Source organism: Prosopis cineraria, unplaced genomic scaffold (genome assembly GCF_029017545.1).
Source record: "Prosopis cineraria cultivar Desert tree isolate PC_DT_omini unplaced genomic scaffold, ASM2901754v1 PC4, whole genome shotgun sequence".
Classification (NCBI taxonomy): Eukaryota; Viridiplantae; Streptophyta; class Magnoliopsida; order Fabales; family Fabaceae; genus Prosopis; species Prosopis cineraria.
Window position 1 is genome coordinate 6,708,256 of NW_026555335.1, and position 62,979 is coordinate 6,771,234.

General features: G+C 33.1%; 7 protein-coding genes across 15 annotated transcripts; 6 read left to right on the forward strand and 1 right to left on the reverse strand.

The window, feature by feature from the left end:
• The first annotated feature begins 2,738 nt into the window (after positions 1-2,738).
• Positions 2,739-10,267, forward strand: LOC129309419 (uncharacterized). Its single transcript, XM_054950996.1, has 17 exons — positions 2,739-3,292; positions 3,845-3,942; positions 4,626-4,745; positions 5,179-5,268; positions 5,379-5,494; positions 5,946-6,042; positions 6,487-6,558; positions 6,627-6,674; positions 6,774-6,851; positions 6,928-7,047; positions 7,229-7,334; positions 7,580-7,743; positions 8,033-8,167; positions 9,013-9,143; positions 9,396-9,458; positions 9,588-9,666; positions 9,768-10,267. Exons 1-17 carry the CDS (start codon positions 3,007-3,009, stop codon positions 9,825-9,827), a joined length of 1,863 nt encoding a protein of 620 aa, XP_054806971.1. The 5' UTR covers positions 2,739-3,006; the 3' UTR covers positions 9,828-10,267.
• Positions 10,268-11,031: 764 nt separating this feature from the next.
• LOC129309081 (uncharacterized) lies at positions 11,032-15,944 on the forward strand. 7 transcript variants are annotated; one of them, XM_054950436.1, is made up of 5 exons: positions 11,032-11,400; positions 11,695-11,777; positions 11,850-12,199; positions 12,443-14,343; positions 15,408-15,944. In XM_054950436.1, exons 2-4 carry the CDS (start codon positions 11,703-11,705, stop codon positions 14,334-14,336), a joined length of 2,319 nt encoding a protein of 772 aa, XP_054806411.1. In that variant the 5' UTR covers positions 11,032-11,400; positions 11,695-11,702; the 3' UTR covers positions 14,337-14,343; positions 15,408-15,944. The 7 variants fall into 7 exon arrangements, with proteins under 7 accessions (XP_054806411.1, XP_054806409.1, XP_054806410.1 ...); XM_054950434.1 differs by having other exon boundaries at positions 11,033-11,400; positions 15,466-15,944; XM_054950435.1 differs by having other exon boundaries at positions 11,033-11,400; positions 11,700-11,777; positions 15,466-15,944.
• Positions 15,945-28,329: 12,385 nt separating this feature from the next.
• LOC129309875 (CBL-interacting serine/threonine-protein kinase 1) lies at positions 28,330-33,439 on the forward strand. The gene is made up of 12 exons (XM_054951624.1): positions 28,330-28,738; positions 29,003-29,065; positions 30,971-31,042; positions 31,127-31,234; positions 31,347-31,427; positions 31,539-31,718; positions 31,835-32,047; positions 32,142-32,249; positions 32,350-32,466; positions 32,572-32,634; positions 32,888-32,962; positions 33,076-33,439. Exons 1-12 carry the CDS (start codon positions 28,535-28,537, stop codon positions 33,139-33,141), a joined length of 1,350 nt encoding a protein of 449 aa, XP_054807599.1. The 5' UTR covers positions 28,330-28,534; the 3' UTR covers positions 33,142-33,439.
• Positions 33,440-34,026: 587 nt separating this feature from the next.
• Positions 34,027-36,251, forward strand: LOC129309395 (pentatricopeptide repeat-containing protein At5g66520-like). The gene has a single exon (XM_054950967.1). It carries the CDS (start codon positions 34,172-34,174, stop codon positions 36,053-36,055), a length of 1,884 nt encoding a protein of 627 aa, XP_054806942.1. The 5' UTR covers positions 34,027-34,171; the 3' UTR covers positions 36,056-36,251.
• A 1,003-nt stretch (positions 36,252-37,254) lies between these two features.
• LOC129310016 (uncharacterized) lies at positions 37,255-42,992 on the forward strand. Of its 2 annotated transcripts, none has more exons than XM_054951823.1 (7): positions 37,255-37,576; positions 38,906-40,399; positions 40,505-41,191; positions 41,280-41,363; positions 41,447-41,522; positions 41,649-41,971; positions 42,646-42,992. In XM_054951823.1, exons 2-7 carry the CDS (start codon positions 39,077-39,079, stop codon positions 42,850-42,852), a joined length of 2,700 nt encoding a protein of 899 aa, XP_054807798.1. In that variant the 5' UTR covers positions 37,255-37,576; positions 38,906-39,076; the 3' UTR covers positions 42,853-42,992. The 2 variants fall into 2 exon arrangements, with proteins under 2 accessions (XP_054807798.1, XP_054807799.1); XM_054951824.1 differs by lacking the exon at positions 37,255-37,576 and adding an exon at positions 37,677-38,643.
• Positions 42,993-44,631: 1,639 nt separating this feature from the next.
• LOC129309366 (rRNA-processing protein fcf2-like) lies at positions 44,632-47,760 on the forward strand. Its single transcript, XM_054950929.1, has 5 exons — positions 44,632-44,932; positions 45,021-45,081; positions 45,911-45,988; positions 46,103-46,218; positions 47,179-47,760. The coding sequence occupies exons 1-5, from the start codon at positions 44,688-44,690 to the stop codon at positions 47,300-47,302; spliced, it is 624 nt and encodes a 207-aa protein (XP_054806904.1). The 5' UTR covers positions 44,632-44,687; the 3' UTR covers positions 47,303-47,760.
• A 1,131-nt stretch (positions 47,761-48,891) lies between these two features.
• LOC129307683 (pyruvate dehydrogenase (acetyl-transferring) kinase, mitochondrial) lies at positions 48,892-52,631 on the reverse strand. 2 transcript variants are annotated; one of them, XM_054948541.1, is made up of 6 exons: positions 52,197-52,631; positions 51,200-51,458; positions 50,884-51,016; positions 50,528-50,675; positions 50,192-50,405; positions 48,892-49,270 (listed from the first exon to the last, which is right to left on the reverse strand). In XM_054948541.1, exons 1-6 carry the CDS (start codon positions 52,443-52,445, stop codon positions 49,212-49,214), a joined length of 1,062 nt encoding a protein of 353 aa, XP_054804516.1. In that variant the 5' UTR covers positions 52,446-52,631; the 3' UTR covers positions 48,892-49,211. The 2 variants fall into 2 exon arrangements, with proteins under 2 accessions (XP_054804516.1, XP_054804514.1); XM_054948539.1 differs by having other exon boundaries at positions 50,884-51,064; positions 52,197-52,630.
• Positions 52,632-62,979: the final 10,348 nt, after the last annotated feature.

Here is a 62,979-nt window from a genome sequence, read left to right on the forward strand (position 1 = left end):
AAGCTCTTTAGGAATAGGGTCGACCTTTTTAAGCCTTTTTATAATTTTTTTAAAAAATAAAATATTAAAAAAATTAAATACTACACTAATCTTAAAACCCTAACCTCATTTCACAAGGTTAAAAAAAAATATATGACAAGCTTAATATTTTTACCATTAATGAGATTTCACAAAGAGAAGGATGGAATTATATTAATGTTGATGACAATGAAAATCATTAAAATTTCACTGATGATGGCAACAAAATCTGATTGTTATCGGTAATGATTTTGTGATTTTTTTTATTAGACTTAAATTTGCCTTTATAGATTCAATGTTATGTGTAATAACTTTTTTGAAATTTTAAATATTTTTTTAAAAATTTTAAATTAAAATATATATATATATATATATATATAGAAGACCGACTCTTCAACCTTAAGGGCTAGGGTCGGATTGACCAAAATGGAGCCCTAAAGTATAATTAAATTTTATAGGGTCAATCCGTTTAGGCCCTAGCTTTTTAGGACTGGCCTAACTCTAATTGATACTTTTGGATAATAGAGACAGTTCATGTATCCCTTGTGCTTTGAGTAGAATTGAAAGTAACAGATGCTTTTTTAAATTTTCTCATTCAAATATGCAATTGTCATTGAATGGTTTTCTTTTTCTTTGATTTATCTTACAATTCACTTCAGTCCTCAAGTTTACAATATTTAGTTGGGTTTGATTAGCGGTGGGGTAATGGAGGAGAGGAGATTGATGAAGGAGGATATGGTTTTTTTTTTTGGAAAAATTATAATAGAGGACTTAGGAATGACATTTATTGCAAACAAAGACCAAACAATTTTGAAATAGCTCTATATAACTACAAAACTTAAATGCAATTAAAATTTGCTGTGAACAAACAAAATTACCTCTCATATATACATATATACAATTTTAACAATGATTCCTTGTTCGAAAAAAAAGAGAATCCTATTTTCATTTTAAGAATAATTAATTTTTTTTATTAACAATTTCAAAAAAGTTAACTCAACGACAAAGGTAAATAAGTGTTTGTGACTTGACGGACAGTCTTATTTTCATTTTTAATATCAATCAATTCCTTCATTACTAACTTCAAAATATTAACTCGGTGGTAGAGAGGAAGTGTTTGTGATATGGTGAATAAGTTCTTATTTAAAAAAATGTGTTCATTTTAATAATAATCAATCTCTCTATCACAACAAAATGTTTGTGTGTGTGTGTGTGTGTGTGTGAGGGGTCTTCTTGTCTTTTCATAGCAAATTTTAATCACAATTAAGTCTCTTAATCTTACAGGACAATTTCAAAATTATTTGATCATTGTTTATGACAAATGTTCTTCTCAAGTCCTCCATTGTGATTTTCTTTTTCTTTTTTCTTTTCACTTGTGTTATCTACTTCACTACATTGACACAAAAACCTTGTCACTTGGCATCTGTTAGTCAAACTAAATTATTTAATTGTCAAAATTAATGTTAGGATGACAATAAATCATTTTTAAAAGTTTTAAAACAACATTACTCTAACTAAAATGTAATGATATTCGTGATTCTTTTAAAAAATTTGCAGGGACATTTTATTCTTTAATCCTTTAAACAATAAAGATCAAATCAATAATTGAGGGATCAAATTAATAAAAAATTAAAGAAAATTAATCATTTAATTCTTATAGTTTTGATCTAGTTATAATTCAGTTCTTGAACTGTGACTTGTTATAACTCAGTTTTTAAAGTTTTGACTCAATTATAAATCAATCCCTAAACTTTGCCTTTTACAATTTAGTCTCTGAAGTTCAACCTCTTAAATATTGATCCCTATATTTTAAAAAATAAAATTATAAAAATTAAAATATTTTAAACTTTTAATATTTATAAATATTGAAATGTTTTTGTAATTTGAGATATTAGTAATAAATTTTAAAATATTTTTAATTTTTATAATTTTATTTTTAAATATAGGGACCGATATTTAAGAAGTTAAAACTTCAAGATTAAATTACAAGAGGTAAAGCTCAGGAATTAATTTACAATCAAGTCAAAACTTTAAAAATTAAGTTATAATGAATCAAAATTCAGGAATTGAATTATAATTATATTAAAATTACATGGACTAAATGATTAATTTTTTAAAAAATTAAATTTGAAAGAGTGAATTGATAAATGAGATAAACTTGGCTCAAAATTTGGCATAAAACTCTATATATGTTTGAAACTCACCATTCTAGTTGCCTGAAAGGCACTGTATTATTGTTTGATGGGTCTACGACAATGAACCGTGTCAATTGCCTTTGATTTGGAGAGTAGAAATAATACACTGTATGATATAAAAATAAAAATAACGAAAAAGATCGTCAAGTTTTCCATATATGTTTTCCGAATGTTTTCCCTAAAGATTTCATAAATATCAAGTTCTGACTTCTGACCACGTGATTTGTTGTGGCATGATACAAAGGGCGAATTCAAACAAAACCAAACAATGATAGACAGATACGGCAGGGGATGATCAAGAACTAGGAGGAGAATCAATTCTAGTAGCACATGAGTCTGCTAGAAAACAAAATTCTGGTTGGGGAGGATGAAGAAGTGTTTGTAAAAGATTGAAGATGCGATATTGAGGGTTTTGCATTGCGCCAGTTTTCCATCAAGTTAATCTCTGTACGTATATTATACCCAAGTACCTGTACTGATGCTCTAGGTTTCACCACTATACAAAATATCTTTCATCCAAGACTGAACAGGAAAAAACACGGCTTCACGACTCTTGAGTATCCAATATTTTTGACCCAATCGTTAAATCTACTAAGATTACGAGATATTAACCGGGTGCCAGCGTCAGCACCCGAAAATGACAGCGCAATAGTATAGATTTTCTATCCACATATCAAAAGTAGTCTCCTTCACTTTTAAGTCTTAGCTACAAAGATTCTTTCTTGAGTGATTTGTTTTCAAGCTGCTTGACCTGCACCAGCATTGTCATCGATCAGAACCACCGGCAGCAAAGATGTATGCGGAGGCTTTAGGCTGTTTCTTTTCGTGCAGAGAGACCTCTTCGGCAATGGCCACTCCCAGCTGGATCTCAAAAGCAGCTTTAATCGGACCCAATTTCGTTATCAGTACAAGTATGAAAGCTGGAAGAGCTTTCCCCGTTTGCCGCTGCAGCTTGGACTCCAAGTCAGTCGACGGCGATGTTTTCTCGGTGACGCCGTCGCACAAGTATGACGTGGACTATCTTGGACAGAGCACTAAAGGGGATTTGAACGTCAAGTTCGAGCATCTTGAGGCTTTTGGTGCGATCCCAAACTTTACCTTCCCTGCTTGTCTCCCGCCCTTTTGCCGTTCAATTTCCCTTTGTAATCTGTCATTTTCACTCTTTCACCTTTTTTAAGCTTTTGGGTGTGCTGTTTTTTTTTGAAAAGCTTGATTGAAGGGTGTTTCTGAAGCTACTTTCTTCTTTCTTGTTCAGTTGCAAGCAGCTTCTTTTTGAGATTTCGCTTATATTTTGCTGTAGTGGTGTGGAGGAGGAACGCATAACATTGCCCCTCAGTCTTCTCATTCAATTTATAACCCTTTGGACACGAATAAAACTGCACGTTCTTATTCCGCTGTAGTGTGGTGGACCTATTTTAACATTTCTCCTGTATATAAATAATTTCGTATGTTACCTCCTTAAAACGGTCATGCTACTGCACTGCTCTTTATTTCTTTATATACCTAGTTGTACTAGCTTGGATGAGTATGATCTTATTGAATCTGTTTGCAATGTATCTCTTTGTACCTTTGGTCATACCGACTGATTATTGTCGTCGGGAATCTAAATTAATGTTAAGTTTCTCATGTAGGAAGTGATGGCCATGCCACGTTGGAAGGTCCAATCGAGGAAGTTGCCAGAACAGAGGCTAAAGAAGCGGAAGGATTGCTGAGAGACTTGGGTATTCCGGTGCAGCAAGCTTACTCTATTTGCTTACTTGCTTCATTGCTATTTATTTTTTGTGGGCCCGATATAATCAGTTGTCTGCTTCTCTATTATCTACGAAATTAATTGACGAACGAGCCATGAATATTTTTGTTAATTTTGTCACTATATGCTCAATCCTGCATTGATTTCATCATCCCCCACCCCGCCGGAAAAAGAAGAAGAAGAAGAAGCTGTTGGCGATTACATGCAGATGTGCATGAATGTGCGTTAAAATAAGATTGTAGAATGTTGAAGTGAGGTTCATGTTTTTAACTTTTTCGTGTTTTTCTTTAAATTTTATAATAGATGAATACTATTATATTTGTCATGACACCACATCGATATAAACCTCCTGGCAAACACACAATTATGTGAGATATGAACTTTAGACAGATGGATTAGGGAAATTGCATTCAAGAGTAAGTTTTTCAGATTTTCTCATTAATTAATGTGTACTATGATGCATTTTTTTATTCTAGTTATTTGTACCTTTTCTCCCTTTCTAGCCATTTACTTCGTCCAGTCATTTTCTGAATCTGCTACACTGCTTTTCTCCGTTTCTTCTCTTGATTTCTTTTTCTCTCTTTTGTTTGGCTTTTCACCATGTTGATATGTTTCTATTGACTATGTGAAGATCAATAACGAGGTCTCATGTCCTCTTGCAGAGCCCTTCATCATCTAGAAGTTCAGCTCGTGGAATATTTTGTAGCCGCACATTGAATCTACGGTCAATTAGTGCCATTGGATATGATATGGACTACACCTTGATGCATTATAATGTCATGGTAATTATAAAGTTGAGTTTTGAATGATTAAATAGCTGGTGTAAAATATTGAAATCTTAACTTCTATGCTACAAATATGATCTCTTTTGTATATTCTACGTACTTATAAACAAGCAGCTGCAAGATCTTGGAGATTTTGCATTGGGTGATGCTGATGAACTATTAAAATAGTCTTGTTTATGTGAATGTGTGTTCTTTGTTTGACTTTTACTTTTCATTTTACAGCTTGTGTAGCATCTGCAAAGGTTTGTAGTTCTTTAGCCCCTACTCTGCTGAAAGCCCGTATTCTTGTGTGTTTAAATCCTCAGCACCGGAGTTCAGATTGTGGAATGAGTTTTAACGAGGATATTTTATTGTTTTCTGTTGCTGGAAACTGTAGGCTTTTCTTATTATTCAGATCTGTGGAAATTTCTGATGTGGATATACTTTACAGGCCTGGGAAGGACGGGCTTATGATTACTGTATGGAAAACCTTAAGAATATGGGTTTCCCTGTTGATGGACTTGCATTTGATCCGGACCTGGTAATGTGTTATCCCTTGCAAGCTTAAGGCATTTAAGAAATTATGCAATTTGATTGAATCGGGATCATGTCTTATCTTTCTAAGTGAGCTATGCACAATAAATTGCTCAGGTTATTAGAGGTCTTGTAATTGACAAGGAGAAAGGTAACCTGGTTAAGGCTGATCGATTTGGTTACATTAAGAGAGCTATGCACGGGACCAAAATGTTATCTAATAGAGCCTTGAGGTATGCATTGACCCCTTTGATCTTGATCATGCAAAACCTTGCTAGAGGACTCCTTGCTAACTTAACACGCTTGTTTTATACAATACATAAATTCAGGCAACCTGTCAGAGTGCATTCTAGATTTTCTTGAATGTTGTTAAGCATGAGCTATTCATGAATGATGAATGTTGATATAATGTTGTGGTAAGTTCAACTGCCACAAGAATGTTCTAAGGTATCATACCTTAGGTTTCTGTCAAGTACAGTGTTCCATCCTCTGAAATAAGCCTAGATTTGTGCATCATTATACACCTGAACATGGATTATTTGCTGTTGTTGCCTCAGACTGTTTTGTGTTAGAACCTCTTTGCAGCTAGATGTATATTTATGTTTCGATAACTTAGTGAATACTCTTTATCACAAACTGGAGTAATAGCTTCTGTAGTGCTTCTTAATTTTATATGCATGGAAGTGAGATGTATGGGAGAGAACTGGTGGACCTGAAGCAGAACCGATGGGAGTTTCTCAATACATTTTTCTCTGTCTCTGAAGCTGTGGCCTACCTGCAGGTATCGAGGAACTACTGTTGACAACAGCTAAACTTTGTGACAAGATATATTCTGCTGTGATGCTTATTTTGCATTTCGGGTTAGATCTTAGCTTTTGCATCATCTTTTGATTACAGTGATGTGAAATGAGTTATATTGCTATCTTTACATTTGAGGATTGCTACCATGTTTTATGAGCCGTAATGGGATAAATTGGAAGTCATGAAAACAGCCAGTCTCCTGTACCAGATGTCATTTTTATATAGTTTTCCAAGAGTTTTATTTTTGCAAGAGGTAAAATAATCAAGTTAGAGTTTGGACTTTAAATGAATTTCCCTAAAGCCATAATGCTTCCCTCTAATGCTACTTTGTTTTTAGCGTTAGCACCTTTGTTTTTCTGCCAACTTGAGAGGTTCTGTGTCTGATTGGGATTAACCTTCATTGATAAGATATGCTCCTTTTCAGATGGTTGACAGATTGGATGGTGGGGTTATTTCACCAGATCTTGGTCCACTTGATTATAAAGGTCTTTACAAGGTAATTGGTTTTTTGAACAGTGTGTTTGCTTATAGATGTTCTTTTTTTAATATTGGCATGGCTTTCAGGCTGTTGGAAAAGCTCTGTTCAGGGCACACGTAGAAGGTCGTCTCAAGGTGAAGTTCATATCTGAATCTAGTTTAACTTTAAATGTTATAGTGTATCGGTACGAACTGATTATATGATTATTTATTTATTTATTTTTTTTGGTGTAGAGTGAAATTATGTCTAAGCCTGAACAGTTTGTGGAGCCTGATCCTGAATTACCTTTGGCACTTTTGGATCAGAAGGAGGTGTGGCCTGTGATTTGTTTTCAGAAATAGCACATGATATTCTTTGACTTCTTACGTAGGTATCTTCATGAAACAGGCTGGGAAAAAGCTTCTGCTTATAACCAACTCAGACTATCTTTATACAGACAAAATGATGCGGCATTCCTTTAATAGATTCCTTCCCAATGATATGGGTTGGCGAGACCTATTTGACATTGTAAGTACTGTATTTATGCTTGGAGAGACTTAAATTTTTTTGGGGTGGGGAGGGGGGGATGCCCTTTTGTAATCGAGGAATGAAAATAGCCAGCATCTTATGTGTCATGTTGCCTTAAACCAGCAACCTCACGCATTTTGGAATTGGTCTTGCATTATAAATGTGTTTTATTTATGGATAGGTAATTGTCTCGGCAAGGAAACCAGAATTCTTTCAAATGTCACACCCCATGTATGAAGTGGTGACTGGCGAGGGTCTTATGCGTCCATGCTTTAAGGCAAAAACTGGTAATTATTATTCTGCTCCTTGATCTTAAAGGTCAAAGCTATGCATTTATTGTTTTACACGTCTTATAATTTACTTTTCCTCATAAACATTTGAGCCTACTGCTAGCTCCTTCCTTGTAGAAAAAGGTGAGGGAGGGATGAGTTATAGATTGTAAACTTGTTTGCCCCCTTGTTAATCTGAAAATGACTAATTTGAAGGAGAAAGTCTCTTACAATTTATTCTTTAACATGACCATCTTCTGTAGGGGGTTTATACTCAGGGGGAAGTGCACAGATGGTTGAAAATTCTTTAGATATCCATGGCGATGAGATATTGTATGTTGGTGACCACATTTACACGGATGTTAGTCAATCCAAAGTCCATTTACGTTGGAGAACAGCGTTAATTTGTCGAGAGCTGGAAGAAGAGGTTAGTACATTCAATTTTTGTTTGACACGATCTTTCTGAATTAGTTAAGCAGAACTATGCCCTCCAGAGTCCAGGTCTGTGCTGTTGGACTTGGGTAAAATGATATGATAACTTTTTGAATTTGATGTCAGAATGCATATGCATTTGCTGCATGATCTATACTTGACACGGGAAATATTTATGAAAGTATTCCCTGATATGTCAGACTTCATTGTTGTTGTGCCTTTATTGGTTTCCAACCATGAGATGACCTTGTGGCTTGTGCTTTACAAAAATGCTAAAACTGCAGTATAGTGCACTGATTCAAAGCCAGAGTCATCGAACTAGGTTGGTGGAGCTTATAAATCAGAAGGAGATTGTAGGGGATCTCTTTAACCAACTTCGGCTAGCTCTGCAAAGGCGAGATCATTCGCGTCCTGCTCAAGTAAGTTGGATCCTATATACTCCCTCAGATCTTTTTTGTAAATCACTTCTAACTAATTGATCAAAATCAAGGTGAGTTAGTTTGAATAATAAAATTGTCTTAAAAATAAATCACTTTCCAATTTTGTCTTTAGATTTAAAAAAGCGTGATTTGATGTGTAAGAAGAGTTTTCTTGGAAATTGAAATGTTGCATTTCTTTTTAAAATTTGCTAGAGGATACTTCTGGAATTTTACATTAAATGTTACAAAAAACAAGAGAAAGTAACTTGTATAAAGGACCAAGAAAACTTTATAGAATGTGACTTATAAAAGTACCAAAGGGAGTATATATGTATATATTCTTCTTTTTATTTGCTGTTGCTGAAAGGGTTAAAGCAGAAGGCTTTAAAGAATTTTCCTTCGCATTTTATGTTTGCATCTTTAGCAGTTTGTCTTTGATGCTGCAATTGTTCTGTTGCCTCGTTCAGTTTACTTTAGTTTAACACTCTGAATCTAAATCTATTAACTGAAATTGAATGGGCCATTACTCTTATGTCTTATGCATCAGTAAATAATTGAGCTTTGTTCTTACAATGTTAACAGACTTGTTTGTTTGTTGGAATTCTTATTATTACTCCTCTCTTGAAAATTACTCCAAAACATTGTGCACCTGATCTGAAGTGTAACCTAATCTAATTGTAGAGTTCTCAATTTAGTCATTGAATGCACGCAAGTCTGGTTCTTTTTTCTTTAAAAAAAAAAATGTTTGCAAAGGCCATTGCATTGTTACTTCGTGGCCAAAATTGAAAATGGAAATGCTATTCAAAGGGTGGCAGTATAATTTTTTCTCTGTACCGTACTTGAAGACACTTGCTGCAACTGGTTTGGATGATGAAGACCTCACTGAAAGCATGCAAAAATTACTTATTGTTATGCAAAGATTGGATGATAAAATTGCTCCAATGCTGGAGGCAGATGGGGAGCTCTTCAATATAAGGTAAGCTCAGAATTATTTATTCCAACCAATTTTTTTTTTTTTTTTAGAATTTGAAAGATTTCTGAGATAAATCGATGCATCCAGCATTTGAATAACGTCCTTCATTCTTATAAAGCAAAGATGAAAGATCTTAGTTCATCACCCTGTCCAACACTTATTTTTTTTTTTCCCTTGGGTGGCTTCTGGTTACCTTTCAGTGGATATCCTTAAACAAACTATGGCGTAACTTCCGGTATCTATCTATATTATTAGGTGGGGCTTCCTGTCACGTGCCGGTCTGTGGGACAAAAGCCATTTGATGAGACAAATTGAGAAGTATGTGCTTCCCTAAGATGCCTCTTAATCCCTCGTACATCACTGTGCACATGGCTTTGACAAAACTCAGGAACATTTTTTGCTTTTCTTTAGAACTGAGCTGCTTAACTTTATTTATTTTGATTTCAGATATGCTGATATATATACATCTAGGGTGTCAAACTTTCTAAACTACACACCGTTCATGTATTTCCGCTCGCAAGAGCAGGTATTTGGATCACCAACCTCGAGTCATCCAAATAACACACGAGGTTACTACTATCTGGGGTTTGATCTGGTCTATTATTCATGCTTCTTTTTCTTGTGCAGAACCTTGCTCATGATTCCTACTCAAACTACTGCTCACATTTTAATGGGTCGTCTTCATGAGAGAGAGAATGCAAGTGAAGAGAAAGGAAAATAGTAAATAAAAGTCTGCTTTTGACAAAAGCAGCAGATGTTTACTGTGACTGTATGATATGCTGTCATGATGATGATAATGATGATATCTTAAAAGTTTTTTTCGGAGAATTGATATCATGTTTAGTGAGGACACCGACAATGATTCACGCCACTAGGGTCCCTTGACTTGAATTAGCGATGTCACAATCTGAAGCTTGAAGAAAAAGAACACAATGAAACAGCCACAAAATGTGTATCAGGTTTACAGAACATTTATGGGCTTCTGTTGATCAAACTTGTACCTTCATCTGTGTCCAAATGAATTTTATTTCCGCCAATCCTTCCTTCTACGTAGTCTTCAGTAGTGCTAGTGAACTGACAGTATAATGGGCCAGTTTTATTGAATATATGCTATCTATTTGATTAAATATGAATTGCCTTATGTTTGGTCAAAATTTCGTTTACACATCTATAAAAAGAAAAAGAAAATAGCCGAATTCGAAATGAATTAACTAAGCCTTAATATAAAATCAGGTAAAGGTTGGACCAGAACAAACGTTGGATTTATAATCCAAGATAGAATGAGTCGTGTTCTTGCTTAAGATTCGACTTCGAATCATAACAATGGGCATTAAGTATCGGATAATTATCGGGTAATTTATATATATTTTTAATTATACACCTATTTTATTTATGGTTCCTTTTGAAAAAATATTAACTAGAATTTTAATTGCCATTATTAGTATATTTATTTATATGAGGTATTTAATGAGAATATAATTAAAAGATTGACATTTGAAAAAAAATATTAATGTTTCAACTAATTTTTTAGAACAGTTAAATAATTATCAAGTATATATTTGATAAAAAAAACAATAAAGCAAACCAAAATGAAAAATGATATTTTTGATCTTATTTATAAATTATTGTTAACATGTTTAATGGGAGTCCAGAAAAAATTTAAAATTTATTGATTATGTTTAAATTTTTAGCTTTACCTCTGTTATATATATATATATTGTAACATTATATTTTTTCTCAGTTATATTTAATAGAAATAAAAAAGTTTATAATAAAAATTTAATAATATAATTTATAAATATGGTAAAATAATCTTCTCTCCTCGAGAGGAAGTGGATGGGATCATTATTTGTTGCTAAATGAGACAAACCAGCGCCTCCATGGGGTGAGAGAGGCGAGAAACACGTTGCTTTGACTAGCGACGTTTGTACATCTATACAAGCGCCTTGGGGCCCATTCGTCAACGTGTAAATGAATCTAAGACCGTTAAAAAGTCAAGTCTAAACAGATGTATGACAGATCAACGGCTCCAAACACAGTATCCATAATAGCCTCCTGAGACGGCTACTACGACGACGTAAGAGTCGTACGTCCAGTTTCAATCCGCCCCTTCTTGCCGATTTGGGCATGCGCTAGTGCCTCTCGCTCTCTCCGATTGGTTCGGCTGGGAAGAGCAGAAAAGTCTCCAACTTTAGCGTCGTGGGAGACCGAGCAGAAGAAGGAAGATCGTCTAAGGGGTTTGCATCTGCCTGGCTTTCCGGTAAGTATCTTCGTTCTGTTCCTTTCCGCTCCAGTTGATTAGGGTTAGTTTCCTGTTTTGTAATGATTGTACGCACGTTTGAAAGTTCTTTGGAACGTCCGAGGGAAACTTTTGTTTTGGCCTTTATCAGGATGATAGATTTTTTGTTGCGTCCCTGTGTTATTTTGGTGGAAAGAAATTGATTTTTAAACACGGAATTCTATCAGCAATCATAAAATGGTTTATGTGAGTCTTGCATCTAAATGGTTTATTTCTTTTCTATACTGTGTTAATGTGTAATGATTGGGGATTCAGGGCAGTGAATGCAGGTCCTCTTTTGTTTTCCCACGGGCATTTGCTGTTGGAGGTTCAAAATGTCGAATGCAGACAACTTCAGGGTTTGTTGCCTATGAAATTAAGCATTGAGAAATAAGTTTGTCTTGCTAGTGGTGTTCTTTTTTTGCAACTAGGCCATGGCTACAAAAAAAGTTATAGCTATATGTCAATCAGGAGGTGAGTTTGTGACGAATAGGGATGGATCATTGTCATACAATGGGGGTGAGGCCTACGCAATAGACATTGATTCAACTACGCAATTGAGTGATTTCAAGTCTGAGGTAGCAGAAACGTTCAACTTCAATGTAGATACAATGATTATCAAGTACTTCCTTCCTGGCAACAAGAAAACTCTTATTACTGTATCAAAAGACAAGGACTTGCAACGCATGATCAATTTCCTGGGTGATTCTGCCTCAGTTGATGTGTTCATTATATCAGAGGAAGCAGAAGCTCAGAATACATCTAATATGCCTCGTAGTAGGTAGTTATTCACAATTCTTGGTTGTCCATCTCTCCTTTTGTTTCCACCTGTCATAAATAATTCTGTAGATCTATTTTGTCCGAAGTTGCAAAAATCACATCCAGGTTATGAGTTCATAGATTGTAATTTGTTGGAATACATTTTTTCTCGCTTTTTCCAGGTGAACAGATATAGGTATTCTGGGGTCATACCTGTTCTTGTATGCTGTTTAAAAAAAATCTTATAAAATACTTGTCAGTGCAGGTTAGGAAGGGCTACAGTATCAGAAGCCGTTCCTGTTGCTGCCCCTGTTGATGTTCCAGTTGATACTGTCCATGACATTGAGCAAATTGAGCTGGACGTGAATGATGGTGTTCCTTTATCTTGTATTCCAGCCTGTGCCTTGGATGACAAGCATCAAAAAGCTGTTCAGCAGTGGGAAAATACCATCACTGGTGTGGATCAAAGGTTTAATAGTTTTAGTGAATTCCGAGAAGCATTGCATAAATACTCTATTGCCCATGGGTTTGCCTACAGATATAAAAAAAATGACAGTCATCGTGTCACTGTAAAATGTAAATCTCAAGGTTGCCCTTGGAGGATCTATGCATCAAGGCTGACCACTACCCAATTGATTTGCATCAAGAAAATGAACACAAAACATACTTGTGAGGGGGCTGCTTTGAAAGCTGGGTATCGGGCAACTAGGGGTTGGGTGGGAAGTATCATAAAAGAGAAATTAAAAATCTCCCCTAACTATAAGCCAAAGGATATTGCAGATGACATAAAGCGTGAGTATGGGATTCAGTTAAATTATTCTCAAGCATGGCGTGCAAAAGAGATTGCTAGAGAGCAGCTACAAGGCTCCTATAAAGAGGCATATACTCAGCTACCATTTTTCTGTGAGAAAATAAAAGAGACTAATCCTGGGAGTTTTGCAACGTTTACAACTAAAGAGGACTCAAGCTTTCATCGTCTCTTCATATCATTTCATGCCTCAATATGTGGTTTCCGGCAAGGTTGTCGTCCTCTCCTTTTTCTTGATAGCACTCCTTTAAACTCAAAGTACCAAGGGGATTTATTGTCTGCAACAGCTGCAGATGGGAATGATGGCATCTTTCCTGTAGCCTTTGCTGTTGTAGATGCAGAGACTGAGGACAACTGGCATTGGTTTCTGCAGGAGTTAAAATCAGCGCTATCAATATCTGAGCAAATGACATTTGTTGCTGATTATGAGAAGGGTTTAAAAAAATCACTGGCTGAAATATTTGAAAAATGCTACCACAGTTATTGTTTACGTCACCTGGCTGAAAAACTGAACAAGGACTTGAAAGGTCAGTTCTCTCATGAGGCAAGACGCTTCATGGTTAATGATCTTTATGCTGCTGCTTATGCACCCAAAATGGAGGTTTTTGACCATAGTATTGAGAACATTAAAGGTATTTCTCCTGAAGCCTACAGCTGGGTCATGCAAAGTGAACCAGAGAACTGGGCAAATGCATTTTTTGCTGGAGCTAGGTATGATCATCTAACATCCAATTTTGGACATCAATTCTACAGTTGGGTGTCAGAGGCGCATGAATTGCCAATTACTCAAATGGTTGATGTATTGCGAGGAAAGATGATGGAAGCAATTTACACACGTCGTGTGGAGTCCAATCAATGGGTGACAAAATTGACCCCATCCAAGGAGGGAATTCTTCAAACTGAATCTTCAGTTGCACGGTCATTTCAGGTGTTGCTCTTACAGGGTAGTACATTTGAGGTCCGTGGAGAATATGTAGAGATTGTTGATGTTGACCGTTGGGATTGTACCTGCAAGAGATGGCAAATTTCTGGGTTGCCTTGCTGTCATGCTGTTGCTGTCATTGAGTGCATTGGTAGAAGCCCATATGATTATTGTTCCAGATACTTCTCTGTTGAGAATTACCGGTTAACATATGCAGAATCTATTCATCCTGTACCAAGTGTAGACAGACCAGACTATGATTCAAGTACAGCAGTAATTGTAACCCCTCCACCAACCAAGCGACCTCCAGGTCGGCCAAAGATGAAGCAGGCTGAATCAGTAGACATAATTAAACGTCAGCTGCAATGCAGTAATTGCAAGGGACTTGGCCACAATAAGAAAACATGCAAATTTTTGTTGGAAGCGTGATAGCATTGTAAGTGGTAGTTCACTCCTTCTGTGTACATGCTCCTTTCCATGTTTGACTTTGAAATAGTATATGACTTTTATGCATTCACATGGCCTGTCAAGTTAACATTAAATGAGCAAGTTGACTGACTGAATTCATGTGGATTCCTGTTGGCATCTTTAGGACATGTCGGTTAGTTAGGGTTTTTTGGTTGTTCACTTTGTCTTAAGCTGATATATCAGCTTGGAATTTTTTTTTTTTGTTATAGTCCTACCTTTTAATTGAGTAACAAGACAATGGTGAAAGATTCAGTTACAAATAAATGGAGATTGGGATGTAGTCATGTCTTTTTGGTGTTATTGTTTAGGTTGTTCAGCTTCTTAAGCAAATTATAGTTCGAGATTGAAATGTTGAAGTATTCATTTTTAGTGAATGTAAATATTAGTATATCTATATTACATGGTTACTTTTGCTGGTAACAGAGATATGATTGGTTGTAATTAGAGACGAACTCCATTGGACGCCATATTCAGATTCAATTTCGTTGCTATCAGTTTGATGAGAAGGGGGAATAGTTCATAGTTTCATACTCCCTCTGGCTTCCTTCATAAAAGATTATAAATAATAAAGTCAAGTATGCATGACAGAAGTGGAGCTTTAAGAACATTTTGCTATCTTTATTAATGTGTCATGTCATTTAACGCCTGTCAGGACATTAAAATGGGTCAATCTGAAATAACTAGAGGGAGAGAAGCTCATAAGATAGCCTTAATTTGGCATGCTGGCTATTTCTATATTTGGTTTCTTTCCCCATTGCATCCTTAATATCAAGTTGTCTTCCCAATCTACATGATGTTTGCTCTTTTTACGTGCCTACACATTTCTGTCCTTAGTGTTACTATTTGCTGAAAATACAAGGGTACAGAATGTAACATGTGTGCCATGAGGGATGAATGATCATACTTTTCGCATCAAAATGTGGCATATATTTCTCTGTTAGACAGAGTTTAATTGTACGCGTACATATATTTACTACTCTCCGACTGATTATGTGCATAAAAGGTATGGACATTGCTCTGCATTGTATATAGGTGAATGGTTCAACTGGGAATTTCAGATACTATAGAAACTGAAATATCTGTGGCACAGGGAATCTTTATCGAGGCATAATGCACTACATGCCGTGAGTGATGAAATCAAACAATTGAAGAATTGACCAGTAAAAGGACATAGTTTAGTTGCTGTCTGGGTTTTTTTTTGTTATAATCTTCAAATTCATCTGCTGGCTATGAACCAGATTGCCGATTGAGATTCTAGAAAGGTGTTCTTCATTCTCTGAAGTCGCTTGACCCAATCCAACCTGGAGTTAATAACTTCCTTTTGATGAAGTATATATATTGTGCATACTGCCAAGGAAGAAAACTAGACCACGAGTTACAGTGCAGGCATTTCGTTTCCAATTTTTATTTGCACTTCCAATTTATTAATTCAATGAAAAGCTCGTTGTCTCTGAAGATATGCTTATTATGTTTTGGGATTTGAAGTCTTGTCGATCTTCAAATTTGGAGTAGATTTAGTATGTGATATTCTCTTAACCCCATTTTGAAATGCAAAATATATTAATCATAGGGCTTTTCTGAATGATTTTATAGGTATTTTTCAGATGATGGAAGATTGTTTGTCCGCCCAAAGATGAGGCAGGGCTTTTTCTTTTTCTTTTTTGAAATTTTGTTCGGCCGAAGAATTGTGTTCATCCATATTATCTATCTTAATTCTTATTTTGATTCTTATGTTTCAAAAAATAGAAATATTTGATGTGTATCATATATAATCTAAAATGACCTCCACTCTGCCAAAAAAATTAGATATATTATTCGTTACTTATGAATAGTGAAAATTAAGGCATGATGAGTTTGTTAGCATGCAGCTGGCTGCGGCAAAGGTACTCTTAACCGTGGCAAACTGGTTTAGTTTTTATAAAATGATTGTTCTGTCCTTTTTTATTCCTTTTTCAATGTTGACATTTTCAGGTTTTCGCAAATTTTTAAGTATTTTAATTTTTGAAAAGTGTTATATTTATTTCACAAACATCTTTGGGGTTCTAGTATCAAAATTATTTTTTATTACTATTATTAATGGTAAAGTCATGGTTGATTCTTAAAGTTGAAAGTTAGTAGATAGTAGAGTTAATTGTAGTTAATGACGGAGGTTATTACAGTGGAAATTAGGGTTTGCAAAGAAGGAAGAGCAATGAAGGAGGGAAGAAAATGTGAGGGGTATTTGGGTCATGTCAATAAAGAATTTAATTGCAAATGATGCTCTTGACCTTTGGAGTCAAATCAAAATCATTTGGACTTTAATTGTAAATATGTCTAGTAATTTAATTTAATTCATATTTAATATAATGGTCTAAATTTAATATTAAATTTTTTTATAATTTTAATATTAAATTTACACCAGACGTTAAAATATGTTTAGATAGTTAATTTATAAAAATTTATCAAATCTAATTACAAATCTGGGCAATCCTAAATGATCTAAATTTAATATTAAATATGCACCATTTAAAATATATTTGGATAGTTACTTTAAAAAAATTATAAAAAATTAATATTAAATTTAAATCATTCAAATTAAATGTGAGCTATTCAAGTTGGTGACCGGGCAAATCTTTTATAATTTTTTAATAAATAAAAAATAAACATTTAAAATCTAAATTATCCATATTTTAATATAGAGAATCCATGTGGTGGAGGGATTCCATCATGGAGGGAATCCAACTCTCTTTTTTTCACCCTAGGATCTTGTTGTCTCTAAACTTATTTAGATTTTAGAATTGAAAATTTATTAAAAAATCTCCCAAATGGAAGAGAGATGTGGAGAAAAGAGATCGTAAAATGAAAAGAAAAAATTAATAATAATAATAATAATAATTTTTTTTAATAATTAAGCTTAGCTTAGTAAAGTGTTGCAGGTTGAAATATCAGAGGAGTCAAAGTCCACACTTAACAACCACACGTTGTTGGTGTGTTGTCTTCCTCCATCCGGTGAGTCCGTCGTTCATACTTCACACTCCCACATCCTTACAGTCATTGTTTTGATCAACAAAAACAGATCGTCACAGATCAACATAGCTGTAGCTTGCTTTCGCAAGTGTTTCTTTCGATTTGCCCATGAATTGTGAATTGTCCAGATCTTCACTAGTGTGTGAAGCTGCGCTTGCCATGCTCTCTTCTTTCAATTCATTTTCCTTAATTCTTTTATTTCAGACAGACCTTGTGGGAACTGATATATGGCAGACACGTCATATAAATTTCCTCTAAATTAGGGTCTTCATCTTTTATTTCATGCACACACACACACACACAAAAGAAAGAAACCGCGCTGAACAGAGCACGTGGTAGTGCCGTAGTGGACCCCATGAGATTATAAGCAACAAAAACATGTGGATCAAACGTGGTTTGTAACTGTGAGGCTTGCTTTTGCAGTAGATGCTCCAAAAGAAGTGGTTGTAACAAATCTGGACAACTTCTGAAAAGCCTCTCGCTTTCACTCTCATCACGTGTCCATTTTTCTACCTACACGCTCCTTTTTCTTCGCATTCCCACCCCTCCCGCCTCTTTCGTCTTTTCCTTTCTTATCTATGTCCACACTCTACAATTGATTCAATGAAAAATTAATTATCAAATAGAATTTTAAAATAATTGAGTATCAGATGGAACTTTAAATAACTTCTTCCACAATAAGATTTTGTGATCATAATTGATTATCAAGTGAAGTTTCAAAAAATTGAATGTTTGAAGATTTTTTTTTTTCCAAAGCAGAGTTTTAGGAATCGTAATTGATTATAAGGGATATCCAAACATACCATATTTCTTCTCACTTCAGGCTTTGTTTCCTCCTTAATATTAGCTTAGTTGGTAGGAAATGCAAAATCGGGAGTTCGAGTATTATTATTGTTGATATGTTATTTTTTGATAGATTATCTATAAATACATTTTATTAAGCCTCATATGATTTTAGATTATGTTTGAATTAATGAGTTTGAATTTGAACTCTCATATTTAAAATCTCCATACATTTGAAATAATTTGTTTGATTAGTGAAAAATATTTTAAAGAAAAAAAAAGAGATAATTTGAAATTCAAAACAAGAACGGTATGTTAGGAGTGATAATTTTACATCTATTTTTTTTAATAACAAGAGATGCAAGAAATATAAGAATGATGGAAGCATCAACAATAAAAACATTTAAAAAAATGAGACAATTGAAATTGTTAAAATTTCAAATAATTAAAGTGAGAAGAGAATTTAAAATTTAAAAAAATTATAATAAAAAATGGATTTGGATTTAAATCCATAAATTTTTGGATATCCAAATGAGAAATTTAGTCTGAATCTATGTCTAAATTATCATTAAATACAAGCTAAAAATTAATAAATTCTTAAGATCTAGCTGACCTAAAGTCCTAAACTTTTTATTATTAGTGTTATTAAAAAAAAACATGGACCTCTCCTAACAAACATAAAGTGATGTGGGTCTTCTTTTATTTTTAAAGAAAAAGTACAATTTTGTCTTCATAATTCCTGATAATTGGTTGTAGCATTTTATCATTATTTTTTCTTTAAAATTACGGGTATTCAGGCTCTACTAATTAATTAATATTTAAGCCATATCAAGTCCTGACTGGAAAAATGCTCTTTTTTTTGTTTTTGTTTTTTAATTTTCAAGGCTTGAACCTGAGAACCTGAGAAAAATGATTTGTTTTACTCAGATGCAGCAGGAGTTGTGTGTAGAATAATAGAAGTAAGTGAAATTAATTTCAGTTTGACAAGCGAGCTTAAATTGTCTAAAGTAGGGACCAATATGAAGTGATGAGAGAGAGATGGGTGAGTTTGATTTATATCTTGTCTCCTTGTATGTAGATACCTCTCATCCATTTTATTTATAACCAAGAATGAATGGATGAGGTTAGGATTATAGAAAATTAAGTGTTTGAAAATGAAGTGACGGGAGAAACAAGACCCTGAACTCAAGGGAATATAATGGAGGGTTCCCGTTATTTAGGGTTAGGTTGCCTCAGAAACAAGACACCAATCACAACAATCAGAATCAGGTGATACTTTTCTTCTATTGTTTCATTTCTTCACCCAATCATCCTCTGCCTCATATATTTCTTCTTCTTTTATCTATATATCTAACTTTCCTTCACAGAAAAGAAGATCCCACACACGTGCATCACACATTTACCTTGCACGCTTCACGCACACAATTTTTAATCCCTTTTTTGGGATTGATCTCAAGATCCTTGCATTACGAGGGAGACCATGCCACTTGAACGACAGATTCTCGGCAAATTCAAGGAATCTTTAATTTTATCATGATCATGCATGTTTTATGTTTGTTAACACACTGCTTCCCAATCCTTAAAGAACATTGTATATTTACTATTGATATTAATTAAAATTCAAGCCTCTCTAAATTACTTCATTTTGTATCGTTAATTTTATATCAAACTCCCCGACTCTTTTAAGTCAATTTGTATTAAATTCCCTTAGGCATTGAAAGTGATTTAAATTTTAAAGTTCTATACTGTAAATTTTGCAAGATTATTGGGGTCTTAAAGGCCAGTTTTTACCATCCTTTTGTGACATAATAACTTGCAGCAAGAATTTGTTAGTTATTCAATGTAATTTATAAATAGTCACGTTATTGGTATATTACTAATGGTGCACTTCACTCTAAAGAAAGTTTGGCGTTTGCAGTTAAATATTATTATTTAGATATAAAAATGTTAAGATTGGCGTGGGCGGTGCACCAATTAAAAAGAAGGATGAAGTGTTGGATTCGGTTAACGTAAACTAAATAGAAAATTGATATTAAGGTTTGTAACGTGTAATTTGGATACTATTATAGTTACATGTATGCATTATGATGATGACCTATTAATCTACATCAACTTGAAAGCGTGCAGACGACGTCGCTTTTCTTGGATGTTTTGTTTTCACTTCTATTATATTTTCCTCCATAATTTTCCATGTTCTCCAATTTTTTTAAAATCATCTTAATTAGTGACCGTTACATTAATGTTGTCACCGATGGTGAGTTGTAAGTTTCATTTGTCTGGATTTTGATTCTCATATATTACAGAGGACAAGGAATCTTAGTCACGCTAATAATAGTAGTGAATTTGATTAATACTCACATTTAATGATCATCGTATTGTAAATAAAATTATCTTAAATAAGAGATATTTACGTATATGAGCAATAATCAAAAAAATACATGTTTACATTTAAATATTAATTTAGCTATTTAGAAGTAGGGGGAAAAAGTTGACGTGCGCCAAATTAAAGGATTGTTACGGTTTGTCAGGCGGCATTGGTCCATTAAATTATACAGGCACCATCACGTATGGTGGATTTCTCTGACTTAATCTTGTTTTGTACAAGGCGTGCACGTGTCCTGTCACCTTAAGACGATGTTGCTTTACTTGAATGCTTCCACTACAATTATATTCTCAATTTCATCCGTGTTTAATTTATATTTATCTTCTTCCGTTTTTAATAATCAATTCGAGTGATTGATTTGATTTGATTATATAGTTTATTTGAAATAAGTCGCGTATTATCTATGACTTGTAAATAATAAAGTATTCCTCTTCCTTGCCAGGGACGAACTGGGCACCTTTAGGTGTCAAGCTTAAGCATAGCCATTAGGGCCATCGTCACTGGCTAAATAATATAGTATTATACACTTTTTGTATTACATATATGTTGATAAATCGTTCCACTTATCACCAGCCTCAAATTTTTATATTTAAATATTAATTATCGTTCTTTTGGGTAAGAAAAAATAAAAGAATTTTAATTCTTATAGATTTTATGGACAAGAAATCTTAGTCATGGTAATAATAACGAGTATAGAGTATAGATGGTTTAAATGAAGGATGAAGCGAAATTCTACATGATAGCAGAACATTTTTATTTCAATTTATTTGACACACATCATTCTTTGAACATATTTTTGAGAGAATAACATTTAAGTCCTAAAAAAATAAATTAATGATAGTTAGGTCTCAATAAAATTTTGTGCAGAATAAATTATAAATATTAATTTAAGCAGTTACAATTAAAAATTTTTATTATAATATAAGAGTCATAATCAATACTTCAATATTATTTACAATTAAAATTTTTAAATTTATGATTATCTAAATCAATTTTTTAACTTTTTTTTTAAATCTCAATAAGTTAATTGTTGTTAATTCAATATCTTAGGAACTGACATTCTTTCAATATTTTTTGTATGAAGTGCTCGAAATTGGGCACTTCTAAATATATTTTTTATATAGCAGTGTATATGATATTTTAAAAAAAGCCCAAAAAAGGAATATTAAAAAGCTTCCCAGATCACATTTCTTTTTTCTTTTTAAATAATTGTTAATATAGTATTCAGTGATCTGACAGTTGTTCATTATTAAAATGAGAATATATAAATGTACAATGATTTGAGTAGATTGGAGTGTCATGTTTGGGAAGGAAGGGACAGAAAGTGGGAATACTAGAGAATAGATAATTTCTTAAATCATGAATAATGGAGATTGGAATATTACATTTAAATAGTGATACCATGTGAGTGATATCTTCCAAAAGGAAAATTTCCAAGGAAATCAGGTTGGAATCTCCAAAATTTTTATTCACGTAATTTGAAAGAATGACAGATATATCTTAAAAGATTTAACTACTAATAACTATATTTGTAATAAAAATTTAAAAAATAAGTTAAAAATACAAACGATTATAAATTTATAAATTTTAATTGTAAATGAGACATTTAAATTTTAAATACAACTCTTTGATTGGAATTAAAATTTTTATTTATGACTATCTAAATTGATATTTGCAACTCTTTTTTAAAAATAATTTTTAATCTAACTATCATAAATTTAATTTTTTGGGACCAATCATCAGTTTCCCTATGAATTTTATATTTCATACAGGTGGGACACAAGACAAAATGGAACATGCATAGGGGTCTATCACTCTGATTAAAATTCAATACATTTTTTTATGAAATAAATAAGGAAAATGGAGCACACCAAAAGATGTTAATCTTTTATAACTATACGCAATAAAAACAAAAAAGGGGGGGTTTGCTTGTTTATGAGTAATTCGCTCATTTTTTTTATTTTTCCTAATCTTGTTTTACTGTTTATTATTTTAAAAAAATTATCACATCTCATGGTATTTAATTATTATTTTTTCACTACTTTTATATTTAAATTCATTGCCATTTTGTTTAGGAAAAAAACACATTTGGAAAGTTAGGTTGCACGTGATGGGTTGGGAGCGAATATGTGGCTCCACAATGACGACCAAGAAATCTTGTTTGCAAGTAATGTGTTTCAAAAAATTAAACATGTAATAAAATTAATTTTCCATTTGATTATGCAGTTAAATTAATTATCAAGCTTATATTTTATTTTCATCAATGTAATTTTTTTTTAACTAAAACTAGCAGATACAATAATATGTGCTACATTTGTTATGCCACGATTAATTTTTCATTATGGACTTATTATTATTTTGATAAATTGTTAGAAAATAATCTCTTTTCAAATATAATTGGAAGATAATTAGAAAAGATGAAATTAAAGAAGGATATATATATATATATATATATAATTGAAATAAATTTTAATAAAAAATAAATTCATTCCAATACCATCAAGTGATCAACATATATAAAACTTTTATTGAGTATGGTCCTTTTCAATAATTTTCAATACACAGGCCACATAAATATACATAATTATAATAAAATAGATATATTTTAAATGTATTAAATATTTTTTGAGAAATGAGTGGTGTTCATAGATTTTGGATAAAAGACTTTAGCCTAGAGTTTGTTACATCTATATTTAGATATTGGTTACATCAACCAAAAATCCATATAATTTCTTAAACCATGATCAGATGTTTTTTGAGAGAAAAGTAATTGAAATTAAAAATATAAATCATAAAAGCTATGCGAAGTATTCACGAATCACAAACATTGTCATGATATTTTTTTGAAGAAAAAAAAAATCTTTCTTATCTACTTTATTGGGCTCCATACAATTCCCTTAACATTCATTTAAATTTTGTCTGCATATTTAGTTAAATGTCAGAGAGATCGATATACTCTAATATTAAATCTCTCCAATGATCACAATATCTTCCATACATCGAGCAAATGACAAGTCAATATATTGTTCAGCAAATGCTTCTTTATTTTGATGGCAACATAAATGCATACAGCCATGCATAAGGCAAATGGCAGATAACAAAATATATTAAAAAAAGATTAAATAGTCTAGAATTTTGAAATATATAATTGCTTGCCAAAATATCCTCTCAAATTAATTATATAATTATCACTTACATGGTGGACAGGTGGAGTGACGTATCATGCACATTTTAGCGGTGCGGTCCCACATCTGAAGGCATTTGTTTTCATTTCATTCGTGGGTCTCGTACCCTGCTTCCATTCATTTTCCTTCTTGTACTGTCCTTTTTTTTTTTATAAAAAAACTATCATTTTTTATATAAATAAAATTTCATACTTTAATAAATATTTATTATATATTTTTTAAATATTTTTTATAATTTACATTAATAAAAAATAATTAATATATATTTATGTTAATTAATATAAAATATTTTAATTTAATTTTTTTATTTTCAGACGTAATTATTGTTGTTAATTAATTTTTTTAATGATACAATTTTTTTTTCTCCTAAGTCAATCATATCCAATAATATAATGGTAAGATTTAAAAGCTTGATCCTACACTTAGGGCTAGCTCATTTTTTAATTCTTCATGCTTTGTGTGTGGCCGTGATTTTGCCATCAATTTCCCACCGAAACTAGGACCACTTTCTAGACTACTGATGAAGTGTAACGTTTTCATTTCCCTAATGTTTTAAATGTCAACCCATGCTGTTAATTAAAAAGGGAATCTTATTAGTGTATCTTATGTTTTTTTTTCTCTTATCAACCAGGTTAAAACTAACAATAATGAGGTCTCACTTCATCTCTTTTACTATTATAACCCTGACAAACGACATTTTAGTCCTTGATCATTAATAAAATATGAGGTGATGGGATTGTTTTGTAGAAAGATCAAATCACATGGTGTAAAGTTGATGCAATGGCAATTTTCTCATACACTAACTTAATTTAGTTCTCATTCTCATCAGTTAAAAAATAATATTAAAAAGCGGCAATATCCTATTTTTGACTGAAGTGCTACTTTTATATGTTTTTTTTTTGTTTAATGATCAAAGGAAAAATATTTGGTTCATTTATAATTTTATATCATGTCTCTGTAGAATAGAGCCAGCAATTCAAGTAAACCGAGCTTTTGAATAAGCCTAAACTTATAAAAAAATTCAAATAGTAAGCCTCACTCTAACCTCTTTGAGTTTACTTGAATACTTGAATTGATGATTTTTTTTAAACAAAATTCAATGTTATCTTTAAAATCAAATATTTTTATATTATAGAAAATGTAAAATATACTTTTGGGATATTTAAAAAAATATAACACTCAATTTTTTAAAAAAAATTTGTTAACTCTTAAAGTTTAAAAATTAATATTAAAATATATTTTAAATATTTTTTAAATAGTTTATAAATTAAAAATAATAAAAACATAACAATGTGAACATTTTATTCTTTTTAGATATAATATACTTAAAAATATGGTCTCTTTTTATAAAATGAACTAAAATTTAAAATATTAATTAATATTATACATATGTATTTTCAAAACATATTTTTTTAATTTATTTGAGTTTGTCTGAATTATTGGTTCTAGAAAAGGAGAATAAAATGAAAAATTGAAAGTAGCCGAAGAACATGTTTATGGATTATTTAATTTTATTATATATTAGTTATTATTAAAACTAACTTTATCTGATATAATATTTCTCACACTAATTCATGTCTATTTATATTTGAACAATATAATAATTTTTTTTTCAAATGTAAGTTCATAAGTTCTAAATAACTCAATAACTTTAATAAGTGCAAGGAAGATAATAAATTGATGAAAAATAAATGAAGGACACTATGTCTTAGCTCAAAACTTCAGTAAGTAAATTTATGTTTCATTTAATTTTATTATGTATTAATTATTGAGCTTGATTTTATTTAACGTGAGACTTTTCCTTCCAAATCAAATTCAGCACTCAAAAAGAAGGAGAAAAACACTCCTGATTAGGTCAATTTTAACTGTGGTGAGATAAAGACGGGCAATAATTTAAGAAAATCACTGATTGGGCAACGCGAAGGGGGAAAAAGCGAATTTGACACGAGGAGAATTCACAGAAAGAAGAAACTACCCATGAGACCTGGGTTCAGTTCCTAATTCATGTGGTTGATTAGACCCAAAAGAGGGTAAGATAATTAGGAGGATTAGAAAATTGATGACATAAAAGTTTAGTTAAGAATTAAGAAATTAAAAGCTTGACATTGGAGGGTCCCATAACGGGGGAAAAAATATATGAAAGGATAGAACATGACAACATGACGAAACCGGTGAAAAACGCGAATCACGAATGTATATTATTATTATTTTTACCCCTTGGCCAGCTTATTCCAACAAGTTTGAAATCCATAATTCAAGGATTCAATCTGTTTAAGGTATCTCCATTATTAAATAATTTTGATCCCCTAACTAACACTAATTCTCAAGCAATAAAGTTCTTCAAGTGATCTTGCACCATGTGATTGCCCAAATGATGAAGATTAAAATTTCTGATCACCTCCTATTGCGTATAAGGAAAAAATATTATTAAACATTAATTGATTGATTAACATAAATATTTTGTGAATTCAATAATTACATACTACCTCTACCTCAGGTCTTTTTCATGAGGTATCCAAAGGATTTTTTTTTTTAATCAGACATCATATGAAATATTTGTTACATTTTTATTATATTTCCAATGAATATATTCCCTCCCTACTCCCATATATAAGATGCCTTAAAAAAAAAATTATTAAATAGCTTTCTTGTAACTTAAGCCTAGGTATTATGAAATTGCCCCATTCATATAATCAATAAGAATATTATTGAGACATATATTAAGACAATTTTTTCGATAAATAAAGTATAAAGTAATTTAACAATTTTTATTATTCATGTAAAAGAAATCTAAACTTTCTTACCATAAAACAATGGTTTAAAAACTGTACAAGAAATCAGAAATGTTAATAGGTCACGATTTTCATAGTTCAACAGGTTAAATCGATAATCGAACTAATGATATAATAATTAAATAAAAATAATATCTATATACATATATATAATTAAAATATCAACAATGTCATTTTCATTTCAGAATTGTTCAGCCATAAGATTTTAAATTTTAATTTCCTGACTTTTTTCATATGTATAATATTTTTATTTACCTCATTTATCCTATTAAAACAAACGGGTTTTCAATTTTATTTATATTTTAATCTATACAATGCCAATAAAAAAAATTATGCATTCAAAATTTTAATATCGCAATTCATAAGGAAATTGACATTAATCTTTTTAAGTTGAATAAAAAGTTATTATTACTAAAACAAAAACAAAAAGAAAAAAACAGTTCAAAGTGATCCAACTATTTTGGATTCTAGATTCAATTTCGAGTCCATTAAACTCACTAGATTCAAAACAAGCTCATTCTTAAAACAAATTAACGAGTCAAATCGAGCCGTTTTGTTATCAGGATGGTGGTTCAACCAGTTTTAATTATATAAATTAGTTTTCAGGTCTTAAAACAACGGCACAAAGAATGGAGGGAACATGTGTGTGTACATATTTATACGTGTGGAAGTATTCAGCAGTAGAGGCGTGGGACACAATCGAAGAGAATGGGTAATTATAGAGCATGATGAATGAATGATGATTGTGGATTACTAGTCATAATATACAAATCTCGTCTGTTTCGTGTGGGGCATTCCTTTGATAATGTTATCACAACAAAATAAACTTCCTCTGCTATTCGGTAACGTGGTCACCAGATTCGGTTTTATACTCCTTCAATTCAATACACCTTTCTTATTTAAATACTACATATATAACGATTAACTAGGGGAAGATACGTGAAGGTATTGTAACTGGGGTTAAATAAAATAATGTGTTGTGATTTGTGAGTTGTGGCTCCAAATCATTGGCTAAGGACTTTCACTTTATTTTAACACATTTTAAAAATCTGGCATATTTTATTAAAATCACATGTCCTGTGATATTCATGATTTAAAAAAAAAACCATAAAAACAATATAAACTACGAAGATACTTTTATTTATATTTTTTTATTATAAACATACAGTTCATTTATGAGCAAAAAAAACCAATCCTGTCAGTGCATGAATCTCAAGGTATGAGGGAATAATAAATAAATTGAGAAATGCTCTATATCAATAATATAATTTTGATCTGTATAAGGTGAAAAATAAGATTTTAATACTCTTTTAAGTTAAAAATATAAGATATTTTTTTAAAAAGTTAAATGTTTAAGATATTTTTAATTTTTTAAAGTATAATTATCGCTTTTTTTTAAAAGCACTCTTATTAATGAATGACTTTATATTTATTATAAAATATTTAATAAAAATAAATATAAAGAAGTAAGTAACTATTTTATTAAAAGATGAGATTCGGTTAAAAATACCTTATATTTTTTAACAAAATGAACGCCTGTTAATATATTTACGAAAAATTTAAGTGCACATTTACATAAAACTTGATTGATTTGATAAATAAATCATCTATAACTCCGACGAATTACAAATTTGTAATTATAATTATGATTTATAATTGTCAATGGATGATAATTTTTTGACCCTGACAATTGATGAAATACTGGGGCTCTATTAGTCATTTTTCTCAGCATTCAGACGTTAAAAAAAAAAAAAAAAAATACACGGAACGGACGTTTCAGCTTCAAGCGCGCGTCTTAAATACCCGCAAGCTTCTGAACGCAGAGCCCAAAATTACGAGCAACGCAAGTGCCAAACTCTAGGCTGCGTGCTCTATCTTTCGGTCCTGATTTTGTTGTTTTTACTGCAAATTTGGCTTTTGGCGAGGTTCAGCAGCAGACAATCCGTTCGGCAAAAGGATATTGAATCTTTTTTGCCGGAACTGTGGGATCTGCACCGGAGTGGTTAGGTGATGGTGATCGTGAAGCTTGGGAACAAGAACGACAAGGAAAAGCAAGGACAGGGAATGCGACTTGGGAAATACGAGCTTGGTAGGACTTTAGGCGAAGGCAATTTCGGAAAGGTCAAATTAGCTAGGAATACCGATTCCGGCCTACCCTTCGCAGTTAAGATCCTCGAGAAGAGAAAGATCATTGACCTCAATATAACCAATCAGGTATGCTTCACTTCTAATTTACTGATCTCTCTTCTATTTTCTCCTGCTTTAATCCGTAATTGGAACAGTCTAGAATTTCCCGGCTTGATTTGTGGTTAGAGTTTTATGAGCGTAGGTATAAATCCAGATTTGAAGTCGACCTGCAAATTTCTGGTCCATCATCTGGTTTTGATTCAAGCTAGTAGCTATTGCCATTATATGATTATCTGTTAGCAGAAGCTTTTAGCTACAATCCGACTTATGTAAATGTGTGGGGAATTGCAGATTAAGAGGGAAATAGCCACCTTGAAGCTCTTAAAGCATCCGAACGTGGTCAGATTACACGAGGTACAATCTCATAGATGGAAAAAAAAAAAAAAATTCTACTCGGCATTAATATCAACAGATTCAAAGTTTGATGGAATAAGGAACTAGTTGTCCAAAAAAATGGAATGAGAAGCCACAGATAATGTTTTTTGTCACCAAAAATAATTAGTATGGTGCTATTTTTGTTTGGGTCTTCTGCCAAACCATTTTCTGCAGAAATGGTGGATCACGAGGGTGTACAGTAAAAAGATTGCACCAATCATGGAAGCCCTGATTTTGTTTGTTCTTAATTTCGTGGCTTTTTTAAAAATCCTAAATCTATATTTTTCAGCAATACCAATTACTAATGAATTTTCCCAGAAAATTCTTCAATAAAACGACAAAAACGAACGATACCTTCCCTATATACACCCACCCGCCCCTTCCCTCGCCATCATGACCAGAGACGTCCACACTTGGCTGTCTTATTTCTGCGTGGATTCCATCCTAGACTTTGCGTGATTGTACATTCTGTGTGCCCTTTTATCTGAATGAAGAGTTAACATCACTCAAATATTTTTAACGAGATAGCATATTAGATATAAATTTTACTTCACTAAACTATATTAATTACATTATTTTTCTGACATTGGTTTTAGTGAAAAATGTTAGTCTTCTGTCCAGCTTGGCATGATCTAGATTAGTTGGAGTCCAATATGATTCTAAGTAGTTTTCTTAAAAACATATATAATTAATTTAATTTATTTACCTTTGATAACATAGAATGTACGCTCAAGTTTTGCCAGCATTATGTCTGTCTTAGCTTCCTCTTTTTTGGATGCTACGTTTATGGCTATGTCTTGACTCTTGAGCCGAGCAAGACAATGTGGGTTGTACTGAAGAGCACGCCTGAACTTGCAGTGAACCAAATTCCCGCGTAAATATGGTTCGAGACCTCATGGCTGACACAAAGAATTTTCCTTATATTGGATATAATTGAATTATGTTGGATTATGGCGGGGTTGAAAGGTTTAGCTTATGTGTGAGCAACAACATGGCACGTATGAGAAGAGGATATAATTGAATTTGATGCCAAATATTTATGCAAGTTGGCTAAATCAATATTTTTTTTTTTTCACATATGAGGAATCCGGCTTTTGTTTTTATGAATTTTCAAACTTTGGGCGATTCTATATATTGTAGAATTTATACTTGGGAATCTATGTATTTTTTTTTTTCTGGGTACTTCCTGGCACAGTTTAATTAAATTGATAAGTTTTACGTGTTCTGACGCGGAGTTCGCCTGATCTCATCCGATGAGGATTCGGCGGGCATCTGATGCAGATGCTTATTTAGATTCCACCTTTGCTTCCTGTTAAAATGCGGCAAATAAAAAACTCTAAATTCTAATGCGCTGATTTGGTAATTAACGTAACTCGCACGATTACTTGGAGGTGGGCCACCTTTGTGGATGCCTTGTGCCTGCTGGTCTATGCAGGGGGTGACCCCCTTTTGGGATTTTTTTTTTTCTTTGAAATATTAAATTAAAGTTTTAATTTGATTTTCGTCTTACGATTTGTTTTGAAATAATATTTCATGGTTCCCGCGGATAAATATTTCGCGTCTCTTTGATAATTAATTAAGGTTTGGTGACTGGTGAGCATTAAGTCATGAGAAGTGTACCAATCGTTTCCTTAGATAAGACATTCTTTCTATATCGGCATATCCCTCGCAAAAATGGAGAAGTCGTTAATTAGATTCTTTCATTGCTTAAAAAAATTTAAGATTTAAGATATACTCCATAAAAAGTTGATCAGTTACTCTAATAATCAAAATATTTCTATTATATATATATATATATATATATATGATTTATTTATCGGCCTGCATTTAAAAAGTCTTGATTCCAAAATCTTCTGACTATGATTTATAACTGTAATTGCACAGGTCTTGGCTAGCAAAACCAAGATTTATATGGTCCTCGAGTGCGTGACTGGAGGAGAGTTGTTTGACAGAATTGTAAGGACCATTATATCTTCTGGAATGAGTTATATCAGCCAACCACGTGGCGATGGCAATTAATGAGATAAGTTGTTTTCACAGGCATCCAAGGGCAAACTTCCAGAAGCTGAAGGTAGGAAGCTTTTCCAGCAGTTGATTGATGGTGTTAGCTACTGTCATGATAAAGGGGTCTTCCACAGAGATCTCAAGGTTATCCCCCCTAGCTTCTTAAGAACAATTGCGATAATTTCTTGCTAGTTTTCTTTTTGGGTTATATGGGCCTTGCACTCATACTTGAGAAAATGATGCTATGTTGTTGCAGCTGGAGAATGTACTTGTAGATGCCAAAGGGAACATAAAGATAACCGACTTTGGCCTTAGTGCTTTACCGCAGCATTTCAGAGTAAGTGTTCTTTTAAGCGATGCGTTAGTTACGTAGTTTACCATAGTAAATATGTATTCTCACACTGCATTATTTGGTCATCGACTTGTGATTACTGTATGAAAATTTCAGGCAGATGGTTTGCTGCATACCACCTGTGGAAGTCCCAACTATGTGGCCCCTGAGATTCTTTCTAATAAAGGATATGATGGTACAACATCAGATACATGGTCCTGTGGGGTCATATTGTATGTTATCTTAACAGGATATCTTCCTTTTGATGATAGAAATCTTGCAGTTCTCTACCAAAGGGTATACAAATTCTGGCTGTCTGCTCTCCTTTTCCAAGATTACTAAATAATTTCAGTAAACTATAAATATTTATAAGATTATGATTTTGTTTTTTATTTCTAATTGACGGTGCGCAGATTCTCAAAGGTGATGTTCAGATGCCAAAATGGCTATCGCCTGGTGCCAAAAACATGATCAAGAGGATTCTAGATCCCAATCCTTCCACTCGGATAACAATGTCTGGCATCAAACAAGATGAATGGTTCAAGCAGGACTATATTCCAGCAAAGCCAGAGGATGAGGAAGAGGACGTATATATTGACGATGAAGCCTTTTCCATCCACGAAGTGGTATGTGTATACCTGCTACTCCCTTTTTTTTTTTTTTTGTTTTGGCTGTTAATTTTTCTTTGGATATGACCCGGAGCTATGTTCTTGGGAATAGGCAGACGAAACAGAAGATAGGAGTCCAGGATCACCAACCCTTATCAACGCATTTCAATTGATAGGGATGTCTTCATGCCTTGACCTCTCTGGCTTCTTCGAAAAAGAGGTAAGTGTGAAAGTATTTGGCATAATTTCTACTATCTCTAACCACTTGTCGCTTCCGAAGGAAGTTTCCAACACACATTCGAACACTTTTTGATTTCTAGGACGTCTCTGAGAGGAAGATAAGATTTACATCCAACCTCTCCGCAAAAGACTTGGTTGAGAGGCTTGAGGACGTTGTGACAGAAATGGGGTTTACAGTTCAAAAGAAAAATGAAAAGGTTCGTATCGTTGCTTATGCTATGAGGAAAACCTTTCTCCATTACCATCATAAATAAATGAGCCTTTAGGTTTGCAATAACGTCAGTGTATGATTATTGTTTCAGGTGAAAGTGATACGAGAGAACAAGGGGCATAAAAGTTTAGGCAACCTTACAGTTGCAGCAGAGGTAGTGATTAGCCTTAGATTCTGTCAAACTTTAACAGAATGATTTGAAATATGCAGATCAGTAGACCAATGTAAATATAAAAAGACAAATCATATGGGAATGCCAGTCATAATTTTCATTTTTGAGCATTACTTACGACCTTCGTTTTGTTTCTCTTTATGGTCATTGTCAAGACTTCAAAATTTCATTTCTGCTAGTTATATGCCTAGTCTTGTTTGGGTTTATGAAACGATCATCTGCTCAAATGTGGCAGGTTTTTGAGATAAGCCCATCATTGTACGTAGTAGAGTTGAGGAAATCTTATGGAGATTCTTCTGTATATAGACAGGTTCACCCTCTGCTTCCCTCTCACTGCCTCATAGCTCTCTCGTCTTCCCAAACCCAGAAACTGATGTTATATATATATATATATATATATATGTCTCGTGTGATATGATACAGTTGTGCGAGAAGTTGTCAAATGATTTGGGGGTTCCACCGAGAACCGGAGCGCTCGTAAGTGGATAGGCCTTCGAGAACTGAGCTGGAAGCCATCCAGTGTATATGTCTTCTTTTTGCTTCTCCCTTGGGAGGTCGCGTAGTTTTAGTAGATGAATTAAAGTGTCCATAGCAATGTAGTTCGTAATTCAAGTCATTAATCGTTAGTGATGTGCATTTATATGTAAAGTGAGTTGCAATTCGAACTGTATATTCAAGGAAAAACATTCATGACCCGTTTTTCCAGCAAAGGTTTTGGTGAATTCATATCATGTTATATTTAAATTTTGGTAATAAAAATCGGAGTTTTGTTTTCTGATCCACCAAATGCGCCTCTATACACCATCTAAGTTTTTAACAGAAGTGAAAAGTTACGGATTCAATGTCAAGCTTTTAACTTTCCCATGTAATTCAAAAATAATAAAAGGAGCAAAGCATGTCATAACCCTTAACCCATCGATTTCTTTTTCCTTTTCTTTTCCTAATCTCCCACTGCACATCAATTTAAAATAGACAGAGGAGCGGATGGAAAAAAATATGCATTCAAGTCTCTAAATATACAAGATACAATAATCATTGTAATGATTAATTTGATTGGGAAAATGTCAACAAGGTTTTAAAAGATTAAATCAATTATGGCTAGGAACTCAAATTCTTTTTTAAAAAATAAATTATAAATATCCCCAACAACAATTTTAATTATCATTTGAGTTATATATAAAATTTAAATACATTATTTGTTATTGAAATTTTTGAATTTCTAATTATCTAAATTGATATTTTTAATTTATTTTTTTGAAAAATTATCAAAAATTTAACAGTGATTTTTTTTTTGTATCATTCTCCCTGCATAAATAATAAATCTGTATAAACGACTACTTTAATGTCCCGATTTCCTGAATCATCCTACCAAAATCCACTGCTCATTGATCACAGGTCGTGTCTCCAACAAAAACAAGTGGGACTGAAAATGCTTAGATATTAATTTCTGTCTTTCGTTGAAATTCTCCCAAATGTCAAAGACCAGCGGTTCTTCCCTCATGACCGTCCAAGACTGAGAATGGTTTCGCCTCACGTGCAGATCCTCCAGCCTAGCTCCGTGAACCCTTACTTGCCAACCCATTATAGAATTGAGTCATGCTCGACCATGGCTGAACTCAAGCAACATCACTCTCTCTTTGTTAAACTCGGCCTCTCAACTAACAACGATGCTATGGGACGCATAATCAAGTTCTGCTCGTTGTCCTCAAATGGTCATTTCCCCTATGCTCTCCGAGTTTTCTGCACTATTCCAAACCCTGACGCGTTTATCTACAATACCGTGATGAGAGGTTATTTGGGGGACCATCTGCCCAGAAATTGCATTCTCTTGTACTCATTGATGCTCGAAGAATCTCTGATACCCAATAGTTTTACATTCCCATCTGTTATAAGAGCTTGCTGTGTTGATAATGCTATTAAGGAAGGAAAACAAGTCCATGCCCATGTTGTGAAATTCGGGTTTGGAGCTGATAGGGTCTCCCAGAACAATTTAATTTTTATGTATGTGAATTTTCAATCCTTGGATGAAGCTAGAAAGGTGTTTGACAAAATGCCTGTTCGAGATGTGGTGTCTTGGACTACTTTGATTACCGGGTATTCTCAATGGGGACTCATTGATGATGCCTTCGATGTGTTTGAGCTTATGCCGGAAAAGAACTCTGTTTCTTGGAACGCCATGATTGCCTCTTGTGTTCAAATCAATCGTTTCCAGGAAGCATTTGCTTTGTTTAACAAGATGCAGGAGGAAAAAGTGGAATTGAATAAGTTTGTCGCTGCTAGTATATTAACTGCTTGCACAGGACTCGGAGCTTTAGAGCAGGGGAAGTGGATACATAAACAAATTGAGAAAACTGGGATAGAATTGGACATGAAACTTGCTACAACGATCATTGACATGTACTGTAAGTGTGGTTGTCTCGAGAAGGCATTTGAAGTTTTCAGTAAATTACCTGAGAAGGGAGTTTCTTCATGGAACAGCATGATTGGAGGGCTTGCAATGCATGGAAAAGGAGAAGAAGCCATCAAGCTTTTCAGGGAGATGGAGAGGGAAGAAAATGTTGCTCCTGACAGCATCACCTTTGTGAATCTTCTCAGTGCATGTGCTCATTCAGGACTACTTGAGGAGGGACAATATTTCTTCCATTACATGATTGATGTCCACAATATTGAACCCAAGAAAGAGCATTATGGCTGCATGGTTGATCTGCTTGCCAGGGCTGGAATGCTAGAAGAAGCAAGAAACATCATAGACAACATGCCAATGATTCCTGATGCAAGCATATTAGGTGCCCTTCTTGGAGCTTGTAAAATCCATAACAATGTTGAGTTAGGGGAGAAGATAGGCCAGAAAGTTATTGATCTAGAACCTGGAAATAGTGGGCGTTATGTGACATTGGCTAACATATATGCTAATGCTGGAAGATGGGAAGATGTTTCTAATGTGAGAAAGTTAATGAATGAAAGGGGAGTGAAGAAGGAACCAGGTTTCTCCATTATTGAAATGGATGGACTTGTGAATGAGTTCATTGCAGGCGGAACGGCTCATCCGTATCCAGATCATCTTCAAGCTCAAGCAATACACACCAAACTCGAAGAAATATTGGAATCAATCAGGTTGGTTGGCTATGTTCCTTGCACTGATGCTGCATTGCATGACCTTGTTGAGGAGGAAAGGGAGAATCCCTTGTTGTATCACAGTGAGAAACTTGCTGTTGCTTATGGCTTGTTAAGAAGTAAACAAGGTGAAACTCTACGCATCACCAAGAATCTGAGGATTTGTAGAGATTGTCACCAAGCAATTAAACTTGTCTCAAAGCTTTTTGATCGTGATATGATAATAAGGGACAGGTACCGTTTCCACCACTTTAGCAATGGAGAGTGTTCATGCAGAGACTATTGGTAACTGTTAAACTTTGAAGTAATGTATTGCTAGAATTTCTGTATGTAAAGTTTTATGCCTTACCTTAAGGTGAAAACAGCATGCATAGAGCATAATATACATGTATTCTTATTATCATAAAATTGCCACAAGCAGATGTTGTGCATAATTTTCGGTCAAATTGATATTTTGATCTTTAAGTGTATTTATTGTTTTAAAATTTGATTCCTTAAATTTGTTTGATGCTAAATTGCTGATTTTGCTTATGAACCGAATAACTACCTGTCTGCTTAGTTGATAAATGGCTATGGTGTTGTCTCAGTAGCAGAAAAGAATAACTAGCATTTTACAAGAAAGAATTTTTTTTTTTTTTTAACCTGAATTTTACAAGAAAGATTGACATCATGGGACTAAGACAAACAATATCAAATGAGGAAGAGAAAGTGTACAATTCATGTCATTGTCATGAACGGACATAAATAGTGGTCTTATAATAGGTTAGATTAAATTATGCTTAACATTTTTTAAGAATATCATTAATTATGGGCATTATATTTATATTTATTTTATTCTTAGACGAAAAAAAATTATATTTTCATGCTATATATGAAGCTAATTTTCTTTATCAATTAAAAAAAGTGTGGAATGTAAGTTGAACTGTGGTTGTAAAATAGGTGTTGATTCACACGTTTTAGCCGAACCTTATACAGGCTGGCAATCCTTACTTTTATAAGTAATAGAGTAAAACTTTCATATAAAGAAGCAAAAAACAAAAAAAAAAAAAATTTATACTTCTAAAAAAAAATAAATGGCTCATTGAGTTTATTAATCAAATTTCCTTTAGACTCGCTGAGTCAACTCAGGTAAGTTTTTTATTTAAGTAAATCTAAAACAAATTGGTAACATCCTCATCAGGATATGGGTTCTAAAAACATTTTAGGTCATCAACATTCTGAAGCTTTTTATCTATAATAAAATTGAGAACAATATAGTGCTTTTTGCTTAAAAGAAATATGGAATGACAATGAGTAGACCCATGGTGTGTGGAATCTATTTTCTGTCATTCTGCATAAAATTTGTATTTCAAGTTACGAAAATGTTTTAAAAAATAGTGATAATAAATAATGACAATTATAATAAGGATCTCAATTAATTCTCAAAAAAAAAAGTGCTCAATGTTGTAACAATAAAAATAAAAATAAAAATGAGAAAATGGGGTAACACGGCCGGGTCGAGTTGACTCTGGAGCCTCTCACCCAGCCATCTACTCGCGACTCACGATTCCCAGGCGGTTTCGGCCTCTCCTCCTTCTCCGATCAAACTCCGATCTTACAAACGCACCTGAAGTTTTCTTCTTTGTTCCGAGAAAAGATTGCGATTCCTCAGAATGTTGCTCTCTGAATTCTGAGAAACCTTCGGAGATATTAGCCTTCACCATTAGCTGCTTGTTTTTCTGATTCCGATTCCGTCCCGTCACATATGTTATCTCATATCGTTAGAATGAAAAGCTCTTGCTCATCATTTCTTTTTGTTATAACCCAGATGGTAAATTTAATTAAATTCAATTATTTCTTGCTCTTCTCTTTTACTAAGTAAATTTTCAGATAATAATTTTCTTCTTCTTGAACTTCGAACCGCAATACCGAGATCATAAATTCAATTAAATTCATTATTTTTTTGGCCCCCTCCTCATGTTTGAATAGTTATTTTCCATTTGTTTTCCTGGTTATGCTAGAGATATTAGTAGCTGCTGAGAATTTCAGCTTGAGATTCATGTATTTTTTTGTCCTGCGTTTAGTGGGATATATGGATTAACTTGATTACCTGGAGAACACACACTTTGGAAAATAAACACTTTTAAATTTGTTGCTTTTGGTTTGGGTTGATCAGATGCTAATTGCTAGCACCAAGCTAATAGAGCTTCAGGAAAGATGTGAAGGAAGAGAACAAAAGAATCTAAGTGCTTGTTGCTCTCTGAAGCAGTTATTAATCTCCAAATGTTGCCCTTTTTTTCAGATGTTTTTGGAACTCCTTATATCTTTGCTTATAGGAACTCTTAGTTATTGGGTAACCACTTTCAATTAACTATTCTCTTAACAGTATACTATCCTCTCAAATTCCATCTTACAATAATCATCCCTTGATATCTCCTAATTCCTAAACACTTAAGTGTTAATCCTTGGCTGTTGTTGGGATGTCTTTCTTCTCTTGGTTTCCAGGACAAGGCCTCGCTTTGCACCTTCTTCCTTGGCAACGCACTCATAAAGTTTTTTTTTTTTTTTTTTAAGTTGCAGCTACTGCAAACAGCAAAGGAGTTTGCTTTTATTTTTGTAGTTGCTATTTGTTCTTTCTATACTTTTTATGGCATGATTTTAATCCTCACAGTAGAGCCTATCAATTGAACTCCCCTACCCCTCTTTTCCCATCCTTTCTATAGAATGGGCAAAAGATACATCGGATTGTTGAAACATCTCAGAGTTACAAAAATAGTCACGATTTGGTAATATATATGACAGACATCCCTGAAAAGTAGCAGAATTGATACAAAACATAGTCCAGGTCACAGTAGCAGATTGATCACATACTTGATCAACAGCTGCAATAAACATAAGGTTAGCTCCATTTTTTGGAGAGGACAGGTCAAATGTATCATAGCTGTAATGTTTCTTCTTTTTGCTTCTTGCTGGCATGTTTCAAAATTTCTCTCTTGCTCATCATCAATAGAATTGTTTCAAACTGCCTCTATACACACCTGTAAGACCATCTCAATGATATAGGTTATTTTTCCCTTAAACGTCTCCCATCTGTCTTTCTACTTGTCTTTATTCTGACATGGCTTACGCATTTTAAATTTTCTGGCTATACTATTTACAGCTCTGAAATCTGGGCAGCAGTTTTCCTACAGAAGTGCACACCTTGATCACTGGAACAGGGAAAGCTCTTAGATTTCTGGATATGTTATAATTGTGGGACTTTTATTCCTTGGACTCAGCATTCTTTCAGATGTGAGTGGAGGATTTCTGTTTTGGATAAATATTTGAACTAATGGCTCCAATTCGCTCCACCGGATTTGTTGATCCTGGTTGGGATCATGGCGTTGCTCAAGACGAGCGGAAGAAGAAGGTTAGATGTAATTACTGTGGAAAAATAGTTAGTGGTGGCATATACAGATTAAAGCAGCATCTAGCACGAGTTTCTGGGGAAGTAACATATTGTGAAAAGGCTCCAGAAGAAGTCTACCAAAAAATGAAGGAAAACCTTGAAGGATGCCGTTCCAATAAGAAACAAAAGCAAGTTGAAGCACAAGCATATCTGAAGTTCCATTCTAATGATGAGGAAGATGAGGAAGAGCGAGTTGGGTATAGAAGCAAAGGGAAGCAGTTGATGGTTGATAGAAATGTTTCTGTAAATTTAACTCCTCTTAGATCATTGGGATATGTTGACCCAGGTTGGGAGCATGGCACTGCTCAGGATGAGAGAAAGAAGAAAGTCAAGTGCAATTACTGTGAAAAAGTTGTTAGTGGAGGTATAAATCGGTTTAAACAGCATCTGGCAAGGATTCCTGGAGAGGTAGCACCTTGTAAACATGCTCCTGAGGAAGTTTATCTTAAGATGAAAGAGAATATGAAATGGCATCGCACTGGAAGGAGACATCGACGACCTGAGGCCAAGGACTTTCCAGTTTTCTATTCAAAGTCAGATAATGAAGAGGAAGAAGATGAGCAAGGTGATGATGCACTGCATCATTTGAACAAGGAAACTCTGTTAGATGTTGACAAGAGATTATCTAAGGATTTAAGAAAGAACTTTAAGGGTTTGTCGCCTAGCAGTGGTCCTGAGCCAGTATTAAGAAGATCAAGATTGGATTCTGTTTATCTGAAATTGCCAAAGAACCAGACACCTCAAACTTACAAACCACTAAAAGTTAAGACAGGCCCCACTAAAAAATCACGCAAGGAAGTTATTTCAACAATTTGCAAGTTCTTTTATCATGCAGGGGTTCCTTTACAGGCTGCAAACTCCATATACTTTCACAAGATGCTGGAAGTAGTTGGTCAATATGGACAAGGACTGGTATGCCCTCCAAGCCAACTAATTTCTGGTCGGTTTCTTCAGGAGGAAATCAACACAATTAAGAATTACCTAGTTGATTATAAGGCTTCTTGGGCATTTACTGGTTGTTCTATAATGGCAGATAGTTGGAGAGATACCCAGGGTAGGACTTTAATTAACTTTCTGGTTTCTTGTCCTCATGGTGTTTATTTTGTTTCTTCAGTTGATGCCACTAATGTTGTAGAAGATGCATCAAATTTATTTAAGCTTCTAGATGAAGTGGTGGAAGAGATAGGCGAGGAAAGTGTAGTGCAGGTATTCTGTTCTTTTTTAATCTTGTGGTATCCTCCCTCATTCTCAATGTCATCTATCTAGTAGCAGTTATTTATCCTTTTTTTTCTTCTCCCCCTTTTGATATAGGTAATTACTGAAAATACTCCCAGCTATAAAGCTGCTGGGAAAATGCTTGAAGAGAGGAGAAGGAACTTATTCTGGACCCCATGTGCTGCCTACTGTATTGATAGGATGCTTGAAGATTTTGTGAAGATAAAATGTGTTGGAGAGTGCATGGAAAAGGGCCAAAAAATTACAAGGCTCATATACAATCAAATATGGTTGTTAAATCTTATGAAGAGTGAATTTACTCAGGGACAGGAGCTTCTAAAGCCAGCTGGCACCCGCTGTGCCTCTAGCTTTTCTACATTACAAAGCTTGCTGGATCATCGAGTTGGTCTTAGAAGAATGTTTACATCAAACAAATGGCTTTCATCTAGGTTCTCAGGCACGATTGAAGGGAAGGAGGTGGAAAAAATTATTTTGAATGTTACATTCTGGAAGAAAATGCAGTATGTCAGGAAGTCAGTAGACCCAATAATGCAAGTACTTCAAAAGCTTTTCAGTGGCGAATGCTTGTCAATGCCATATATATACAATGACATGTGCAGGGCGAAACTTGCAATCAAAGCCATTCACAGTGATGATGCTCATAAATATGAACCATTCTGGAAGGTGATAGACAATCACTGGAACTCTCTTTTCTATCACCCTCTTTATTTGGCTGCCTACTTCTTAAATCCATCATACCGGTATCGTCCGGATTTTGTGGCGGTATGTGAGAATGTTGAATATTTTTTATTGGAAGCAAATTTTTTCTTCATTTTTTCACCTGAAGTAAATATTTGTTTTATATGACTAGCATTCTGAGGTGGTACGTGGACTCAATGAATGCATCGTGCGGCTGGAGCCAGATAACATGAGACGGATTTCAGCATCAATGCAGGTTAGATATCCTTGGTGATATTCTTGTATGATGACAAAGCTACTAGAAACGTCCTTAGTTACTGTCATTTTTACGTTTTCCAGATTTCTGATTATAATTCTGCGAAGGCTGATCTTGGAACTGAACTGGCAATCAGCACTAGAACAGAGCTTGAACCAGGCAAACTGCTGCATTTTCTTCTAAAAGCTTCACATACAGATTCCTTTATATGCATGGATAGATATGCATGATTATTTTCATTAGATTAGCTTTGTGTTGATTTGTTCTTCTGTTCTACATCCCCAGCTGCTTGGTGGCAACAACATGGAATAAGTTGCTTAGAACTGCAAAGAATAGCTGTGCGCATATTAAGTCAGACAAGCTCATCCTTTGGGTGTGAGCATGATTGGAGTATATATGATCAGATACACAGTAAAAGGCAGAATCGTTTATCCCAGAAGAAACTGAATGATCTCATCTATGTTCACTACAACTTGCGACTTAGAGAATGCCAGTTAAGAAAAAGGTCCAAGGACTCGAGCTCTGTCTCTGTTGACACTGTCCTGCAAGAGACTTTGCTTGAGGATTGGATATATGATGCAAACCTACAAAGCGCTGGTGGTGAAAAGGTACTCAGCTTTGCAGTTTCATATAACTTGCAGGTCTTTTTTTTTTTTTTTTTTGTGTTGGAGGGGAGTGTTGAAAGTGAACTTGCTTGAGTATTAATAAAGCATTAAGTAACCACAGACACTTGGTTTAACTAGTATGGGGGTTGTATTAGTTTAATCAGATGTCTCGAGTTTGAGTGATGGAAATACAGTAGCATTGGTGATAAAGCTTCCATCCAAAAGGGTCTTGTCCCAACTTGATCTGGAATAGTCTGGCCCTTGTTAAAGTACCCTCCAATCGATGTGGGATAGGTTTAGGATACCAGGTGCTTTATGTGGGGGAAAAAAACATTAATTGAAAGTCCATTAGATATCATTACTAAATTGTAGTTGAGTTGGCCAAATGAAGTCATGCCATGCTTTGTGGCAGATCCTACATTTTTCAGCCGTCAAAAGTTTTCTTTGCCTCTAGCACATTGTTGTTCATCAATGTGAATGAAATGGGATGTATTTGCCATAAGCATGTTTTGACTTCGCATTATTGCTGTCATTCTCATGCATAAAACTTCCAAGTCTTTGTGTTTGAAATTCCTCACCATCTTACTGATGAGGGAAACATCCTCTCCATCAAGGTTTAGCTTCTCCTCAGCAGTGAAGCTCCTGACAGTGTATTGAATTCTGCGTCGTCTTCGCAGGTTATCAGTTTTGGAGTCGAACAAGATGATGAATGCGAAAACGATTCGATTGATTATGAAGATGGAGGTGCAAGGCCTGTGAAGGAGTCTCTTGAGCTGGTTGCTATGGTTGACGTAGGATCATTGGATGGAGATCATGCTAACATGGATGCCGCCACTGACGATGAATCTGATCTGAAATATTTTGGTGATGATCTGAGTGAGTAATAATCAGGTTTCATGTATCATTGTTTACTAGTAGTAACTACTAATATTCTGCGAAGAAAAATATGAAAAACTTTCTCCTCACAAGCCATGTATTGGATATCTATTTTTATCTATTGAAAGCAATATCAGTTGAGATGGAATCTGTCTTCTTTGTTTTATCCCTTTCCAGCTCCAAACCACATCTCCTTGGATTGAGATAAATATGTCTGAAGAAGGCTATCCATAGTAATTTTCAGTATCATGGATAATGGGCTATAAATTGCTAGTTTTGCCCCTTTATTTTTTTGGTTAAATTATTTTGCCAACCTTCAGTTTTTATTTATATTTTTCATTTTTTTAATAACTTTACATTTGTAAGTACTTTTAGTAATTCAGAACTGTTTTGATTGAGATGGCATATAATAGCCATTTAAAAATTAACACACCAGAAGTATAATGATAAAGATTAAATCTTTAAGACATATAAACACTGATTTTTTTTTTTTGGTCTTTGTAATCTTATTTTATTGATTAAAATTTTGGTGTTAGAATGTTATGGTTTTGGACAATTTTTAATTTAGCCCTTATCTTCAAATCGTGCTTATAAAGCGACTTTTGCTATTTTGACACCTTGGATATAAATTATTTATCCTAACGAAAAGGATACAATTGAATAATTTTGATTATGCTATATTGCCAAGATATCATATCATATAGTTTGCAAAGTCAATAAATTTAACAGTAAAATTTAAAATTAACAAAATTTAAAGTATATAATGACTCCACAAGTACACAAACTTAGGGTCTATTTTGGCTTTTGCTTTTAAAAACTGTTATGTAATATTGTTTTTAGAATTATTTTTCAAGATAACAATAAAAATCTATTTAATTATATTAGTTTAAAAATAATTTTACAATTAAAAAATAGGTTGATAGTGATGGTTGCAAGCAATTTGCAACCATCATTAGATTGAAAATGAAACAGTTTTGAAAATAAATTTTTTATGTAAATGATATAATATTTATATTATATTTTCCATCGGCCTAAAATTATTTATATAATATCGTGAACATGTGACTTTATGACACCTAATTAAAATATCTGAACTCAACGTTGCATGTATTAGGACAAATAGAATAACAAATTATTAATTTCATTTTCTATGCTTTATACACTACAAAATGAAAAAAAATGAAAAGTTACAAAATACCCTTTTGCAACAACTAATCAGCTATATGAAACCACCAAGAAATTTTTATTCCACTCTCATCAGGTTTTAAATGGGAAGAAGTTTTTTGTTTTTTGTTTTTTTTTTAATCGCAAAACTCATTGATACCGAGTCCATTCTCTCATCTAATGTAAAAGGTTTTTTTTTTTTTTTAGTGCTAACAGGTTTCTAAAAGTTACGTTAGATTAGACCATAGCTATGTCCTATCAGGTTGAACTAATCTTTTATAAATATATATATATATATATATATATATATATATAAAGGCAAAAGAAATAGGCTCTGTCAATGGCAAGATTTATTTCATCCAAGATATTGAGAGCAACTGATATACTTCTTTTAAATAAGTTGCTACATATGAAAGAACCAATATTCAAATGTCCAATTACTTATTTAAGTACTGATAATTCCTACGACTCACGCCAATTTGGGTTGAACTAATCTTATTTGTTTATAATACATTCAGGAGAAAGGCCGTGGACTGTTTTTGAAATGGGCCCACGGCATCTTTTTATCGGTCCAAACCTAAGCCCATGTCTGTACATTTTTAAGGATTCAGGATTTTAATTAAAGAATTTGGAAAAGTTGCTGGTTCCATAGTGTCCTTCACCTTTGTCGCCGGACAGGATGCCGGGGAGCGAGCCAGTAGTTGGCCTCTCATGGCAACCTAAGTTGCCTATTCCATCATCTTCTTCTTCTTCTTCGACAGCAACAAATGTCTCTCAGAACAAATCTCAACCGGACGCAACTAGTAGCGCTATCTGGAAACCCAACTCCGAGCTTGTGGATGGCCTTCTCGTTCCGCCCAGCGACCCCAAAAAATTGAATAAGTTACTCAGAAAGCAAGTTAAAGATACAGCCGGCAAAAATTGGTATTCTTCCATTCCTGCTACTTATTATACTTGTGATTTGAAACGAAAATTATCGTGTTTTTCTTTTCTTCTTTCGTATCTTTGTCAGGTTCGACTTGCCTGCTCAAATCATGACCCCCGAGTTGGAGAAAGATCTGAAGCTATTGAAGGTTCAATATTTTTAATTTTTAATTTTTCTTCTTTTCCTTTTTCGTTGGAAGTGTGTTAAATGTTATGTTCTCTCCAAGATAACCCACTTTCGGTTACTCCAGTACGGGCAAAGTATGTAATTCTATTCAAAAGATATGATTCTTCAAAGTTCAAATACTGGAAGATAAAATTGGCACTTTGCTGCTACTATGTTGGTTTCAATACACATAGATATGCGGTTTCCGCCTTTAGTTTCTTTGCACCATTTGATACCCAAAAGAAAATCATATGGGCACTTAATACGTAGGAAAAAAGAAAAAGAAAAAGAAAAAGAACTTTCTACTTGTTTCGTTCCTCTACTTAAAAAAAAAAAACAAAGAAAGAAAATAATGTACTTCTTGTGCCTTGCCTGTCCTCTCTAAGTGAGCTTGATCTGATCGTTGCACGTGATGTGGTTAAATAAGCTGCACTTTCATGTCCCTCTCTCTTTTTTTATATGTATATTATGGCTACTTTAATCATGGAAAACTAGTGGGATGCGTTGTGATATAACCAAAGAATTTGTGGATACATTTAAAGCTGAAATTTTCTTTAAGTTGAAAAGATCAACAAAACAGACACCTTACCAGGTCATGGATTTATAAACTGGGAGTGCACTAGAAATGTTGAGGTCAAGTTCGTATTAGGATAGGAGCATTTGATAATCTATATTTATTATTATTAATTTGCTAAAATCCCAGATTTGGCTGTATCTATCTATTTACATCTAGATTCCTTGTTTTATTTCTCATTTCTATTATTTTAGCCTTCGTACGTCTTAAGAGGAATGGTATATGTTGATGGTTACAGTTGAGGGGTGCCATTGATCCCAAACGGCACTACAAGAAGGGTGATTCAAAATCAAAAACGTTACCCAAATATTTCCAGGCAAGTCAGTTGTTTAATCTAAATAGATAATTATGTAGAATTTATATAACTTGTGCCGTCAAAATTTCAAGCTGCTTAATAGCTTATGCATTTAAATCATTTGAACATAATCAGGTGGGAACAGTTGTGGAGTCTTCAGAAGACTTCTTCTCAGCAAGATTGACAAAGAAGGAGAGAAAAGCAACACTTGCAGATGAGCTGCTTTCGGATCCTGCTTTTTCAACCTACAGGTAAGCTACACGATATTTCCCTTCATGGATGATGGTGCAAGATTACTTGTCTTCATTTTGTATGTATATTGTGGTGAGTTTACACATGGATATATCACAGATTCACAGCCATAAATTAAATGTCAGAATCCATTAGGAAGAAAACAAGTGACACTCGTGTGATCAAAAGTCTCATTTAGAGGGGGAATGGTGTTTATAGTTATATTTTTGTAGGTGCTCCACTGCAACCTTTAACGTTGACACCATACGCTTAACAGTGTTTTATCCCATTATAAGTTTGAGTGCTGAACTTGCGGCTGATTAGCCTTTAAAATGGTGTGGCCATGTGGCAACCTCTTATAACCGGTTCTTTTAAGCAATCACCATACAATGCTCCGGAATTAAGTAAATGATACGTTTGAAGAGTTGTAGTTGATCGAGTATAATGGCATCATTGTTGAATCATTTTTTCAACAGCTGTTTCTCTCATCACACTTTTTTTTTTCTTTTTGGTTACATCTCTCACTCACTCACCACGCCTTTTGTTGTACAGAGGTAGCATTGTTGGTTTTTTTTTTTTTTTTTGGTAGGTTTCAGTTTATGGCCTTTCTCCCTTTGGTTTGGGTGAGGTTAGGTAGAGTGGAGGGCAAGTTAAATGGTTGTTTTCACTTCTTTCCCCACATAATGGATCTTTTGTTTCACATAGGGGGGAAAAATTCTCTTGCATTGCACTTGATGATGGAAGAATGTTAGCCTTAGGCACATGGATAACGATTCTACTTTGCATGGTGCACAAGTATACCTCTTGTATTTTTTATCCCCAAATAAAAAAGAAAGAGGCCTCTCTTGGATGAGGTTCATATAATTAGCAGGTTAAACATTTGAAGATAAGCACTTAAGGACGGACTTGTGCATTCAAAGGGAAGACTCTCACGCTTTCTTGGTTATTTACACATTGCTTGTTTATCATCTTTATTTCAGGAAGCGGAAGGTCCGAGAGATTGAAGAGAAAAACCAACCAGGTGGAAACAACAAGTGGAAGATAAAAGGTCAGAATTCACGGATTAGTGCCAAGGAAAGAAGGGCCAAGATAAGTAGGGTTTAATGAATCTCTTCCTTGGTGAAACTAAACACTGTTTCAATGGCAACGCCATGCAGTTGTTGTCACGAAGCAACACAAAAGTATCTTCTCTCTTGAGATTTTGCCCCCCCTACCCCGGGGGATGACTATGAAGTCAGGATAGGGAAAGGAACAGCATTCCTTCTTTTAGGTAGGTGCAATAGTATTTTTTTTCCCCCTGGAGGTAGATGCAATAGTTACTGCTCTAAAAAATATCATAACTTGTCTGGCATATCGAATTTTTCTAAACTAGGCCTGTGATGGCTGCAGTTTCATTGCTTTTTTGTGTTGTTTAATGTTTTCTCAATACCATTGCTGTATTTTATTGTAGAACGTGGAGAAGGGTTGGGTATTCCCTTGTCATTCCTTGCCCCCACTGACATCAACGTGTTTATGATATGATTACATTATTTTAACACAAGTAGCTTATTCGGTTTTGTTTACGATTGAAATCTAAATCAGTTGGCTGGAAAAATATTAATTAGGACCCTTCATGATTTTGGTAGAATTTAGTTCATTGGCATTTAAGATAGCATGGAAGTAAGATGGCATCAACGTGCTTTTTTTCTTTTCTTTTCTTTTCTTTTTTTTTTTTTGGTTTCATGTTTCACCCACAATTGTACGTATAACTGGTTGTCCATTCCTCCCAATAAAAATTTTATTGCCAAAAAAGCGGCATGTATACAAGATCAACTTGAGAAATGTCCAATCTCTCAAAGTAAACAGAGATGTTTTATATGACTGCTGGCAAATCACAAATCCATGCTTCCTGCCATGATTTTGAAAGAGAGCATTGTTTCTCTCTTGCAAAATTCAGTTGACAAATCGTGGGGGGTTCTTGATATTTTGCATAAGCTATCGACAAGAGCTAAAAACGCTTAATGAAATTAATATTTGATAGTTCAAACTAAAGTGATGTGTTCTTTGGATGATAAATTGTCATTTCGCTAATTTTACAATTTGATTAAATAAAAATCAAAAGGAAAACATAACTTTAAATTATGCAATTACCTCATATTTTATTATAAGTTCTTGCATTTTTTTGGATATTTCAAATCTCTACACTTTTATTTCTTAATATTTTAAGTCTTTATATTTTGTTCATTAAAACACTGAGAATACTGAAAAATTAAAGTGTAAAGACTTATAATATTTTATAAAAATATATAAAAACTTATAACAAAATATAAATAAAGTATAAAAATTTAAAATTATGTTTTTTCAAAAATAAACCACCAATAAAGTGAATTCAACTGTCTCAATTCATGACCGTATGGTGCTCGCAGACACCCACGTCCCATTGTGTTTCGGACAATGGAATCCTTAACAATAAACCTACTAACAACCGCCAGGCGCCCCAACAAGGAAGGAAACTTGGTTCCATACAGAGACAATCATTGAGTCAATAGTAACTTGTTCTTTATAGTCTACCCGCCTCGTCTTCATCAACACCATTTCTTTGTTTGGGGGTGGTGGACCCGTGCTTCTAAAATTTTCCTTATCAGATTAATTGATAGATAGGTTCTACATATCGCATAGGAATTTTCCATGCAAAGTTTTTTGAAATCATAAAGTATCCTAGTAATAAAATCCTTTTATCAACGTCAAATACGACAGAAATTCCATTTCCAACAGGGGCGGAATAATACAAGTTTGAGGACAAGGAGCGTGTAGGAACGAGATTGGGCAAGATGCCAAAAACTAGACAATCATTTCTAAGGCATAATCTTCGAGGATCATATTGTGGCATATCTACAAAAGAAACTACCAATTAGTAGAATGGAAAAATGACAGTAAATCTGTTATTTTATTTAGTCACTTTTTTCACTGCACAGCGCTTGCCCCAGTAACTTCAGGTAACTTGGAGTCAGGAGGACCCAGCTTAGTGTTACTTTCACGGCAAAGGTTCTTGAGAATCTCCCAGACGAGACAAATGGAGATATGCATCAGTCCCTGTGAATAAAGAACCAATAACTACTAGAATTCACAGTAGTTGAAGCAAGCGAAGATACAAACACACGTACGTCTATTTGTATGTCTATTTTATCTTTGGCTCTTAGGATAGCTGCCTCTTTTTCCAGGAAAAATGATTGATACGTATTACCGCATTATGCGATTGTAGTAGTCAAGTTATACAACTAAGCAATTTATGAAGCATGCAGCTACCGCATGGATCCCCCAGTAATGACTTATGAAGCATCAGGCATTGACGTGAGGCAAAGTATGGATAAGAATATCACAACATGACAAAATTTAAAACGTCTCTGGGCATAAATTTTTTTTTTTTAATCTTTTTTAGGGGCAAAAATGTCTAGGCATAATTCAAAATGTTCATGTTATGTCAAGACGCCAGAGATGGAGACAACTCTTTTCCAAGTATTTGTACTCACTAACTTATGACTGACTTAACACATGAAATAGAAAAACTTAGATTTGAATATGATACTTCTTGAGGCTGTTATACCAATAAAGGTGCGAAGGCTAGTAGACTTATGCTATTACTCATGCTTACAACCAAATACCTAGCTGTATTGCAAAAATAAGCAATTAAACAACTTTCACAACGGCCATGGGAACGTGGAATCATTTACAGGGCGTCACAAATCAATGGCATCAGATCTAATGGCCAGAAAAGGAGGTGCAGATTTTCTGTGAGGCCTAATTAGATGCTACAATAGTAAAGGTAGACACACCTGAATCATACTAAATTGCAGTCAGATCAGATCTCAAAATATTTTTTTATCCCACCATTTTACCATACAATGAAGACACAAAAAATTGCCGTGCAGAACTCTAGTAGAATAGTGGGAGGACGTCTGAATGAAATATAATGCAGAAGACAGCCACTAGAAATAGCTTTGCTGATTTACTTACCGTATCCTTCCATAGAGATTATTTGAAGATCACCACCGAAGTACCGAGCATACAAGCGGCTAATTGGAAGTCCATATCCATATCCAGCCATTGTCACCGCATTAGCTGTTCCAATATCTGAATGCTCATCCAATGGGTTTCTAGCAGTACTGTAGAGATAAGTAAAAATTTTTGGAAGACCGCTTCTTGGAATTCCCCCTCCCTCATCTGAAACCTACAATGCCAGTCACACCAACTACCTTAACGAAGCAATTTCACGCTGGCATGTTAAAATATCCAATACACAAGGCCAAAATTTACAATTGTCCTTGTTAAGATATGGAAAAAAAAAAAAACCTTTATGGTGACATCCTCTTCCCCATCAGCAACTATTATTCTGATGGGAGGTGCAACTTTGTCAGAATCCATAAATCGCTCTTGGACAGCACGCAGTGAGTTCTTAACCAACTCAAATACCATTAGATGCAAATGAGCAGGAACATACCTGTTAAAAATACATAAACAAACTATAAAGAAAAGGAACAGAGACAACTTCTTAGCTAAAACATACAAGTCAAAATGATATAACCATACTAAAGTAAGACAAAAACAAAAGAAAACGGAAAGAGACACGAGGTTGGGGATAAAATGAGAAAAGATAACAGCGAAATGGAAACAAATGACTTCAGGAAAGTAAGAAGCAAGTTGCTTACGGAAAAGTAAAATCAGGATCCCCATATATCTGAACATCAGGAGCACTGCCATATTCACGATAACATATAGCACGAGCATCTTCACTAGCAGTCCTTGCCACCTCCATTGGAGACATTTTTGTATGTATATAACCTACAACATGAGGAGGAGGATTGGGATTGTGCAACTCAACATGCTGCCCTGTACCCAAAAAAAAGGGGGGGAAAAAACCAAAACAAAACACGACAAAACATACACATGGATTGAGTTTAGTGTTTCGACCAAATACTTAAATCCTTAGTCTCAGAAGGCAGGTATAGTGTTCTATCAACTCACCAATAAGCATACGGATTCCAATTCTTGACATGTAGAACCGATCAAGGAACTGCTGAATATCATCAAGATCTTCATAAACTATCTTTGGATCCATACCTTTCTTTAACTGTTGAACACCCAATGCCATCGCGGGTACCACATTGTTGTGTCTCACCTTGATGGCCTTTATCATTTCAGTGAATTCTTTCTCATCATTCATATTCTTGATCTCAGGAAAAGATCTAACATCACGGAAGGAATCTAAGTACCAATCTCGAACCTGCAAACAAAGAATTCAGCACATAATTCAATGGTCAATAGGCTTTTAAGAAACAAGTCTATGTAAAAGTTAAACAAGTTTTGTTCCCACATGCTACTTTTATTGAAAGTTGATAAACTTCCGGAAACCACGCCCTTGAAAGAAACATAAAGACCAGTGAAAATCATTAAATTGAGGGCACAGTAAAATTCCATTTTTGACAGTATAAGCATTCAGTCGTAGAAGAAAGAAACAAACATGTACGTATACAATAATAATCAATATTGTTGTGAGCATTAGAATATCATACAGCTCGCCCAGTTTGTGTCGAGGAAAGGAAAGTAGGCAAAAACCATAATTAGAAAAATAATAATCACAAGATTCAGCAAAGTTGACCCTGGAGCCCATGTTAAAGGTATTCAAGCTCCTCGAAACCGAGTAGAACTTCCTATACTCAATTACTCACATGTCAATTGCAGAGACCAGGAAACTATATTATATAATTGACTAATACAGATTCAAAATATCACTTCATCAAATTCGAAGAAAGTTCTCTCAATTCTCACGACTCAGTCGGTAAAGAAAAACAAGGCCAAATTAGTGAAATGGACTATCTAAAACTCTTCCGCACAAACAAATAAGATTAAACAAACAGAATTACCTCGCAAGCAAGGGGAGGAATTCTGATTAACGAAATTCACAAGAAAAAAAAAATTCAATGTAGGAAGAGCAGCGATAAAGGGACAGAAGAAGCAGCACCTTCAAGACGGCAGGCTTTTGAGATAATCCATATGGAAGCCTCTCGAGCTCAATAGCTCTTCTAGCGATCCTAATGGGAAGTTCCTTGTGAAGGAACTGAGCGGAAATCAGCAAATTCTTAATAGTAGGTTTGGACCCAAATTCCATCATGTACCTCAAGCTCACCCCCGTCTGCTTGAGACAACCCCATCTGTGAACGTCCTCGATCAACCCCTTGGAAAAGGACTCGCAAGCCTTCTTGGCCGCCATGGCTCAGTTCCGGAGCCAAGAACAAGAACAGGAAGGTCCACTTTGGGTAACGAATCGGAGCAGCAACAATCAGCATGCAAGCCAAGCACTACACAACGCAAAAATGACATAGATAAACGAATCCCCGGTTGAGAGGGAGGGAGGGGGAGAGAGAGAGAGAGGAGCTCCTTCCGTGGGGAGAGAAATTGACAGGTGAGGAAGATGGGTCCTCAAAAAGGAACTACGGTTAGATTCTAACCATACAAGGACGGATTGACACTTCCTTTTTCCAGTGATTAATATATTTGATCAAGCCGAAAATGTTCTTAATCCTCTGATTTAAAAATGCCTAATTCCCAATCTCGTTTTGCAGAGGGATTCAGTAAAAATGAGCAGAGCGGCCGGTTTCAAGTTTCAACACGTGATTACTTCAAAGGGACGGTGAGGTTTGACAAGTGGGCCAATAAGTATCGCACACTTGTCAAGTGAGGAGGCTATTTCGGGGCTTTCACTCTCCGCACTGGGTATTTCGATTCAAATTTTACCGCGTCAGATAGGAAAAATACTGACATAGTTGTCGGAACCGGACAAATGGATAATCAGTACGTTTCTGCCGTTTCACTACGAGACCCATGACCCCGCCATACTCGGCCCAGTTAAGGCCCACTTTTGTTATTTATTAAAAAGATAATTGTTTGTTCGATTTTATTTTTATAATTTGATTACTATGACGGTCCCACATAAGCCGTTTTAAGTTTTGTTTGAGTTAACATATAAAATATTGGATACGTATCTCTCTCTCTCTCTCTCTCTCATGTATATACACTTTTTAATTATATCTTTATTTTATAGAGAATTGAGAAATTAATGAAAATATTTTAAGTAAATGAAATGTTGTATTTATTATCATAGATATGATTAAAGAGATGCAAATTTTTCTTTTAAAAAAATAAAATTTTAATTAATTTTTTTAAAAATAAAAATTATTTAACAATGACTTGTATAATAATTAAAAGATTGTGTCTTAGCCTTCACATGACGCGAGGCTCGTTGCCCAGTTGACCTTGGCAATTATTGAGATGACTTGAATAAACATGGTACACTTCTCAAGATAAGCCCTTTCCTATCGTTACAGATAATATAAACTACCGTGGAACACGCATGTGTGTATGTTTTCTCCGGTTATAATATATTTTTAAGGTTCTAATTACTTTATCAAAATTAATGAGAGATGGATGAGCTATTAATTTTATCTAAAATCAGATTAAACTTCTAATTTTTTTTTAATTTAAATGAAAAATTTTTAAATTCATGTCATATTCTTTTTCATAGTTAATGAATTTAAATAATAGTAATATTTAAAAACATAATCAATACTCTATCAAATAATTTATATTAAGAATAAAAAATTAGTCTTGAATGTGCCCTGTAATTGGGAACAAAGGAATTATAAAATTTAATAAAATTTAATAATTAAGGTCACTTGGAGTAATCAAGCAAATATTTTTATGTGAAGTTTCAAATTCTTATACTCTCCTCCATTTTTATATGTAATTCATCTTTAAAAAAAATGATGATCATTTTTACAGATTGCCTTGCATAAATAGATGGATTATTAATTATTTTCTTTTAATTTTATCCCTTTACAATTTTCAATGAGTATAGCAAAAAGTTACAGGGAGAAAAAGTTTTTAAAGTCGATGCATTTTGTAATGGTAAACTAAATTTTGTTTTTAAACAAGACCATTAAGTTAACGATGTCTTCTTGAAAATAACTTGTTTGCTCTCTTCGTTGAAAAATTTGAAATATTTTTAACTGAATTATAAATTCAATAAATGAATTAATTGTCTTGGAATTGATATTAACTTCTTATATTTATCCTTATTTAATATATTATTTTACTGAAGAGCTAAGGCTAAAAGATTGAGTAATTTATCAATTAAAGGTATTTAAAAAATTCATTAATTACCCATTTAAAAACTAAAATTTTTTTATAGTATCTTATATTTTTAAAGGAGCTAGTATAAGAGTAGGTACATGAGATAAAAAAATAGTAAAAAGAAGTGTGAATGTTGGGTTGAGTAGTTCATTAATTAAGAGTATTTGAAAATAATAATTAATGGCCCATTAAAAAATTAAAATTATTTTACAATATTTTTTAATATTAAACTCTCAAGAAATATCTTATGTTTTTAAAGGAGTGAGTATGAGAGTAAGTATATAAAATAAAAGAAATAGTAGTAAGCGTGAATAACGGCATGGTGGGGTAAAGGATATCAGGGAAGGAGAGGAAGAGGAGAATGGGTGAGGCGGTCCCAAGCATGGAAGCAGGAAAGGGATGGGTGGGTGAAAGTGGTAATCAATATATGTTTTATTATTTATCTCAAAGTACTCTCCACTTCATCAATTATCTTATCCTCACCTCCCCACTTCTCTTCCAATGGTGATCCTTCTTCGTCGTTTATTGTATATCCCTTCTTTATGATTTATTAAATTTTTCAAATGTGTCTCTTCCATGGTATTGAAAACCGGACCGGACCGGCCGGGTCAACCCGGAAACCGGTGAACCGGTCCCCTGTCCGGTCTGGGTTTGCACTTAACCCGGTGAGGGAGTGAACCGGTGTAACCCGGTCAACCCGGGTTCAACCCGGTATAACCCGGATAACCCGGTGGGTTGACTGGGTTAACCGGGTTAATATTTTTTCAGACTTTTACCCCAAAACGACGTCGTTTTTGATTTTTTTTTTTCATTTTTAATTTTTCACAGCTCTGAGTTCGGAAAAAAATAACAAAAAAAAGTAAAATTAAAGTCAAAAAATAAAAAATTAGAGATAGAGCATGCTAAGTCCAAAAATATAGTATTTTATTATTGTTAGACTTTTGAGTGGTTGGATTTGGTTGAATGTTTTTATAATTAATGTCTTTTTATTTAAATTGTATTATTTTAATCATGACCGGTTTGCCACCGGTTCAACCCCCGGTTCAACCCTGATTGAACCACTAACCCGTGACCCAGTACCATGACCGGTTTAATGACCGGTCCGGTTTTACGTACCTTGGTCTCTTCAGTATAAATGCAATATCTATCTATCTATATATAAAAATAAAATTACAAGTAACATTTAAAAACAGCAAGTGACCTTAATTATATTATTTATTTAATTTTAAATTTTAAATTTTAAAAAATAGATAAAAATTTAAAAAATATATAAAGTTACTTCACTCTCAAAAATCTCCTCATTATCTCAACTTTTTATTAATTTATTTATTTTAAAATTTTACTTTCTAATATAAAAGAATGACAAAATTATGTATATCCTTCTCATCTCCAAAAAAATTCTATCAATTATCCAAACAGACCAACTTCTTGCCCATAATTTTAAATTTTAAATTTTTTATTTTTAATTTTTTTGTGAAATTTTAATTTATATTTTAAAATTTCACAAAATTACTCATAATTTAAAATTTAATTTTTCAAAATATTAGTATAATTTTAATTTCAATTCTGCTTATAATTTAAAATAATTATAAAACTACCTCACCCTTAAAAATATCTACATTATCTCAACTTATCGAGTCATATTAGCCTTAAATTTAAAGTTAAATTCAAATTTTTTAATTAACACTAACATGTTTAACATGGGTAGTGTAATTATATGAGATAAGATAGTTGCAAAATGAGGTGTTAAATGATGTTTAGTTTTTTCTAACATAGGTCGTTGCACTAATTTTCACTTATTGTCCAAATTATGAATTCATAACTACCATCCTCATTTTATAACTCTTGCAACTTGAAGGTTACAAGCTACGTACCTTCCTTTTTGTAACCATCAATGAAGACCAGCCATCTTCCACACGTTTAAAAGTGAAATTTTCAATTTAAATTCTCAAAATTTTCTCTTATTTTATCAAACAAGATTTGTTTTTTTGTTTTTTACTCTTTGTGACTTTGCTTTTTGGTGCAAGTAAAGTTTATTGTGAGATCTCATACTCTACCATAAAGACTAAACTAAAGATGCCAAAGTCATAATTTCTCAAATTTTATTGTGAATTTTCACCAATTTTGTTTTGAAATTTATACAAAATTTTCCTAATTATAGTTGTTGTTGATGCATTGAAGGTAGAGATAAAGATGATGGAGAAAGTGATCAAGTTTATATGAGCATGAGTTTATCTTATTCTATAATTTTGATTTTGTTTCCCTTCAACTATGAGTTTGAAGATCTAGACTTGGATCATATTATTCTTATAAACTATATTTATGTGCTTATTTTGTTGATTTACATATTATTCAAGTGATTGTTAGCTTTGTATTTTAGTCATTAAAATAGAAACAAATAAAGAAGTTTGCATATTTTGCCATAAATGAATATAAAGAAATGGATTTCTTTATATTAGAAATATGTATTTTACTTTATTGTCTATTTTTAAATTTATTTTTAAACATTGTTTGTGTATCGATTCCTTCAAATTGTTTAAGTGTTAATAAAAAATTATTTTCACATAATAACATTTTAAATTTTAATTTTTTAAATTATTATCATTTATTTAAATTATTTTTATTTTTTAAGATTCTGTACATGGCACGAGCCACATGCTAGTGTAATGTAATTATTGTACCAAAACTTGTCAACATAAAATAATTCCTATAACCTTCAAGATTCAAGCTCACAATAAAAGTTGCCACTTGATTTTGTGTAATGATAGGCATAGAATGAAAGGGAAAGGGCAATTCAGTCATAGAAGGTAGGATGAATTGTTAGAGGTGTCAATTAAGGCCCTTTTAAGGGTCATGATCTAAACCGGTCAGCCCTTTTAAACTCAATTATATTTCAAAGCTTTGTTTTTAGCAGCTTGGCCCTGATTATTTTTTATTTTTAAATTTAAAATTTTAAAAAATATATTTAAAATTCTAACAAAGTCATTACACACCATATTAAGTTTAGAAAAATAAAATAAAATCAATTTACATAATATAAAATTTTAAGTATGATAAAACAAATAATATTTCAAAATCAACTATGGACATCAATTATATATTAATTGTATCATCAACTAAATTTTAATAATTTTTATTATGATCAACATTAATATGACCCTGATTCTAAAAGATCAGTCTTTTTATTTTTGAGTTTAAAAAAAACCTTTTAAACTTGCCTTATCTTTTTAAAGATTAAAGTAATAAGTCAGTTTTTAATTTTTTTGAATTTAAAAAAGCTGATTTATAAATTGGATATTAATTGACGGTTCTATCAATTGTATTGCCGGGGCACAGCATAAAAGATATCTCGTGCCAATTTTGCGTTGCGCGTGGAAAATCACGTGGATGTTTAACTGAATGCAATTAAAATTGGTGTCACCCATTGCTGTGCGCTAAATATTCACCACTCTGACTCCATGTTTACACGTACTTGTAGGATAGGGCCAGCCGTATCCACTAGAAGAATGGCACGGCTCTCAAGGGGAGAAGAATCTCTTCTTCTTCTTCTTTTTTATCATTATTTTCTCCTCACGTTTTAATATGATTGTCTATCATTAAATCTGCAGCTAAAACAAATTCATTTAATATAAAAAAATTCATGGTCCTAATTAAAAAAATTCTCACAAACTTATTTATAAATCACTTCTATCAATATTATTAATATTAATATAATAAAAATATAAAAAATAAAAATAAGTAAAATTTTAAACATAATCTTTAAATAAAAAGTAAGTCAATCATATAATATTATTTTTTATTTTTTTTATTTTTTAAGAATAATTTAAAAATTTTAATTTAAAATAAAATAATTACATCAATAAGTGATTAATAAAATAGATTAAATTATATTTCTAAACAATAACCAATATACTAGATGGAAAGAGTAGAAAAAAATGGCGATAAAAAACAAAGAAACCCCCCTCTCTGTTCGAGAGGGGAGCCTTCCCTTTTCCTTTATTATTTATTTTTCTCATTTTCTTCTTATCATATTAGACTAAAGTTTTAATGATATTGATTTAGTGCGTATTTGATAGTAAGGTTACACTTGACAAAAGCATATTCGTGAGATCCAACTCTTTATTAAATTTGACAAAAATACATGTTTAAATATACTTTTGAGTATTATCCAAACAAACCCTTAATATTCACTAAGATTATTATTATAATTTTACATAAAATATTATAATTTAAAATTGTTTAGATTATTAAATATTAAATCTAATCAATTAAAAGCTTCAATTTAATGGTAATCAAGGAAAAATGAGAGAAATTGAGAGTAAGAAAAAAGGATGCACCCATAGTTCATCTAAGATGCACTTCTTCTTGTCTGAAAAATGTACTTCAAAAAATAATATCAAAATAAGTTAATTTGAACTCTTTCAATCGATTGAATCAATTGACTCTCAATTTTTTCATCTATTATTATTTGTTGAGCTTTGATACTTAAATACTGACAATAGTTGTAATAATTAGTATTTTTAATATAGGATTGTTAAAATCAAAATTGATTAGATTCTATTGGAGACGTGCCCCGAGGTAATTTATTCAAGATTCAGTATAATATCTAATAAAAGTGAAGTACATATAAATATTCACTTCTCCAATCATTTTTTTTAGGTTAAGAAAATGAGAAGACCTAACTAGAATTTATTATTACAGATTTAAATCTAGCTAACGCCTAGAGTGTAGACTCATGAGAGCTTCCTTAGGTTGTCTGGTAGATGATCCAGGCCATGCACTCACATGTCCATGGCAATAGTAAAGGAATCCATGCAGTCAGCATTTTTATTTCCTTCACAATAGACATGATTAATCTTGACTTGCCACCCTCTATGTAGTGAAGAATAGATTTACCAAATCAGTATCTCATTAGCCTTCGTAGAAGTAGTATCTTGTGGCAAAAGAGACATTTAGCATATTGTTAACATCTAGCTTAACCTTTTTTGAAACTTTGCTCTCATGTCATATGTAAGCCATAACCCACAGTTCTATCCAAGGTGTGTAAAATCAAACAGATCATTAAACTGATTATGGCATTGGGTCATGGATTAGTGGTTCAATTAGGGTTAAATCAGGTGTTGAACCGGTGGCAAACCGGTCATGATTAAAATAATACAATTTAAATAAAAAGACATTAATTATAAAAACATTCAACCAAATCCAACAACTCAAAAGTCTAACAATAATAAAATACAATACTTTAAATATCTATCCTTACAATTACAACTCTTCAATCTCAAAAGTATAGAGAAAAGATGGAGATAAAGCTAGAGAAGAGATAGAGATTGAGCTGAGAAAAGACGGAGATAAAGCTGAAGAAGAGACAGAGAGTCAAAGACTAGGCTGGAGAAGAGATGGAGATAGCAGAGGCGAAGATAGAGTTGGAGAAGAGACAGAGACAGTAGAGATGGAGATAGAACTAAAGCTTGGAAAAGGGATGGAGGTTGAGCCAGAGAAGAAACATCGATTAAGTTAGGGCAAGAGAGGAGAGACACAAACAAAAGGCCCAATTGAATGCTGTTTGAAAATCTGGATTAGACTTAGCGTGCTCTGCCTCTAACTTTTCATTTTTTGACTTCAATTTCACTTTTTTTTTGTTATCTTATTTCTAAACTTAGCACTTTAAAAATCAAAAAAGAAAAAAATCTCTCAAAACAATGTCGTTTTAGAAGTTTTGTCTGAAAAAATAATAACCCGATTAATCCAGTCAACCCACTGAATTATCCGGGTAACACTAGGTTGATCGAGTTATATCAATTCATTCCCTCATTAATTTAAAAGTAAATTTAAACTAGACAAAAAATTGGATCACCAATTTTTAGGTTGATTTGGCTGATTCGGCCTGAATTTCAATGCCATGGTTCTACCAACAAAGCAGTGCACACATCAATGTTGCAACAGCATCCATGGATCAAAGAGCCAATGCTACTGCGTAGTAAATATCACGTACTTGCTTGACCATTGAAAGATGAACCTGTTACGGGCATCCCATAGTTTTCAACGAATAAACCCAAATGTAGAAGCCCAAGTAGATCTCATATTATTACCAATAGCACATCCTTGTAAATTGTGTAGCATCCACTTCTCAATGGCTAGCCATTAGGCCACCCGCACTCTTTAGGTGCTTTCATGCTTCCAGATCAGCTATCATTTAATGTCTTACGAATTAAAATCCACCTCCATGATTAGCCATACGCATGTTTCACAAAAATTGCCCATTAGATTTTCTATTCTAGAAACGCTCAGCTTCCCTATTAAGGATCTAAGTACCTCCATAAATTTCTCTGCACCGCTAATTTTCTGCCGTTGACATCATTATCTTAATTCAAACATAGTTGAAATTAAATTAGATTAAAATGTATTAAACGTAAAAATATGCGATCATTATATTACAAGATAGATGGTACTGGTATTTAATAATAATTTAATTTAATTCAATTCATAATTTTTACAACTTATGGCAGATGTTCCGGATCTATCTCAATCATCACGCCAATCTTCCCTGGTCAAGTGCCTCTTTATATTCCTTTTGGGTTATTGTCCATCGATAGTTTACCGCATTATGATATAAAACATATTCCAAAAATTTTACCTGATTTAAAATATAAGATATTAAATAATTTTTATAGTTATTTTTTCAACTATATCCTTCCTTCATCTATTATTTTTTTTGAAAAAATTGTGTATTAACATTTTAATTATTGTTTTCAAAACTCTTATATAGAATATTTAATAAGAGTATAGATAGAAAGATGTAGACATTTTTTAAAATTTAAAATTTCAACTAATATTGTATATAAAATATGAATTAGCTAGCTATTATAGTTTGGAGGGGGTGGTTTATTAGTTTCTTGTAGTTCCTTTTCACTTTATTAGTTCATTTTAAAAAAGGTTAATGTATAATTTTGCTCCTAAATTATTTCTAAAAGAGCAATGAAGTTAATGAATGTTTATCATTTTTTAATTATGGGGGTAATATTGATTTGATTTAATTAGTCTAGGAGGATATTGCTACAATTAGTAGTTTAAAAGCAATATTGTTACTCTGATAATAGTTTAAGGGTAAGATTATACCTTAATTCTTTTAAAAGTACTAATAACTATAGCTATTGAAATTTTAATATAAAATATTATATTTATAAACTATGATGAATAGCAACTTGTGGTGCGTTTTTTATTTGTTAAATTTGATGCAAGACACAAGGTTGGCAAAATTTACAAGTTTATAATTTCGTCGGGATAAATAATTGAGGCGAGATACTTATCTAACGAAACATGCATGTTAAAAATAAACAATCAACCTTGTCGATTCTAAATTACTTAAAACTTTTTTTTCTACGAGGACTAAACTACTTAAAACTTGAAAGCAGCCGTCTATTGTTTTCGTTATTATTGAAATAAAAAACTTCATTGTTGATATTAGATTAAATAAATGAATTGAAGAAATTAATCAAAGGTCTTGTAAAACAGTCAAGCGAGTTTGTATCAATCTCAATGATACAGCGCCAGGCTGTTTTAGTTTTTATCACTTAAATAGAAATGTGTAATTTATTTTGTTTGTTTTTATTTTAGTATTAGAAATTTTTAAGTTTAGACTTATTTTGTAATTTAAAAAAAAAAATCTCAATGATACAGAACTTGAGGCAGCCTGGTTGGAACATTGTCATTATCATAAATCGTCTCAGAATTCCATAAATCTGATTCAGCAGCTTTGGATCCACGTGCCCCCACCTTGCGTGGTCAGCTTTTTTAAGTTATCCAAATCCAAATGCATCTTTTTCACAGGAGACAACTACATTCAAATTATCAGGAAAACATTAAATATTAAATGTGAATATTTTTTTAAGCAAAATTTAAATCTTGATCCATCGAAATTAATCTCTTTCATTAAATTCAATTCCATTGATTTGTCAGCTTTTAATTTGAGGTAGCACTTAAAATTAGGTTAACAGATTCAAATTTATATTTTACATTTAAAATCTCAAATTCAAAACTTATATAAATAAAATATTTTACTTGAATGATATAAAAAGTTTCTCATTAATAAGAACGAATTATCATACCTATATAACTTGTCCCCTTGTTTGAATGAGAGTTTATTAAAAAATGATTACTCGGAATTAAATTAATTAACTAGGGTAGATTTGGTACTTGGAATTCTACCATAATTGTAAAATTTTTTTTTAAATTTGAATCAAATCTAATTTATAAAATTTAAATTCACGGGGTAGAAGATTTTTTTTTTTGTTAGGACTGCATCAATTTCAACAAACATCACAAAAGAATTACATAAATTTTTTCAATATTTATAAACATACACGAATAAACAATTATTCTATAGTTTAGTTGAATTAAAAAAAAACGTGGGGACATTTCAAGTAAAAGTTTCAAAACCTTCATACGCGTGAGATCATGCACATATCAAATCAATAACATACTGCGGTTCACAATAACATAAAATAAAATATTGCAATATTCACAGTACATGAGCCTACTAATTTATCAGACTCTAAATGGGTCGTAGGATTCATGTAGTTAAATCAAACGAAGTAAAAAAAAAAATGGTAGTTAAA

Coding starts and splice junctions, on each gene's coding strand:
- LOC129309419 (XM_054950996.1), top strand. CDS start 3,007: ATGTATGCGGAGGCTTTAGGCTGTTTCTTTTCGTGCAGAGAGACCTCT. Junction 5,495..5,945: donor TTATCTAATAGAGCCTTGAG/GTATGCATTGAC, acceptor TATGCATGGAAG/TGAGATGTATGGGAGAGAAC. Junction 9,667..9,767: donor ATTTCCGCTCGCAAGAGCAG/GTATTTGGATCA, acceptor TTTCTTGTGCAG/AACCTTGCTCATGATTCCTA.
- LOC129309081 (XM_054950436.1), top strand. CDS start 11,703: ATGCAGGTCCTCTTTTGTTTTCCCACGGGCATTTGCTGTTGGAGGTTC. Junction 11,778..11,849: donor CGAATGCAGACAACTTCAGG/GTTTGTTGCCTA, acceptor TTTTGCAACTAG/GCCATGGCTACAAAAAAAGT. Junction 12,200..12,442: donor TCTAATATGCCTCGTAGTAG/GTAGTTATTCAC, acceptor TTGTCAGTGCAG/GTTAGGAAGGGCTACAGTAT.
- LOC129309875 (XM_054951624.1), top strand. CDS start 28,535: ATGGTGATCGTGAAGCTTGGGAACAAGAACGACAAGGAAAAGCAAGGA. Junction 31,428..31,538: donor CTTTACCGCAGCATTTCAGA/GTAAGTGTTCTT, acceptor TGAAAATTTCAG/GCAGATGGTTTGCTGCATAC. Junction 32,467..32,571: donor TTCAAAAGAAAAATGAAAAG/GTTCGTATCGTT, acceptor TTATTGTTTCAG/GTGAAAGTGATACGAGAGAA.
- LOC129309395 (XM_054950967.1), top strand. CDS start 34,172: ATGGTTTCGCCTCACGTGCAGATCCTCCAGCCTAGCTCCGTGAACCCT.
- LOC129310016 (XM_054951823.1), top strand. CDS start 39,077: ATGGCTCCAATTCGCTCCACCGGATTTGTTGATCCTGGTTGGGATCAT. Junction 41,523..41,648: donor TAGAACAGAGCTTGAACCAG/GCAAACTGCTGC, acceptor CTACATCCCCAG/CTGCTTGGTGGCAACAACAT. Junction 41,972..42,645: donor AAAGCGCTGGTGGTGAAAAG/GTACTCAGCTTT, acceptor TCGTCTTCGCAG/GTTATCAGTTTTGGAGTCGA.
- LOC129309366 (XM_054950929.1), top strand. CDS start 44,688: ATGCCGGGGAGCGAGCCAGTAGTTGGCCTCTCATGGCAACCTAAGTTG. Junction 44,933..45,020: donor GATACAGCCGGCAAAAATTG/GTATTCTTCCAT, acceptor TATCTTTGTCAG/GTTCGACTTGCCTGCTCAAA. Junction 46,219..47,178: donor CCTGCTTTTTCAACCTACAG/GTAAGCTACACG, acceptor TCTTTATTTCAG/GAAGCGGAAGGTCCGAGAGA.
- LOC129307683 (XM_054948539.1), bottom strand. CDS start 52,445: ATGGCGGCCAAGAAGGCTTGCGAGTCCTTTTCCAAGGGGTTGATCGAG. Junction 51,459..52,196: donor AAAAGCCTGCCGTCTTGAAG/GTGCTGCTTCTT, acceptor CTTTGTTTGCAG/GTTCGAGATTGGTACTTAGA. Junction 50,406..50,527: donor AAGAGGATGTCACCATAAAG/GTTTTTTTTTTT, acceptor CTGGCATTGTAG/GTTTCAGATGAGGGAGGGGG.